This window comes from Pistacia vera, unplaced genomic scaffold, assembly GCF_008641045.1.
Source record: "Pistacia vera cultivar Batoury unplaced genomic scaffold, PisVer_v2 Contig956, whole genome shotgun sequence".
In the NCBI taxonomy this organism is placed as follows: Eukaryota; Viridiplantae; Streptophyta; class Magnoliopsida; order Sapindales; family Anacardiaceae; genus Pistacia; species Pistacia vera.
In genome coordinates this window covers 31,334-102,626 of record NW_022196841.1, presented here as the reverse complement: position 1 = coordinate 102,626, position 71,293 = coordinate 31,334, and the positions used below count along the sequence as shown (strand labels likewise).

The window sequence follows — 71,293 nt, the reverse complement described above, 5'->3', positions numbered from 1 at the left end:
CACCTGACAAATTACGACTAATTAGTTGCGAACTGTTACGTCAGGATTGTGAAAAAAAATTTATAAGAAGAGATTGTGGATATAATATTTCTTATAATCCAATGACACAAGCAACAACATAAACCAAAGGCTAAGATTTATTCTCTTCTCAAAATTGTAATCAATTCTTTAATTTCTTATTCTGTTATCAAATTAAACTCAATATTAATCATTTTCATCTAATTTTAATGTATAAATTAAAAAAAAAAAACGTATAGAATTCATATGTATGAATATAACATATATTTAATAAAATAATGATGGGGGTTGAGGAGGAAAACTTCCCTATCCTAGCCCCTAGCCCCTGAATTTCTTAGGGATTCCCCAGTCATTGGAGGGGGTTTTTACCGCCTGTTCCAAGGCTTCCCCCAACTTCAGACGATTGGTAGTCCTATGATCAGATCATGGTCGACCACCATCTAAAGGCTCCCAACTCTTGGGTTAGGTCACAATTCCTATATTAACATATCCAGTTAAGAATACATTCCTGTATAAACAATTTAATAGCAGTGAAATTTGATAGCAACCAACAAATTGGGCAGTCATAATCAAGAGCTATATCTTCAATTCTAAATTTGGTGGATGCATGAACCCATAATATATCGAAACATGAACCATGTTTTTTGTTTCAGAATTGACGTCAATATCACATTATAATAATCAATTCAATAAAAATCTACTCCAGTGGTAGATCCGTCCAAGAAACCTAACGTGTGAATCTAAAATTATTCTATAAACAAAAGTATTCATGTTCACTGAATTGTTCAGATCTTATTAGGAAAAATCACCAACGGCACCGACTGGCAGATAATTTTATAATTCTAAACCTCAACAACCACACGCTCCAAATCAAAATTATTGGTCACAAGAATTAAATAACGCTTAAAACGAGTGGGCATCAAAAGAATAAAGAAAAAAATAATGTAAATCCCGCGAACGCAATAAGAATTGTTTTGCTTCATTAACCAATGAGATACGATGAATGGGTCAAAATTGAATTTTTCAATATTCCTGTTGTGTGAATTCTTTTTTTTTTTTTTTTTTTTCGTGATTTTGAAACTTTCATTCATTCATACAACGGAAAAAAAAAATAAGCTGATCTGAAGTATCAAGCGCCCTGACCGCCTCGAGCGCAACTGGAAATCTCCATCGCGTTGGATCTTGAACCGCCGCGTGAGCGCCATCATGGTGATCCTGGTGGTGGTGGTCTTCGTGGTGGCTAGCCGGAGGATGGTAATACAAACGAGCAGTATGTGGGCAGTGAGAATGAAATCTTGCCGCGATTTCACCCCAGCATCCAATAACTCCATATACTCCCATCTCAATCTTGAATCTTCTTAAACTAAACAAGAGAAAAGAACAAAGAGAGATTTAGAAGACGAACAGATGAAAGAAGAGCGCAAGAACGAAAAAAAAAAAAAGAGACTTTTTGTTTGAGTGGAGAATGGAGGCTAATGCCATGCTTTTAGAGCGCCTCTCCCAGGTTCTTGCATTTGACTTTCTTCCGTGTTTCCCTCCCCCCTCTCGTTAGGTTTTTTATTTTAATTATTTAAATTAGATTGGCCCCCATTTGTTATTAGTGATGCACTTGGAGTCGGGGGTTGGATTTTTTTATTATTTTACCTTAGTAACATTAAGCATAATATATATATTATGTATTTTATGTTATTTCTGGTTAGACTTAGGGCACAACAGATACGATTTTATAATTAATTTTGCACAGCACTCGTATCAACACAACTACCACAATTTGTGAGAGAAACGGTTATCTTACTCCATCTCACTTTAACTCATATGTTACTAAAACTATTTTACATATCACCAACCACTTAATTATTCAAATAGTTTATTTTAACTCCAAACTCCAAATTAGAAAATAAAAAATAACATAATCGTATATATAAAGTAATCAATTTGATAAAAAAAATGTTTTTTAATTAAAATTACAAAGTCATATAAATTGGATAAATAGTTAATACTAAAACAATAACACTTAAAAGTGAATATAATATACAAAATAATATTGTTTTATAATTATATGTCATTACCAATTTGACATTGAATTATTAGAATGACATTACTTATTACGTATTATTCACTTATTTACTAAATCAAAAATGCTAGAAAGATATGGGATTTAGACTTAAGTATTCATTTAAAGATATATTTTTTAAATCCTAGCTTTGGCATGGTAATTAGGTGAAGAAATTTGACTATTTGAGTAGATGGGGGATAATATTGAAAAATACAACAAGTAAGAGGGGTAGTTAGAGAATATACCAAAGGAACGGTCATTGAATGGCAATTAAAGTTTAAAATAATAAGAAAGAATTGGCAATTAGACTAACTGCGTGTCTGGGTCATGCCTTTTCTTTTCTCTTTCCTAATTGGAGTCTAAAGAAAGAGGCGTAGGAGGAAGAATGCTTCAGCTTATTGTTACGCGTTCAACATTCGCGCCATGACTTTGACGGCGCTGGTCTTGGGGTACTTAAGACGCCCTATCATTAATTTCATTGCCTAAATTCAAAAAAACCTATCCCTTACAAACTTAGTTCCAACCAATATTATTCAATTACAATTATTCTAATATACAATGCCAACACATTCATGAATGTTTTTAAGATTCTTTGGACTAAAATCTTTTGACAAACATTTTTTCATCAAATTTATATAGCGTAGAAGTAATACACATTCATCTTTGAAGTTAGACTAAGTTACAAGTCTCATTTGTTTTGAGATTTATGAGAAGATAACTCCTTAAACTCACAACAACTTTACTTTAAAATTCATAAAAAGCTAACCATGCAAACAATTAATATACAGTAAAGTGAAAATAATGGTATATATAATATATATTCGAGGGTGTTCGGGCTAACTTATATGCACTTCGACTATTCTCTTTGGGTCTTAAAATAAAAGTTAGATAGATATCTAATTACTACCTAACTGTATTCGAGGGTGTTCGTGCCAACTTGTGTGCACTTCGACTTTTTCTGGGGTCCTAAAAACAGTTAGGTAGATCTCTAATTACTACCCCTTATTAGTAGTCGTAAGATTCAACTCAAGATCTCTTGAGTAATACATCCAAGAGTCTCAAGCGAACCGTTAAACTACCCAAAGGTAGTTAGGATTTTTAAATATTATTATAAGCATTTTGAATTAGGTTTCTAATAGTTGGGCACTTTGAAAAGTTGCAAATTTGACTAATCTTGCGGTGTGGGATTAGGTAACAATTGAGACTAACGCGGTTGAGAAATATTTGCATAAACAATATTAAATTGGGCGAATCCGAATCCTTGGGTATTCTCTGATTACAAGCAAAGATATCGATCATATAAAAATGTTATCAAAGTTGAGGAGGAGATTGGATGTTACTTTTAAAGCAATTGGGTCGCTGCTTCAACGCCAACCTTCAATTTGCTGCCGGCCTTTTGAATCTCTATTAGGTTTGACCCTTTGTCTTTAATAAAAATAATTACAACATGGCAAACTATAAAATGGCCATTCACCATAAGAAATGGCCGCTCATTCAGCCCGTTAGACTTGGCCAGGCCTATTGAGAAATCTATTCTTAGATAGTATTATGAAGAATTTGATTGGACTAAATATAGACACAACCTATAATGAATTTTGTAATGACTTTTGAAATATACTAATACCATTACAGCTTATAATTAAGCAGTTCTAAGTTTCAATAAGGAATATGTATATCTAAATTGGTTGCTTGATCCAGGAATATGTACCAAGTGAATTTTCCCAGCAGAAATAAAAGAGAAAGCCCAAAATAAATAACTAAATTTCAGAACACACTAAAATAAGGAAATTGCCATTAACCATGGACAGATTTCTACTGAAAATTACTTCATTAAAAGTTGGTTATAGAGACCCTTTGAGTTTTTATTTACAGTTTGCAAGTAATATTGATTATAAACGATAACCAAGTAGAAATAAGACAATGGATCTATACTAATTACCAAATCAATCAACTGCTATAATGTCTTTTTGGCCATCCGTTGAATCATATTTGCCTGTTTTTGGGATGCAAATCTCTATATATTTACCCAGCTCTTGCTGCTGTCTGCCTCTAATACTCAGCTATCTGCAAAACGTAATATGCTTCAATTATACAGAAAAAGATTTTTCCAACGCTTGTACTACAAAATTTAAGAACCCAGATTTCCTAAGAATATGTTAGTATATATTCCTTCAAATTTTACTCTTTTGTTGAAGCCTCAATTATTAAACCTATTAAGTCTAATTTGAAGCTAACTGAAAATTACCGGAACCATAAATACCGTGTAAATATAAGGTCGCTGACGCTCCTGTGCCAGATCTCTTGACTCATCCCGCTTCAAAACCTGCAGACATGAAAAATCATCAAATTCAATTCTATCCCACAACAAATCACCACCTCTAGTCACTGTCATAACCACTCTTCATGTTTTATTAATAACACAACAACCATCCTGGACTCACTTCATCCTCTTCATTAACCCTAACCAACAAGGTTAAAAATCCTCCGTCATCTATGTACAATTATATATACCAGTAAGAATTAAAATGAATACATAAGACAAGACGAGCAAGGAAGGCAATTAAGAAAATATTATACATATATAAAAGAAAAATAGATTGGTTTTACACATTCAATAATTAAATAGTATAGTTAAGATTTCTTCATTTGTTTCAAGGTCCTTTTTCAGTATTGGCCCTGCCATGTGACCGGTTTAACACTATCTTTGCGTTCACACAGAAATACCAAAATTTTAAAAAGTTGTTATTGCGGTGGACTCTCAGAGTCCGTAGCAATTCCCTCACATATGCGCTGCCAGTCAGCAATTGACCAACTTTTGATAGCGGAACCAACATGATTTGATTGGATTCGTTTGAACCCTCAGATGGACATAAAAAGATAAATATTCGATCATACGGTTAAAACGATCCAATCAAGAGGTTAACTCATAACGAGAAGGTGCAGGGTATCACATTCTGAGTGCTTTGCTGGTGTCAGGACTGTCACCGAGAAACCGACGTATCCTCGTTTCAGAGGAACAACCGCCAGAAGAGAGCAGCTTCAAAATTGCATCAGCTCGCCGCTGAATGTGAGTTGAGCCACCTGTTTTCCTCTTCGGCTTCTCCCGAGCCACACCATCTGCCTCCTCTCGCTCACGCACGGGCTTCGCGCGCTGTGATCGCGCTTGCGCTGCTTGACAAGCTGGATCCAGCCTCTGTTGACAGGGCTTCCGAGGAAACTGATTTAACCGTCGGCGGGCTGCGGCTTCGGCGCTGTGATTTTCCGGCTGATCTTCGAGCGACTCTTTCGCAAGACCTAGGAGTAGTTTTAGAATTTTCAAATTTTGATTATAAGGAAAATTAAAAGCCAAGTTAAAACAAACATGTTGGAACGTGATTGGAAAAATTGAACAAAGTATGATCGTCTAGAGCGTTCAAATCAAGATGTTCTAGAAATTTAAAACAATATTTCAAACATTTAACAAAATTGAATATTTGGTAATTTTCTATTGAAATTGGACTTCAAATTCTTCTGACTTGTCAAATAGAGAAGAAAGCAAGTTCAACAGTGAAAATTTATCATAGCAACACAGAATGAGAACTGTAAGCTAATACATTGAGAGCCAGTGATACAAATTTTAAGAAAGATCAATCCACTTAAATTAATGACTAAAAACAGAGGTATATCAACTTAACCAAACAACAATCAAATCGTTTACGAGAAATAAAACAATAGAAGAATGAAGTAGCCAAAAATTGTATCCAATACACAAACGCTCAAACTAAACCAAGAGATGAGTATACTTGAGTTATTTCGTGACAGCGAGCCACCACAGCGAGTTCGAAGCTGGTGAGCTCGAATTCATCAGAGCTAGCTTCACTGGTAAGCCACGAAGCAGAGCGTTTGGATCCCTACTACTTGAAGTAAGCTCTCGTTCATGCTCCGCTCCTTCGTCGCTGTAGCTCTTGCTTTTCAGCAACAATTCACCATCAGGGTCGAACCTGCACGTAAAACAACGTGAAACTTCAAAAAAAAACAAAAAACAAAAAGATAACCATATTTGAATAGCGAAATTAAAATTTACTGTGGAGAGGAGTGAGAAGGAGTTGGTTGTTGGTCGGGGGAGGAGAGAAGGAGAAGAGCTGAAGCGACAGTGAGTTCGAGAGGAGATGGAAAAGGAATTTCTTGTGTCATTGTTTATAAAACGACGACGCTTTTTTTCAAATTGTGGAAATGGCGCGCAAGTAGAAGAGAGAATTATTTGAAAATTTACTCTCTATTTATCAACTCACTCATTTAATGGTGTTTCTCAATTCTCACTAATTACTAATACAGTATAAACAAATCACACACCTCTCTCTCTCTCCATAAACGGTTTTGATTTTTACTTTTACGGATGGAGAGTATTATCATGTGAATTGCACCATTGTGGGACATCAAGTCATCAAGATCGTTATTGGGGTGTTGGACAAACTAATTACCCTAGTTAGTAATACAGTACAGCAAAACAAAGGTACGAGAATTTTATAGATATGATACGGTAAATGATGAAAAATATATTTGTAAAAATTTCGTCATCAAATTTCGATACGGGAAAAATATGGTATGGGTATATATGGGTTTAATACAGCATATTGTCAATAATACGTTTTGAAAAATACGGCAATATCAATCTTGGTTTTCGCATTTTTCATAGACTACTAAGGGTGTTAAAAAAAATGCAAAAACCAAACCAAACCAAAAAACTGGTTAACCGAAAAAGCAGTTCGGTTACGGTTCAAAAAATTCAAAAAACCGGATTTTCGGTTTGGTTACTGGTTCGGGAAAAAATAAAGACCGGTTTTTTAAACCAATTTATATATATATTTATAATAAAAATAAAAATATATATTATTAATTTTTAATATGTATGAATGTTTAATTTTTATTTGGATATGTATTGTTTATGTTTACAATTTAATTTAAGAACAAAAAATTTAAAAAAAAGTTTTATCTAATAAAATAGGGGAAAACCAGTTCAAAAACCGGTTTTCCCCAAAAATTGGTTCAGTTTCGGTTTGGGAATTTTCCTGAACTGAAAAACCAGTTCGATTAACCGCTTTTGAACATTCCTATGTACCTCCTAGTTAAAATCAATATAACATTTCAAATGCAAAGTATTCAATTAACCAATAACCATTAGACCTAATAATATAACACAAATACACAAATATATAACTAAGATTCAAATTATAGTCTCCAGACTCAAACACAATATATAGCCAAGATTCAATTATAATCTCAAACCAAACACATAATAAAACCAAAATTCAAAATCAAATTAGAGCTTCAAACAAATAAAATACACAAATAATACAACCAATTTTCAAATTATAGTATATAATCGTAATTAAAAATAGAAGTCTTGGACTTGAAGCTTGGAGAAGAGAGTTAAAAGAGAAGAAAAGAAGAGATCAAGAGTCAAGAGTCAAGAGTCAAGAGACGAAGAAAAGAGAGTTAAACAGATGAAGAACTGTTGAAGATTTGAAGAAGAGACGAAGAACTGTGGAAAAGAACTGAGGAAGAAGAGAAGGCAAAAATCTTTTAATTTTAATCAAACCCCACCCAAAATGACGTCTTTTTGGCTTTTCACTTAATGATTTTTTTGCTTGCAATAGTTTGAAAATAATTCGCAAATTATATGGTAGCCTTGATGAAATACGTGAATTTGCGTATAACTAACTAGGCTAATTACTAAGGTGACATCATTTTACGAATTAATTTTTTTAAATAAGAGTTTTTAATGATGTTAATTTTGATATATATTATTACTAAATAATGTAACCTTGATATAATAATATGCAAAAAATTATACATGAAATAAGACAAATAATTATCTATACGTGAACTGAATATCATGTTTAAGTGTCTCGTATCGTATTAACTTTTTGGTTTAAAAGCCCAAAATTACAAATGTGAAAATATAGAATATATATTGATAATATTTTGCTTCGACGCCAAATAATAGAATAATATGATAAATGACAAGATAATACGACAAAAAATGATAATCAACAAGGATAAGAAATGGAGGACGCTAATAAATATATATAGCATTACTCTAATTATATAATGCATGTCCATTGAATTCTTGTAGCTTTAAACATAATAGCGTTTGATTCAATTTTGTAAATAATTTGAAGTGCGTTTAATAAATTTTAATTTTAAAGTTGTTGTAAGGTTTCACAACTATAAATTTATGTTTGATAAATTTAGTTTTTAAAGTAATGACAAATTATTTTTTAAAGTATTTTTATATATAACAAATTGGACATTCGTGTTGGCCTAATCATTGTCTTAAGACTTACGTGGTGCGTTTGGTGACGTTAATGCCGATATTGCCAAGGTCAGCTCACTTCACAACCCTAGTGAAATCCTTAACGATTTTATTGGGGCACATAAATTCGCTCACATGAATTCCGCCGACATGGAAGTGGTCCAATTTTTTTAAATTTATAAGAAAATTATCTAAATAATTTGATTCAATTAATTAATTTTAATATAAAATTATTTTGTAATTTGAAGTATTATATAAAAGTATATTTGTAATTATACATTTAGAAAAACAACTTACAAATAATATGGTTTTTAAAAGGCACCTACGACAACTTTTTAAATTCTTTATAAAACATTTTAAATTGTTTTATGAAACTAACTACTTTATGATCAATATCAAACTTACCTCAAGCCAAAAGTCATAGACACAAAGACGAAAGTTTTGAAGCAGATTTTCAAAAGTTCAAGTTAAAGAAAGTCTATTAGTCTTTTTGGGTTAATTTGCATATACATTAGAATCTCTCTATAGTCATAATGTTGGATCAAATAAATTTATTAATATGAGAAGGTTATAACTTAATAAAGGTGTAGTTATAAGAATTATTGTTTTGATTTCTTATTTTATAATTTATTTTTTCGTAGTATTAGAATTTCACTTTATGTTTTAGTAGTATTAGAATTTCAATTCATTGTTTTAGTAGATTGGGATATTAATGTCTTCTTCAATCATCTATATGAGCAACAAGACGAGTATGCTTTAATTGAAAAACAAATCATTACTAGAATTAAACAAAAAGATAAAAGAGATAATCCTGAGAATGATAGTATAGAAATACCAAAAGTTTCATACCAAGAAGCTTTAAATATGCTTGAGACACTACAAATATTTTGGCTTCAACAAAAAGATGTCTATGCTGGCGACTTATTACGTACCTGCAAGATAAAAGATGTGGTAACAACTCTAAAGCATAAATCATTATCCAAACAACTTTAGATAAATATTTTTATTTCATCTTAAACCTTTAATGTAATACAATATATATTTTCTGCAATACACATATAATTATTATTATGTAAAGACAAGTTCCTTAAGACGGGACTTAGAAAAAATATAACTTATTACAATGTGAAATTTATTCTTATTTATATCTAACCCAAATTGGGACCATAATTTTTTATGACTAAATGAAGGTTATTCTTATATAGAATATCATTATAGAGAGGTTCTTCTGGATAATATATTTTTAAATTAAAAAAAAAATAATAATAGAGTTTATAAAGAGTTATAGTGGGGCTTGAATAACAACACCCTAAGATGTGAATGAGCGTAGGCATGGCAATGGGTTGGGCTGGGGTAGGGTGGGGATATCTCAGTCACCGTACCCATCCCCACCCTGTTAATTTTACATAAACATAAATTAATTTGAGCATTACCAAACACAATAGTTAATTCTCGTCCACATGACAAACACTTAAATTAGTTGTTTAAACATAGTTAATTTTACATAAATACGGGTTATGGTTTGTTCTTGTTCAATTGTTTAGGGTGAGAGAAATTGGGAAAATATGGGTTTATATAGGTAGGATAATTGTGTAATTAGATGAAATATAGTGGAATTAGTGAAAAGCATATATATGTAATTTTTAATTTTATATATTATATATGGGGCGGGATGGGGGAAAGGCATCACCCACACCCGCCCCTATCCCCGAAAAAACCGGGGCTTCCCCACCCCATATGGGGCAGGGCAAGACGGGTCCCCGAAATTCTGGGGAACATTGTCATGCCTGAATGAGCTTATATTAATGGCACTCTATGCAGAGAAAAAACTTAAGTTAAGGGATATGTAAACTTGAACTGGTCATGAATGATATAGATCATTAAGGTCTTGAATGTGTGTATGGCAATCTTATATAAGATATATAGTTTGCTGGTAGAAATGAAGAAAGAAGAAACGTAGTGTTTGGTTCAGGGAATTTTTTATTAGTAAAAAGATATGATTACCTCCAAGATAAATTACATTGAAGATTATTGGGGAATGTTATATTAAAATGTTTAGTTATATTGGTGAGTATATATAATTAATATGTTTGATGGGGATGAATAAAATAGGTGGGATTTTTTCTAAATTGCCCTTCCTTTTTAATAATATTATGTGCATTTGGTTCATTATTTTGGATAGGATTTTGGGAATAATATTAGATAGTTGAGTAGGGTTGTGATTACAAGAATAAGATTTGCAAAGTATGTGTTTGGTAGAGTATTTTGACCTTGATATTTGTGTTGAATATTTGATTGATATATTTTTTTATAAATGATTTATTAATATAATATTTTGTTGCATTTTATTAAAATAATATATTATTAGTAGAGTATTTTGACCTTGATATTTGTGTTGAATATTTGATTGATATATTTTTTTATAAATGATTTATTAATATAATATTTTGTTGCATTTTGTTAAAATAATATATTATTAGATATATAACTTATCCAATTACATTTTAATAATATTAAACAGTTTATTGGTAATTTTGTCACCCGTAAATATTAAAAAACAAAAACCCGTATTAATTTCAAGTACTAATCCAACTGTTTAAAACACATCACATTAATACATATATGACAAAAGTACTAATTATCAACCCTTACAATCATTCTTACACGTTTACTCCATTAACAACTACGACATGGTCCACTTTGCTGCCACAGTGCATTCGTTATATTATCCCGTACAGTCGTCATGTTGTCTATAATACCTTGTTGCGGTTGACTCGGTCCTTCTCCATTTCGGCCATATTCTGCTTCATTTTAACGATAACAATATACTTGCTCATTACCCGTACTATTATTGGTTTGTTTAAAGATATGGTCGTCCATATTGTACATTCTGATAAAATTATGAAGTACATAATATGCCATAACAATCTTCCCTTGTTTGTTCAACGGGTAATTGTTCATTCCATTCAGAATACGGAACTAAGAAAGTGAAATGGTGAAGTGAGAAAGTGGGAAATGACAGTGAAGAATAATGAAGCAAACTAAGAAAAATAAAAGCCAATGCTCAAAAAAAGAAAGTCAAAAAAGCTGTCAGAAAAAATATCATGAAGATTGGACTGTACAAATAATAAACCAAACATTATTTAAAAAATCTAGTCCAGAATATGGAAAATAATACTAAACCAAAAGCAGTGAATATTATTATTTATAGTATTTTTTAACCTTTTATATTTGAGAATTTAGCTAAAACACCTCAATAATAAAAGTTTAAAATTTAACAAAATATCCCTAATCACCCAAGATAATTATCGGCCACCAGCTACCACCACAGGCAGTCTCCAGAACGGCGCACAACTGGTCGGATCTGGCCATTAACGGTCATGGATCTAGTAGTTAATGGTCGTGGATCTGGTCATTTCTAGCCTCCAATTTGGTCAGAAACGGCCACATCGGCACACAGACGGCCAGATCCGATCGGTTGTGTGCCGTTCTGATGACTTTTGGCTACAGCTGACTATGATGGCCAACGACCGGTAGTCGTCCTAGGTGACTAGGGGTATTTTGAGTATTTTTCATGTAAATAGGGAGAGTGTTTTGGGTATTTTTCATGTAAATAGGGAGGGTATTTTTATCCAAAAAATTAATTTATGAGGTTACATAAGCCATTTTGCACATTTGGGCTAATTATTTTTTAGTAGACATACGAGAATATTAGTGTCCAAAATGATTATTAATTAAGGTAAAATTGGTATGAATAATGGATTACCCCGGTAATAAAAAAATAGCACCCTTTCAAACGGTATTCGAATTACCCCATATGTTACAAACAATAATTGTTATTGGTATTGGTCGATTACCGAAATCTTTCATTACTTAACATCCAAACGCGGTAATTGTTAGATTAAAATATAGATTATCAGCGTTACCTTTTATGACTCGAACCAAATGTACAGAAAGGGTTTTAGATTTTAAAATGAAATCTCAAATAAACTTTATTAATAGCGGAATCAATAAAATAAAAAGGGAAACAAACATTGGAGAATGAAGTGTGGAGCTAGTAATTAAAAGGAGAAGGTAATGAAAGCTACAGAAAATAATAATACAATTATGTGATGAAATGAAATGACACACACACACTTTATTATAAGAAGAAAAGGTGCTTATTAATTAGGAGAATCTAAAAAGAGACGGATCTCCTTAGAAAGACTTCCAAGAAACAAACAAGAAAAATGGAAAGTGTTAGTTCAATTAAAAGAAGTTGGAAAATTATTGTGTGTTTGGTTTATTATTTTGGATAGAATTTTCAGAATAATATTGGGTAGTTGGATAGAGGAGTATTACGAGGTAAAATTTAAAAAATTATTAAAAAACCCTTAGGTTTGCTAATTTAATTAAACACCATAATATATAAAATGACAAAAACACCCCCACTACCTGCAGTGCCAGATTCTGACGAGTACCATCGGAATTTGGCCAGAAAATTTCGATACAACACAGACCGGTCAGATCTATGTTGTAACATGTCACTATGGCTTTTTCCAGCTAGATCCACCATGGATTTGGCCAGAAAATGCCAGATCTACGGCTAAATATTGCCGTCGATGGCCAGAAAATGTCAAAAGAAGTCCATCTTTGGCTGTCAGCGACGGCCAAAGATATGGCCATCGTTTTTGGTCAACGATGGCCAAGATTTGACCATTTCTTTGCGATGGCCAGATCAATGAACTTTCGACCATTTTTGATCGGCAGGTAGGCCGTTGTATAGATTTCGGCTACCACCGACGGTGGTTGCCGGAATCTGGCAAGTATGTGTTGATGAGGGTGTTTTTGTTAATTTTTAAACTTTTTTTTCTAGGGGTATTTAATGAAATTAATAAGCTTAAGGGGTCTAAAAGTAATTAAAAAATATTGTAATATCTCTGGAATAATGTGCCAAACAATATTTGAGGAATAGGATTGGGAATATAGATATAAATACTGAACCAAACGCACTAAATTTGAAGAAAAAGGCTGTTAATTAATAATGCATTTGGTGAAGATAGTTAATGAAAGAAGAAACCCGCCTAGTATCCATCTATAAGAACGAGGATTAATTCCCAAGGTTGTTTAAGTTACAAACTCGCTTCTAAGTCACATCATAAACCTCTAAAAAAGAAAATTCTATATCAAAATATACTCTGAACCCACAAACAACAAAATTAAAATAATGTCAACATGATAACTCGTAATTGATCAGCTCAGAATGAGTTATGTTTGTCCAACAATGGGTCTCGCTTACTTAATTATGAGCTGATCAATTGCAAGTTGTTACGTCAGGGTTGAGAGAGAAAGTTTATAAGATTGGATCGTGAGTCAATCTTTATTAAATGTTTATTTTTGTTGTTTTAAACTTGAAAAAAATATATTTATCCATATATCATATGATAGTTTCTAGCTAGATAACATGATGAACATAAAAACCAAAAAGATAATAATAAAATCATTCTAATATATTATTCTAGAAAAAAATAAAAATAAAAATAATCTAAATGATAAAATGATAAATCTTCAAATTAAAAAAAAAAAAAAGAAAAAAAAAAGATGATATGGAGCAATACAATTGTTATATATAATATTTTCTAGTAAGGATGTTCTCATATTAATTTGGTAGAAACATGAATACATATCATTAGATTTGAATTTTAAAATATCATTTCACTCTTAGGTAAGAAATCCTCATGTTCCCCCCAAAGTTAAAGAACTTAAAAGGTGACTTCCTACCTTGATAATTAATGCCGCACTCTACAACCATTAGACAATGATCTGAAATCCCCAAGTTAAGGAACAAGGCATAAGATAAGAATTAGGGAATCCAAGACTCTAATGCTCATTACACATAACCCTATCAAGCTTACACCATATTCTTCTATGCACCTCACCTATATTACACAAGTGAAGAAATTTCCAATGGAGTTGAGATCCTCAATTTCAGCATCCTTGCACATATCATTCACATCCTCGAAATTGGGAGGCCATTTATGGGACCCATCCTTTCTTTTACCTAGAAAATCTCACCGCATTAAAATCTCCCAATAAGATCCAAGGTTCATAATGGCTTGTATTGGCATGGTGAATTAACTCCTTCCAAAGCTCTTTCCTTTCTCCCACACTACTCAACCCATAAACAATAGAACAATAAAACATAGAGTCATCCTTCAAGATTCTAACTTTACAAAGAATTATTTGAGCCAAATTTTGAATAACCTACACATGCAAAGTATCTTCATCGCATCCCACCCAAATTCTCCCCATTTCACAAAAATAATAGTTCTCAACCATAGCCCAATTTTGAAACACCATTTTCCTAACAAAATCCATATTGTTCTCCCTAACCCTAGTCTCCAAAACAGTACACAAACTTAAGTTATTGCTACTAATAAAGTTCCTAACTTCCTTTTGCTTAATAGGGGAATTTAGACCCCTAATGTTCCACATGGCTACTTTAATTATGATTAAGACTTTTGAAGAATTTTTCCTTCCTAGCCAATCTCTTCTTTTGGCTCTTAGTAAGCCCCTCCATACCCTTATCCCTACTATCTTTCTTATCAACACTCTTTAAATTCCCAAACGTGGAAACAAAAGGAGAGTTTGGATTTAGGTCGCTATCCTCTGCACTACAACCCTTAGCTTCCCCACATGAAGAGGAAACTTTCATTTCAATCGTAGGTCCCACCAACCCACTTCTAACCACATTTTTCACACCATTGTTTGTCGCCTCCTTACTAGTGCCACTCGCCTCACAACTATCCTCCTCATTAGTCAACCTATTCTCATGTGCATCCTACTCACAAATAAGCGGATCAATATTTCCTTTTTCCGAGCTCACACCACCTTCCCCATTTACATAACTTTTTCCCAATTCACCCCTAGTGCTACTCCCATCGCCTGTTAGCCCCTCACAATCACTCAATGCCACAAAGCTATTACTATTGGATGTCGCATTTAGGCTTTGTCTATCCATGGTTTTAGCACTCTTCCCTAAAACCACTTTTTTCCTATTCGACACCTTTTTCCACTCATGCATTTGATTCAAATCATTAACTTTGGGTGGAGATTTAACTTCTCTATTGGCCACTTGACGCTCCTTAATATCATGCCCAAACACCTTGCAACAACTACAAACTTTTGGCTTCTAAGAGTACTCAACAACAATATCAAGAAACTCACCATTCGCAAGCCCAAATTCAATCCTATCTGGAAAGGATGAAGATGGATCCATTTCAACACAAACTCTAGCATACTCAAGCCTATCTTCAACTTCCATAATGTTATCCATATAAAGAGGCTTCTCAACTACACTAGCAACATAACTTTGGCCTTTTGGTGTCCAAAATTCTAAAGGTATTCCTATGAATTTCACCCAAATTGGCACACTCCCTAGACCTTCACTAGTCATCTTCATATTAGGGCACCATTTCTTAAGAAATAGATGTTTCCCCACAACTAACCATGGACTCCCCTCTAGAGCTTCATCCCTCAACAAATCATTTTCAAACCTCAAGATGAATCGTCCTAGTCCATTTGACACCATATTCACTTCCCCATAACTCTTCCAATTCCTATCTATAAAACTTTTCAATACCGAAACAGACACCCTCCTTCCAATAAAAAACCCCACAAGACATTTACTCCACCTTTCAACACTCAAGTTTGCAACCTCCTTAGGCAGGACAACTTTAATCTTTCTCCCATTATCAACAATTTCTAAGGGGAAATATTCTGAAATGGTGTTGGATTTTTTGGAAATGAGAAGATTCTTCCAAAGGCCCGAATTTGATCTCTCATTTGAGCTATTGCCTTTCAAGGGATTAAAGGTTCCCGAAACAAGTCTTGCATCCAACCCCCGAGAAACACTCGGCACACCCTTGCCACTACTCAAAGGATTTAACTTGCTCACACAATTTCCACCAATTGGCTCACCCAAATTACCACCCAAGGAACTTTGCTTTCTAACCCTCGATTCACCAATCAGCACAACCCCGTTCTCCTTTGATGAAACCTGGTTACCTTCCAAAGCACAAACAACTCCTTTTTCCATCCATACCACGTCACCTTCTTCAATTTCAGAATTCCCTCCATTAAATGGTTTCACTAACTAGACTTGGACAAAATCTCTACTAGAAATGGCAGTCCCTTTCAAAAGCTTCATTAGGCAACATATGGTTCACCAAATGACCATTCATTTCACTTTCATTTTTCTTATCAACTACAAAAACTTGCTCCTCATTCCCCATAACAGCACCAATAACATCAAATCCGTTGCATGAAACATGGAGAGAATAATTTTTTTTTTTTTTGGAAATTGGTGACGTGGCATGCTGATGTGGCACTAAAGGTGACATGGCTTGTAGGGTTGTGAAAAATAGTTTGAAAATCGAATCGAACTGGTGAACCGGACCGAAACTGGTATGGAAAACCGGTTTTGGTTTGGAAAATAGGCCAAACCGCTTTTCCGAATTTATTACCGGTTTAGGCAATTTTCCAAACTGGTTTTTTGAATCGGTAATCCTTAAAAACTCTAAAAGAGTAACAAGCCCTAAAGTAAAAGTCAAACTCTAAAACAATAAGTAAAACCATTATTTTACTGAAAGTGTAAAAGTAAATCCCTAACACTATAGATTCTCCTTCTCACCGTCGCTGTCACCTACTATGCCTACTTACTTTCTCTTCTTCATTTTCACTGTCACCTACTCACCTTATCTCAAACTAAGACTAAATCCCTAAGGCCTAACCACTACAAACTCTCCTTCTCACCATCACCTATTCTGCTACTCACATTTTCCTCTCCATTTTTGTTGTCCTCTAGTACTCACCTTCTTTTCTCAATTTTTGCCATCACCTACTCACTTTCTCTTCTCCATTTTCGCAGTCCTCTGCTACTCGCCTTCTCTTCTCCATTTTCGCCATCCTTTGGTACTTGGTTGTGTTTGGTGGCTGCTGGAATATTTTTTGTAAGCATTGTTTTGGACTTTTGGCTGCATTTTTGGCATTGCTACATTATTTTGGCTGTTGTCTGCTGGAAATCTTGCTATGTATTTGGATTTTGGCTGCCTTGTATTGTTTTGGCTGCTGCTTGCTAGAAATCTTGCTATGTATTTGGAATTTGGCTGCTGGAAACCTTCTTATGTATTTGGCTGCATTGTTTTGGTTTAACAATCTTTTTATGCTGCTGCATTGTTTTGGTACCACTACTAGGAAGAACACTTTTGGCTAAATTCATTGGAAATACTTTAGTTTTGATTTCAATTTTAAGATTATTCATATAGATAACATATAATCTGCAGAGATGACTTACAATTTTTGTGAAAATGGTCTTTTTATGTTATGTGTGAACTGGTTTTGGAGATGAGAGATGAGTATATTATTAAATTAAAATAAGATTTAATATTTTTTTGCAAAAACTGGTTTATAAACCGGTTAACTGCTAATTGAACCAAAAATCTGGTTCGGTTAGTAACTGGTTCAAGGGATAAACTGGTCCGGTTTTGGTTTGCAATATCCCTTGAACCGAATAACCGATTCGATTAGTAAAATGACAATCTGGTTCGATTAATCGGATTTCCACAGCTCTAATTGCTTGGACACGTGGCAGATGAGGTGAGGTGGCTAGGTGATGTGGCGGCTTGGGTGATGAGGTTAAGTGTAGTGGCATGGTCAAGTTTAGTAGGATGAGTGTCATATTCAAAGGATAAGGAAAAAACAAGAGAAAATCTAACTAACCAATAGAAAATAGATGAGGTGGATAGCCCATTTAAGGGACACCCTATGGACTGGTCACTAGAGGAATATGATAAGGAGAAAATCAAATTAGCCAAAAGAAAGGAAATAACAAAAGTTGAGATAAGAAACAAAAAGGGAGGAGAATCCAACATGCAATGGTCACAACCAAAAGCAAAGAAACTGTTGGAAACCAATCGGAAAAAGAAGAAATCTAACCACTCCAAGCACCCAACTTCAGCAAAAAACAACCAAAAAAGCTGATGGAAAACAACAGAGAACTAGAACCAAACCACACCAAAAACAACAAAGGGAGATCAAGCTTAACAAAAGATGGTACAAGGGAAGCTATGCGAAAAAGGTAAGAAGGGGAGATAGAGGTGGAAGATAGAGGATAAAGGAGGATGGGATTCGGGAAGGTGAGAGGTGACGAAGGTGGAGGGTAAGGGAGAGATGGGGTGGAGAGAGGTGGCGGGAAGAAACAAAACAAAACAAAACAAAATTTGGGTTTGACTAACCTAGAGAGAAGGGAGAGGAAATTCTCTTACTAACCTTAGCATACAATCCCACAGTAGATGCGAATGTTGTTTGCCATTAGATGTGGGATAAGTAATACCCAATGAGGAAGGAACAACAAGAGTCCTCGGGGAAGATGTTGGACAACAACTCAATAACCCAAAATAGTAGTAAGTGCTGAAAATGATTTAATATGCACTAGAAAAATTCCCAATAAACATTGGAGGGGTCATAAATGGTACCACTTAAAACCCAACCTCCTTAGACATTTATCGTCTTGTTGACAAAATTTTCCTAGACATGTATATATCCACATAAATAGCTACTCACTATCCCAAACCTGGATGCCCTGATACCATGTCAGAATTGAGAAAGCAACACTACAACAAAAATGGTATATGGTAACACTGGACAGTAACACTTTTCCTTAAAGTGTTACCGTAGACTATCTATAGTAACACTTGATGTTAAAATGTTACGATAACAATTTTTATATGTAACACTTTAACTTTTTGTAACACATTTTATATCAATGGTAACTTTTCTTCGTAAATGTTTTGTAATACTACAGTAGCATTTTTAAAGTGTTACAATAAACCTAATAATATAGTAACTTTTTTATAATGTTACCATATAATCAAAATACAGTAACATTTTATAAGTGTTACCATAAACCCAATTATTTATCGGAAAACAAAATATTATTCCCGCTAATATGAAATGAGGTTGATTTTGTCTCATTTTTATTGTTTAGGGGTCAAATTTACTATTTGGGCTTTACTTTGTTAGATCTCATTCATGTAGGGACCAAACAAATGTTTTTTACAAATAGTATAAAAGGAAGATGGAAGGTTAAATGCAAAGCTAAAAAACGTCCACCCATCTTCATCCATTTTTTAGAGACTGTCCAACTTCCACCTTTAACGAGCATTTGCCTTCTCCAATGGCTGGCCATCATCACGTAAGACATTCCTGGATTCCAATGACCATTAAGCTTCCTCCATCTGTGACCATTCATCTTCTTGATGACTTTAATTTCTTAGTTTTTTGGCAACTTCTAGACATCCTAGGGGCTAGTCCATACTCCCCAAAGTCAGATCCACCTTTCGTAAGCTTGGTTGACTCAAAATCTCACTTGAAAAAGTCATTTCACTGTCTTGACTCTTCACCTTAATTCTCGGTGTGATTTCGTCACTTTTTGATGTCGTTTCGTCACTTTTTGGTGTCGTTTCATCTCCCAAGTGTTGGAGTTGTCCATCATTTCAACAACAAGGGGTCACACATACACATTTGGGTGTCTCGTTGCTCGATCAATGGGTAGGGGTGCAAGGGGCAGTGCATCCCGACCCGTAGGCAATTTGCATGTATTGAAATAATGTTGATTTCATTAAATTAAAATATTGTAACACTTAAAGTGTTACTAAATCAAAATATAATAACAAATTTTATTTTCCTAAACTTTAACCGGGAAAAAATTTCTCTAGCCACCAAAGAAAAAATTCCCCCCCCAAAAAAAAAAAATACCACATGCATTTGTCCTTATTCACTCATCTTCTCCAATTCACGCCACTTTCAATTTTGCTTCTTTACTAAAATTTCAGCTCCAAGCTTCTTTCTAACACAATTTTCGTTATAAACATACCAAGTACCTTTGTCCTTATTCACTCATCTTCTCCAATTCACGCCACTTTCAATTTTGCTTCTTTCTAACACAATTTTCGTTATGTCAATGAAGCCACCCTACACTTAAAGCATTTTCAACTCATCCAACCTACTCATTCAAACAAAATACCCTACACTTAATCATCTTCATTAAGTAAAAATCTAGTGAAAATCATTGGTTTCATCAAAATTTTAGCTTAAAATCTCCAATACCCATAACCTATTGAACCCTAAATGGAAGCCCTCATCCTTTAAGAGGCAAATCAGTGAAGCTACGGTTCAGGTGAAGAAAACTAAATTGTAAAAGGTTAAAAATGTTACAGAAAACTTATTTATAGCATTTTGAGAATGTTACAAAAAACTAAACCGTAACAGGTTAAGAATGTTACAGAAAACTTATTTATAGCATTTTGAAAATGTTACAGAAAACTAAACTGTAACACGTTAAGAATGTTACAGAAAACTTATTTATAGCATTTATGCAATGTTACCAAAAATCATTCGTAACTACGAATAAGTGCTACAATATACTTAACAACAGCATTTTATGACAGTTACTGAAATGATTAGTGACATGCGAAAAGTGTTACCAATGTCTGCTTTTTAGTGACATGGGCTAATCCTTATAAATGCTACGAATTACCTACGGTAACACTTTTTGCATGTTACCATAGGCCATTTTTGTTGTAGTGCAAGAGAGACAATTTGAAGAAAGTTAAAGTATGTCGAGAGAGACAACTAAAAGGTCAGAGTATGCCTGAGATATATCTTGGAGAGGGCAAGAGAGACAATTGAAAGGTCAAAGTATGCCCAAGAGATATCTTTAGATGAATTTAATTGTATCGTATTGAAATATTTTGAATTGTGAATACATCACCTATTTATATAAAAGTTTAGCTGTACAATAAAGAAACAAAATAATGTATTATATTCAATCAGGGAATTGATTGATTGAGTGATTTTGGGTGATTGTCAATGACAATAATGTAATTATACTCAATTGAGGAATTGATTGATTGAGTGATTTTAGGTGATTGGCGTAATCTTAATGATTAGCCATAATCATGACATTCATATTCTATCACTCCCACTCAAGCTTGTGGTTTACAACCACAAGCTTGCATAAAAGATGCAAACGTTGGTGATTCTGTTAGAGTTTGAGGTTTAATTGTTTGCCATTGGAAAATCTAACCGAGTATCTGCTTGATTTGTAGGGACAAAAAAAGAGGCTAGTTGAGTATTGTGCTAACCAAGTATTTGTATGAATTGCAAGGACAAAAAAAAGAGGTTAGTTGATCGGAAGTTGATTCAACTCAATAAAATTCCCAAGAAACACTGGAGAGGTCACAAATGGTCCCACTTAAAACCTAGCATCCTTAGACATTTATTATCTTGTTGACAGAATTTTCCTAGACATGCATATATCCATATAAACAGCTAGTCATTATCCTAAACTTGGATGCTTTGATACCATGTCAGAATTGAGAGGGCAAGAGAGGTAATTTGAAGAAAGCCGGAGTATGCTAGATAGATATCTTTGGATGAATTCAATTTTATTGTATTGTATTAAATTATTGTGAATTGTATGTGAATACACAGTCCATTTATACAAAAGTGAAATAGCTATGTAAGGATATAAAATATTACAATAGTGATGCAATCTCTGTAATAAAGGAAACAGAATAATATCTAAAATACAATAGAAATGAGAATATGCTGACATTATTCTCATTCCATATTTGCATGTCAAAAATAGGTTTTGTTTTTTGTCTTTTGAAAAACAAATATAATTAAACAGAAAATAATCTTTTTTAATTAATTTCACCATATTTTTGGGAAACAAAACGTAAAAATATGTTAAGAATTTAATTTCATCTCATATAATTTTCTTAAATTTCATTTGTCATGTTTATAATATTATGTCAATTTTCTTTAACTATATAATTGTTATAGTAATTTTCATAAATTTGCTAAATATTTTTGTTCAAATTAGTTTTGATTTTATTGTATCTTCAAATTATCTTATTTAATAATACATAATTGTTTCTTTTTTATTATGTATTAAATATATATTAATTGTCATGGTAAAACAATTTATATCATTTATTTCTAATTGAATTATGCATAATTCTAATTATTTTTATTTTTTATTAAAACCCTCAAAAATGAAAGATTTTGGAGGGTGGTAGGTTTTCCAAAATTCATGGATTTCAACTTTTATTTCTTAAAACCAAACGAAGGATTTTAAAAAATCCATGGATTTAAGGAAATCATTCATTTAGAATATTTCAATCCAAATGAGGCCTAAAAGCTTTCTTATAACATTGAGGTTCACCCAAAAAAAACTTTTTTAATATTTTAATTTTCCTTGGTTGAATAAATTTTTTTAGCCAAATCATCCTGGATATATAAGTACGATCTTGACGAAATTAACTTAAATTTCCTAAAACCTAACCCTACAAATTGAAATTTGCCAAATTATGATCTAATCATAGTTTTTGATAAGGTATGCAAAACTTACTAATGCATAAAATTATTTCTGAATAAAAGATTTCTAAAATGTACAACCATAAAATAATTTTTTATATTTAAAAAGAATTAATATATTTTTTATTATATAAATGGAAAATGATAGAGTTACCGAAAGTTTACACCGAATTTGTGCACCTAATGACGTGGCAAAATCCTGACTGTTTATTAATATTTACTGATAATAAATCAACGGTCAGGATTGTGCTACGTCATTTGATGCACAAATTTAGTGCACACCCGTCGGTAACTGTAGCATTACTCTATATAAATTTTTAACTTGTACTTGAAGCTGGTTCCACTGGCAGCCTTAATTCCCAACAAGTATAACAAGTTAGTTTGAAGTTGCTTGGCATGTAGGCTTCATAGTTGGCCTTAAAATCATCATTCCACATGCACATGCTATTTATGTGCTCGATCCAACGGTTCATATTTTGTTCATAATAAGAAATCCGTGGCCCCCACCTTACAGATCATCTGCTTCTAATGTTACACTCCATGATGGAATCTCCTTGTCGAAACAAAAAAACAAAGCTACCTTCCATTTGCCAATTGAATTAACACCATCATCATCAATTTTATTTTATTTTACAAAATTTGTATTATCAAACAAAAAAAGTTTTTTTTTTATTTTTTTTTTATAACTAACAGGTATTCGGGTCAGTTTCCCTGCATCTCAACTAATCTTTCAAGACCTTGAAACTACCGGTCGGATAAGAGCTCAAGTGATTACCTTATTAGCACCCGAAAAGGGACTCGAACTCAAAATCTTTTAAATAATACACCTACAAGTCTCTATTAAATCACTCGGCTATTCAGAAATAATTATTGATTAAAAAAGAAAAGATCTAAGTAAAATTCACTCTTAAAAGTTAGCGTAAATAAATGAAGTTATTTTCGAAAATCAAAAAATTATAAATTTGTGTAAATGAATAATGTAATTTCTTTCTTTTCACAAATCTTTGATTTTCCTTAAATATATATTCTGATATGAAATCATGGATTTAATATTTTCGTATGAATGAATGTAACTTTTTATTAAAGAAATAAAGTTATAATCACACATCATAAAAATATAAAATTGTGTCACATCCAAAAGAAAGAAATTAAATTATTAAAAATTTCCCTAATTGCCAAATAATTTTCTTAGTTGCATTTTAAATATGAAATGTCTAATAATAATAGAGTTGGTACAATATTGCCCATAAAAGAAACAAGATACAATATTGTAATATATATAAATTTGACGTCCTAACTCCTAACAACAGCCATTGCAAATTCATAATTACTCAATCAATCTAAGTCTAACCATAAATATTATTTTGATATAAAATTTATTTAAAACAAAGAAGACAGCGACCCGGTGACCTCCACCCCACCAAACTAGTAGCAGTTACAACATTACATTGAAGCTTAAGAAATCTCAATCTCAAATCTGAAATCTCTTCCCAATCATTCCTGTCGGCAACCACAAAATCACATGCTCATATTTCATTTCTCATTTTACATTCAAACTCAAACTCAAACACAACACTGCAACACTCGCTTCATTTGGAGTTCGCCAAGTGAAAAAAGAGTCAATCTTTTAGTGTTTCCGTCAATGTGTTTGTGTTTTGTTTAAGTTTCTAGTCAAACTGATAGAGCAGAGTTAGAATCTTTTGAGTTCTGATTCAATGTTGGTCCAAGATCGTTCTCTTCCAAAATCTCCTAAATCCCAGATCAGATCGTCCCTTCCTCGTTTTAGTGAATCCAAATCTCTTGATTTCTCCACATGGGTATCTGAGAATCTGTACAAAATTGTTGTTATTATTCTTTTGATTAGCACCATAGTTGGTCTTTTTTACCTTCGGAATTACAGTGATAGAACTAATCTTCTTCAGACTACGTCCAAAGAACACTCTCCAAATGCAATTAAGTTACCTGAAATCAAGTGGAATTCAATCCAGCGCATAACTGATACATCGTCTGTGTATAATAAGTTTCGATCAGAGAAATGGATTATTGTTTCGGTGGGTAGGTACCCGACTGATTCGTTGAAGAAGTTGGTGAAGATCAAGGGATGGCAAGTGCTGGCAATGGGGAATTCGAGGACTCCTAAAGATTGGAGCTTGAAAGGTGCGATTTTTTTGTCTTTGGATATGCAAGCGAATTTGGGTTTTCGTGTTTTGGATTTCTTGCCTTATGATTCTTATGTTAGGAAAACTTGTGGGTATTTGTTTGCTATACAACATGGTGCTAAAAAGATCTTTGATGCTGATGATAGAGGGGATGTTATTGGGGATGATTTAGGTAAACATTTTGATGTAGAGTTAGTTGGTGAAGGTGCTAGGCAAGAAACTTTATTGCAGTATAGTCATGACAATCCTAATAGGACTGTTGTTAACCCTTATGTGCATTTCGGGCAACGGTCCGTCTGGCCTAGGGGATTGCCATTGGAAAATGTAGGTGAAATTGGTCATGAAGAGTTTTATACTGAGGTTTTTGGTGGAAAACAGTTTATACAACAAGGGATTTCGAATGGGTTGCCAGACGTTGATTCAGTTTTTTATTTTACTAGGAAATCTGGTTTGGAAGCTTTTGATATCCGGTTTGATGATCGTGCCCCGAAAGTTGCGTTGCCGCAGGGGATGATGGTGCCAGTGAATTCGTTTAATACAATTTATCATTCTTCAGCATTTTGGGCATTGATGCTTCCTGTTTCTGTTAGTACAATGGCATCAGATGTGCTGAGGGGTTATTGGGGACAAAGGCTATTGTGGGAGATTGGTGGTTATGTTGTGGTTTATCCACCTACGGTTCATCGATATGATAAAATTGAGGCATATCCTTTTTCAGAGGAGAAAGATCTTCATGTGAATGTGGGTCGTATGATTAAGTTCTTGATTTCATGGAGATCAAACAAGCATAGGTTGTTTGAGAAGATTTTAGAATTGAGTCATGCTATGGCAGAAGAAGGGTTTTGGACTGAGCAGGATTTGAGGTTTACTGCTGCTTGGCTTCAGGACTTGCTTGCTGTTGGATACCAGCAGCCAAGGCTAATGTCATTAGAACTGGATCGGCCACGGGCAAATATTGGTCATGGGGATAGGAAGGAGTTTGTCCCTCGCAAGTTGCCCTCCATCCATCTTGGAGTTGAGGAAACTGGGACTGTAGATTATGAGATTGGGAATTTGATTCGGTGGAGGAAGAATTTTGGGAAGGTTGTGCTCATTATGTTCTGCAATGGGCCTGTAGAGCGTACTGCTTTAGAATGGAGACTGCTTTATGGAAGGATATTCAAAACTGTGATTATTTTGTCAGAGCAGGAGAATGAAGATCTTGCTGTTCAAGCAGGCCACTTGGACCAAGTGTACAAGTATGTATAATTTACTTCATTTTTACTTTTTTTTTTTTTTTTTCAATTTATGCATTTGGCTTGTAAATCCCTTTTATTGTTCGTTTTGGATTTTCATGTTCAGGGCCCTATCATTTTTACTGTTAGCTAATTGGTTTAGGATAGGAAGAGCTTTGAAAGAATTTTACATGACTTGTTAACTTTGTCACCCCTATATTAGATCTTTCTGATCAGTTTACAAGTGCAGACATAGGTCTTGGAAAGTTATTGTTTAGGTTATAAACATTAATGATGGTTGGCCATCAAGTCTGTTACGACTAGTTGTATCGTCTCTGAGGCATCAGCTTGTCATGTGGAATACCCTTTTGTGAAAATTTGGCCTTTTTGTCTTCAGAATCTTGTTTATTAACATTATAAGTTAAGGTATCAATAAGGAAATAAAACTTTTATAGCAGACATGAGATAGATGAGTTAACTTGGTCTGCGCCAAGCATGATCTGTTGTTATGTGGATCTATACCTATCTACAGGGGCATCTTTTTCTGACTACTGAGTTGAAGGTGACCATTTTGTCATATGCTGTCTTTATGGCCTTGGATGTGTGTTGTCAGTTAACTTGAATTGTGTTTGGAGATACATGCCTGAGAGCAAATGACACAAGAAACTTTGATTAGACTTATAAAATTTTTACTGCTGTGTCTGTACAATATGAAACCAACTGAAAATTATGTTGTTGATTCTATTGTTACTGTTCAATGAAGTACGCCATGATAAGATTTTAGTTATTTGGGCTCCATTTTTTTGAAAAAATAATTAGTGTTTGGAGAGGATATTGATCTATAATCTATGGAGAAGTAGAGGGTCATGTTTTGACGGATGTTGGACCTACCCACTTTCAGAAATCTAGATGTGGAACATGGTTAGGTATGTTGGTGTTTAAAAATTTATACTATTAGATGGTTATGTTTGCTTGTAGAAGTACCAGCGATTTCGAAACAGTTACTAAACTATAGTTATGTGGAAATATCCTGACCAAAGAGTATAGTAACCGGCATAATTTCATGTATTTTCTTTTATACTTAAACGTTAACTTCCTTTGAGTGTCCAACATGAATGAAAACAAGTTTCATTTCTTCAAGTGTTTGGCATGCCAATTGAATCGCAATTTAGCTTTTTCTATATGGCAAAGGTGGTTCTTAGATGTCTTTTTTTCCTTCATTTTCTTTATTTATTTATTTATTCCATTTATCTCTATTTTTTGTTAAAAAAGTCTGCTTTGTTGTTGTTTTTGACAACTTTTTGAATTAAGGTTCTCTTAGAAGCAACCTTTAGTTGTTATGCTGTCAATATTATGGCAATTTGCGGGTGGTAGTCTGACATAAAAAACTGTTACATATCTAACATGGCTATGTAATATCTATTTTCAAAGTGGAGTTAGGTAACACAACCAGTCACTCATATTCACTGATTATATTTTTTTATATCATTTTAGGTATTTGCCCAAGATCTTTGAACGGTATAGCAGTGCAGAAGGCTTTTTATTCCTTCAGGATGATACCATTCTTAATTACTGGAATTTGTTGCAAGCGGACAAGAATAAGCTCTGGATCACTGATACGGTATTATTCACTAAGTATCCTCTTGGTGCTTTCTTTCCCATATTCTCATAGCATCTTCATTTTAAAGCTGGTTTTTATTTGTTTATTTTTTCCTTGTATTTTTGTTGTGTTGATTACTTGATTATCACTATTTTATGGTTGTAAAGGCCTTTATAACTTTGCTTCCCCTTTACTTCTTGTACCAAACTTTATTTTAGTCGAAGCAACATTTAGAATTATCATTATAACATCATATCATATCAAAGAGTCTTCCACTGTTTCTTTCCCATGATAATCATGATAATAAATAATCATGTAACTGCTCTGACAAACTAAATGAAATTGTAGGTGTCAAAATCTTGGACTACTGTGTCAACCAGTGGAAACTCAGAGTGGTATTCAAAACAAGCAGAGATGGTAAAAGAAGTAGTTAGAACGATGCCGGCTCACTTCCAAGTCAACTACAAGGAAGCTATGAAAAGTGACCAAAGCCTTACTATATGTAGTTCTGAGATATTTTACATCCCTCAGCACCTTGCTTCTGACTTCGTTGATCTTGTTAATCTGGTCGGCAATTTAGAAATGCATTACAAGGTTGCCATACCCATGTTCTTCACAGCAATGGATTCACCGCAAAATTTTGACTCCGTATTTAGTACAATGATCTATAAGAGGAAATTGCCACCTTCTAATTCAACCTTCTATTCTGTTGAAGCGCCCGCTGTTCACCCATGGAATGTGTCAAGTGAACAGGATTTCATAAAACTGATAAGAATAATGGCAGAAGGTGACCCTCTCCTGTTGGAGTTAGTTTGATGGTAAGAGCAACTTTGATACATAAAAGAACCACAAATAGAGAGGAGAAAAAACATGTACCATCACTTTGTAACTTTAATACTAAATTCTATTTTCTTTTTATTTTTTTTATTTTTTCATTAGGCGGGTGTTTTTTTTTTTTTTTTTCCTCTTTCTTTTTTGTAACTTCATTTGTAGATTAGCTTGTATGATTCATTTACTGGTAGGAGATTCCCTCTAAAGAGGAATTATGTTCATCCTGGCTCATAAATATGTGACAGAAAAACTGTTGTTGGCATTCAAATTTTTTATTGGAATTTCTAAGATTCTTTGCTCAGGGACATTTACTTGTATTTGTTTCTCTTCTATGACTGAAGATAGAAAGCATATTGAATTCTCTGAAATCTCATAGCTGTGAGGTGTTTTGCTTCATCACTTTCTTCTTTCAATTTATTTTTACACAATTTGTATAACCTTATAATTTAAGTTGCAGCTTATATAATGGTAAAATAAATGTTCTTCTGGACTACTCTTCAATTTGTTCTTTTTAAGTGTTTTCAGGAACATGAGAACTGACAATGGAAAAATAATGATATTCACGAGGTTATGAGGGAACATCAAATAGCAATGACTTTTCTCTGCAACTTTAACTGATATTCTGCAGTAAAAGCAAAAAGATTTAAGGTTCCTGGAAACAGATTAAATTACATCCTCAATATTATGGACAAATTCACATTCCAAACCTCCCTTTATGTTACATCCAATCATCTTACAGCAAGAGTGAGAAAAAGGGGGCTTGGATTAATCATCAGTGTGAATTGATATTTGCATTCTAGGAACTACATATTTAACAGTTTATTTATTGTTCATCGATCAATTCCTTCAATCTTGTCTTCGACTTCCGAGTACAGCTGCCTCAACTTCTCAATATTATCCTCTGAAGTTTCCCAGTAGCCACGTCCATTAGCCTCCAGGAATGTCTGCACCAACTTCCTGAATGAATTGGGATTAGTACTCATGAGCCTGTTCAGCATCTCCTCATCTTGGATAAAAGTAGAGTTAGCCTCCTCATAAACCCAGTTGTCAACTTGGCCTGAAGTTGCACTCCACCCTACTGTATTTGTAAGACGCTTCTCAATTTCACGAACACCCTCGTAGCCAGTTGACATCATTCCTTCATACCACTTGGGGTTCAACAATTTTGTTCGTGCATCAAGCCGCACGGTCTCAGCAAGTGTTCGTACCTGCAGAGAAATAATTTGACTTAAATTAGCAAAAATGTATCCGAGGAACTAGAGCCTGACATTTATGAGAATCTGTAAGGCACTTGAATAAGATCTGAAAATTATGACTGAGTAAATATCGCAATTTTTTAACTAACAACTTCACAATGTTTACCTGAGCATTAGCTGTGGTAGTATCAGCAACGTATGCACTAGGTTTCTTTCCATCTTTCCTCAAGTTCTGGACCAAATTTGTTGGGTCTGAATCAAAGTAGTGGCTGACATCAGTTAGTGAGATTTCTGAGGAGTCAAGATTTTGGAATGTGGCATCTGCTGTGCTCAGAGCCATCTCAAAAACTTTTCTTTTCTCAGTCATGCCTACACCAGGGGCATCACAGTCAAATGCAAAAGACTTCCTGCTCAAGTACATGTCTTGGAGCTGTTTCTCGTCATTCCATGAGGAATTCTCAACAGCAAGGTTTATATTGGAGGAGTAGGAGCCTGAAGCATTCGAGAAGATGCGAGTAGCAGCTTCTCGAACTTCAACACCCAGGGCTGCGGCTTGTTCCAGTGCATGCTTCCTGACATAGTTCTGTTCAGCTGGTTCATCTAGTTCGGCAACCATCTTCACAGCACGGTCAAGGAGGTTCATCTGTGAACAACATTTTCAAAGAAACAGTAATCAGAAAAAGGAAAAACCAAAAACTGGAAAAAACAAAAAGAAGTAAAATGGGAGGCAAGAGAAAGCATGTGAACATAGAGCTGTTTCAAATCATCAACTAAATAATCCATGGTTCTTACTTCAGAAACTTGACTCAACCACATGTCAGCCCAAAAAGGAAACAACATTTCATGTCTTAGCATAATGTGACAAAGCAAATAAAAAAGCGAACATCTGGATAGATACCTGATTTATGAAGAGATCTCTGAAAACTCCTGAGCAGTTAACAACAACATCAATCCTGGGCCTTCCAAGTTCTTCAAGACTAACTGGCTCAACCCGGTTGACTCTACCAAATGTATCAGCCACAGGCCTAACCCCAATCATCCACAAAACCTGGGCTAGTGATTCGCCATAAGTTTTAATATTGTCCGTTCCCCACAACACCAGTGCAACCGTCTCAGGATACTTTCCCCCATTGTCAACCTTCTGTCTTTCCACCAACCTCTCCACTACGACTTTTGCACTTTGCATTGCTGCTGTTGTGGGAATAGATTGTGGGTCAAGTGCATGAATATTCTTTCCTGTTGGCAACACTTTTGGGTTTCTGATAGGGTCACCACCAGGACCTGGCTCCACATATTTGCCCTCCAAAGCTTGTTTCAAGCTGCCCAACTCATTGTCAGCTACAATCAACTTTAAACACTCTCCTAGGAATTCAAACAATGTCCTTAGTTTATCTCTATCTGCCCGGTAAAATTTTGTGTTTGACAAGTTCTGAACCCACGGTTCATTAATGCCAAATCCGAGGATAGAGCTAAGCTTGTCAGCCACATCAACAACTTGACCCTTCTTATTAGTTGTTCTTTCGACAAAAGCAGTTATTGCCCCACGTGATGCCTCAGTTATTTGTCGCAGAAGCTCTACATCCTTTAATATGCCCTTGTCACTTCCTCTATAGATGTCCTCTATATTTCTTCCAACAGTCTCAGCTAGTATAGAAGGGAGTGATTTAATCTCATCCTCAGGACGATCCAGAGCAGCAATGTTGACCAGTGTTGCGACAGCTTCTAAGGCAGATGGAGGCTCACCAATTACATGCAGTCCACAAGGCAAAAGTCGGGACTCGATCTCCATGATTTTAGAGTATACTTTTCCAACCACAAGATCACGTTCCTTGGCTGAGATTTCTTCTCCCTCGTCAGGAAGTTCTACATCTTTGTCAAGATTGCATTGTCTAGCTGTGCTGATAATGGAGCTCACAATCTGTGGCCCACGGCCTGTGTCTTTAAGTGATTGGTATGAGGAAATGAGCTCGCTCAACTGCTTGAGGCCCTTGTAAAGCCCTGCATTTTCAGCCGGAGGTGTCAAATAACTAATGGTATTGGCATAACTCCGGCGTTTGGCTACAGTTGCTTCTGATGGGTTATTAGCTGCATAGTAATACACGTTGGGAATATTCCCAATTAGACTATCCGGGTAACACACATCACTCATTCCCACCTGCTTTCCTGGCATGAATTCAAGTGAACCATGAGTACCAAAGTGAAGAACTGCATCAGCTTTGAAAATCTTCTCAACTAAGGAGTAGTAAGCTGCAAATCCATGATGCGGACTAGCAGATTTGGAGAAAAGTAGTCTCATCGGATCACCTTCATAACCAAAGGTGGGTTGGACCCCAATGAATATGTTACCATACTGCTTTCCATATACCAAGAGATTCTCCCCATCAGAATTCAAATTCCCAGGAGGTTTTCCCCAGTTCTCCTCTAATGCTGTGGCATAGGGAGTTAGGTTTTGATACTCTCGGATACCCATTTTGTAAGCAATGTTTAGATTCGGACTGCTGAATTGAGCTTCTTTATCATGAATAACTTCTTCAATCAAAGCTTCTGAAGTCTCTGGAAGTCCCTCAACATTGTAACCATCTCTTTTGAGTTCTTTTAAGACTGAGAAAATTGAGGAAAAGACATTGAGGTAAGCAGCTGTTCCAATATTTCCTTTGTCTGGAGGGAAACTGAAGACAGTGATTGCTAATTTCTTCTCTGCCTGCATTAATTCACATACTTCTCATTAGAGTTCTGAAAAAAAAAAAATTAATCTATTCATGTTCTCCTTACAGCAGAAAACATACCCCTAAAAATAATTGAGAGACCAGAACTTTAAATTAAGGGGGCATATGAATATTTCATTTGCTCCATGAATAATACTCTTATGCAATCTAGACGAGTGAAATCATAGGAAAGAGAAGACTTATAAAAAACTGATCACAAAAACAAAGTGTCCTAAAAAATTAATTAAAATATAGATTTCAAAGTATGAAAAATTAAGTTGCTTGAATCTCTCTTATCCTTTCCATTGTCAAATATAAAATTAAACACAAGAACAAAGAAGCAAATTCATGGCCAATTGATAGATTATATGTAAAGCTATTTAATTTATAGGTGAAGGTTTAAGAGATTATTCTTCAACCTTCTTTCTATTTAGCTTGCTGTATAATAAAATATTAGATGAATAAAACATTACTCTATCAAGCATTATAGGTAAGCAGCTTACTTAAACCTAAACACAAGGAAGCCCTTTCAAAGTGAAAGTGTTAGTGTCCACTTTTCTCTTTATTGTTTGATAGTAAAATATATCTGCAGAAAACCAACTGGGAAAAAATAAAAAGGCCAATAGTTTTGTACAGTAGCAAAATAAACAAATACCTTTGATTTCCTTTTCAGCTCAGCCCATTTAATTGCCCTGGTGCAGAGCTGCTCCACCCTCTTGTGAAGAGCATGTGATTTCCCTGCAATCACATCAGAGTATTCACTAACCTTAAGGAATGGCAGCATATAAACTACTTTAAGTATGACAATAAACAGAAACTACACAGTTTCTGGCCCCGTGCAAAAGCTTTCAAATGGTAAAGACTCACTTAAATAGCATTTCTTTTTTCTTCTTTAGGTATTCTTTCAATTGTGTAAAATTAGTATTCTCTCCCTCTGAGGTATGTCTAACTGTTACTTTAATGAATCCTAAAATATATAAAAAAAATGACAATAAACAGATTTAATAAAATGAAATATCAGACACATTAAAGAAGCTTCACTTACCAGTTCTTGGATCCCGACCAGCAAAAACAATGGGCTCCATCCCTCCATCAAGCTCTGGGAGAGCAACTTGCAAAGCTACCTGAATAGGGTGCAGCCCCAAAGTACTATTCAACCATTCCTCGGTTGTTTGAAACACTAATGGCAATGCAACGATGTAAGGAACATCAAGCTTCATCAGTGCCTCAATAGCCCTGGGATGATCCTGCCTTGCTGGACCCCCAACAAGAGCAAAACCAGTCAGTGACACAACTGAATTCACCATTGGTTTCTTAGTAACCGGATCGATGAAAAACTTCTCAACCGGTCCCGAAAAATCAAGCCCACCAGCAAAAATTGGAATGACTTTAGCTCCTTTTGCCTCTAACTCCATAATCACAGCCACATAGTGACTCTCATCACCAGTTACAATGTGACTCCTTTGCAAAACCAGCCCTATAATTGGTGCATCAGGCCCCTTAAGCTTTTCATTAGCATCTCTTCTAGTACCATACCAATTCAAATACTCCTTCACATCATCATACATACAAGGAGCCAAAGGATGCCAAATACCACTATCCAAGAACAGAACTGGGTCAGAATACTCAATCTTTTGCCCTTTCAAGGCAGGCACATAAGAACCGGAAATCATTTTCAAGAAATTCTGCAAGTTATCAGGTGACCCCCCAAGCCAAAACTGTAAACTCAATATATAAAGCCTAGCATCTTGAGCCTTATCACTAGGCAAATACTTCAAAACCTTAGGCAATGTTCTTACTAACTTTAACATACTATCAGCAAAACCTGCACCTTGTTTCTTTCTTTTAAACAACTGAAAAAATGGACTTTTTGATTGACCCAACTGTGACATACTAAAAGAACCCAACTTGTTCAGTCTCATTACCTCAGGCATTGAAGGGAAGACCAAAACTGCATCAAGCCTGTCCCTCTCTTTCTCCACTGCAGCCTTAACTTTCAATGCAAGCTCCTCAACGAAAATCAAAGACCCTATAAAGATATTTGCATCTTCAAGATCTTTACAAAAGGTTTTATAAGTATTTTCATCACGAAGCTCCTCAACCAAGTATCCAACAACTTCAAATGAAGCAAAGTTGGAACTTTTATTCAAAGCTTGAACTGCAGCCGTGAGAGAGGATTGGTACTGAGCTTCAAGTACTACATAGACAATCTTTACAGTGGGGAGATTATCTTTATTTTCAGGTACAATTCTACGGACCTCTGGTGTTGTTTGTGTAAAGAGACCGTTGCCAACAGCAGCACATTTTACTTTAATGGAATATTTAGAACTATGTTGGTTTGTTGCTTTCTTGGGGAGGAATGAGTGGAGAAAAATGTTCTTTTGAGAGATTGAAGAGAGTTGGTCTGGCTTTAAAGATGGTAAAGTGAATGGTGAAGATACTAAGTAAGCCATTGTTGGACAAAATTTACAACTCTTACAAGCAGAGTAGTCTATTTCTCTGTGTTTCTAAATTATAGAGAGATGAAGAAGGGAGAAAGAAAATAGAGAAAGCTAAAAAATTTGATAAGAAAAATCAAAGCTTTTCTATGAATGAGTTCCAGCTTGTGTTTTGAGAGCTGCTTCTTGCTCTTCTTTTCTCAAAGTAAATGGCTGTGAGTTTATATTTTTCTGAAGAGAGGGATTTTTGAGAATCGAAACTGTTGGTTATTATGGTTAGTGGTGGTGGTAAGGAATACGTGGCGAAATGGGTAGTCAGAGAGTTAATCATTATGATTGGACTAGTTTTTCTGAGGTTGAGTTTGGTTTGAGGCCGTAAGGAAGAGAGAGAAACATGAGTGTGTACTTATCTATCTCAAAGGTTTGTTGACGATGAAATTTCCTCAATTCTGATTGGTTGAGTTGGATTGCCCAAAGTGCCATAAGGGAAATTAAGATTCAGTGTGGATGATGAGAGAGACTTGAAGAAAGATTTTTGGTGACATGGAATTGGGAACCTTTTTGCTGAGTAATAGATTCTTTTGAGTTTGTGTCTCTCAGTGAAAAGGAATTGATATTTTTTCTGTGACGGCAATGGGACCACGTACATTAGTTTTCTGCCAAGTGAACTGCGAAAGGTGCAATTGAACAAGAAGATGGAATTAAAAAGAGGCCGCCCACTGAATATATGCCACAGAAAGAAAGCAAGTTTTAATTTAAGTCTAAAACTAAGGGCTTTACATTTGTTAGACGATGAATGCTTTTGCGCCTGTGCCTCTGCCCAAAATGAACTTTGAAGGGATTAATACCTTCGCTTTAAGAGACAAACTTATTTTAGGGATTGTCAATTAACATATCTTTTCCTTTGAAACAAATTTGTAGTTCAATTGTAAGATAGATTAGCGAGGGTTACCAATAATGGGGAAATAAGAATTGGCATTTCATTAAAAAGAATAATTTATTATAGGTAGAGATCAATAGTATAAAAAAGCACAAATAAGCCATTTGAGCTCATCCATCATTTTTTAGTCATGCTTTTACACAAATTTGCATATGCATATGACAGAACGATTATAGGGAAATTGTTTTTTCACTACATTTTCCTCTTTAAGGACAATCCAGTTCTTTTAAGACAATCTCCAGCTCCAGGGTTCGGATATTACAGCAGCGGAGCTCATTAAAGCTCTAGATCAGAATAAATAGAAGTATTGCATAAATTTCATGGACTATTAGGCAAATAGCAGAGCATTTGAATTAATACCATGCTTGCCAATCAAGCTTGGAGACAATGATACATCCATCCCTTTGCATTTGACCTCCCACAATTAATCATCAGAAATCTAAACCGCCACATAATTTCTAACGATAATGTAGCAACATAGGGGGGTTACATTAAGTACCCACACATTTAGATTTTAGATAGCAAACATCTTGTATACACCAAGCATAGAGCCACAAGAAGCATATAAAAAACACTAACTAAAAGTGGAAAGTGTAGTAGATAATCAGTTTAAATCAATCAGTTGCCTTTCAAGAATGACATCTAACTTGTTTATCCTGAGAACAAACGTAAATCAGCTGCTCTTGAAATGAAATTAATTAGTTCTTCCACATGCAACCAAAATTGACTAATGGTTCCAAAATTCTCTTCCACAGTTGTAAATGCGACAAAAGAAACAAGATAGAATAAACAGATATAATTAAAAGAACAAAATATCTACCCACATATTAAACTGATATAGGACAATCTCCTCAACAGATTTACATCAAAATCAGTCAATTTCCATACCAGAAATAGCTTCGTCTAAGATCTCCTGAAGTTCCTTTACTCTCTGCCTTGTTAATGCAATGCAATTCTGCAACCACCGAAGAATCAACCTCCTTATCAGCTATATGTCATAAATGTATATATGTATTTATATATATGTGTCTGTATGTATGTGACCCACATTAGAAATCTAATATTCAAATATTCAAATATAACTTAACATATAACATATCATAATTCATCAGACTAGATTTTAAGTGCCATCAAAATACCAAGTTAGAAAAGTGTACTCACCTGAACAGCTGATGTATAGGCAAGAACTGGTCCACCTGGTTTGTATAGAGACACAAGTTGACTGGATGAATCTAAGACAACAGTCACAAGAGTGTCCATTATTGATTCTTCCTCAGCAGTTGGATCTGCGAGGATGTAATTCTTATGAAGTATGCATGTCAATGAGAATGGAATACTGCTCAGTGTAAGCTTCCTTCTCTCCTTATTAACTGCCTCTTTTTCCAAGTTTTCTACCTTCTGTTCGTCAGACACCATAACAATTTTTCCTTCAAAATCCAGAGAAACCACAGGGATTTGTACTGGAAGGTAGAGAAGATTTATTGTGAAGTATTTGGAAATATATTACAAAATAAAGATCCTAAAACTTTGAAACCTTGCTGAATTTAAAAAAAAAAAATGCAACAGTATGCACAATTTTCAAATAAACAATGGTTCACACAGTTGATGTTGAGAAAAATAGAAAAAAATTCATAACACCACACAGAAACACTCTATTTGTCAGCGCTTTGGCTCACAGAGGAAGTGATCCTTTGATCAACATACATTAAAAAATAGGTCTTGCATGATATATCGCATTCCAAATTTTATTTCATAAAATAAAAGTTTTACTGAGAGAGAATGTCATAGAAAATTCTCGAATTGGGCTCACTTAACAATTCACGCAATAGACTCCACTAACTTGACAATTCATTCATCCCGTGGAACATACAGATATTCATATGTACAAACACAGAATGATATACACACAACCCATAAACTCATACCCAATCCCCAAAATATATTTTACAGATGTATAATTAATGATCCGTGCCAAAGGAAACAAGGTAGTTTCACAGAAAAGGACTATATCAATGCAAGTTAGGTTGCCGAGATGGTATGTGCAAATCTGACAGTTTAACTTGTATTGCCTTGCCAACTCTTACGTAAATTTCATACATCAATTGATGGAAAAGAGAGAAAATCTTACAATGAGAGAAAGCAGCAACTGCTGAAAGTAATGCAGCATCAAAAAGAGCACCATCAGCATCCAAGCAATATATGTCCTGCAAAAGAGGAAACCGCTGGTTACTTTGTAATACAGATAAGGCAAACAGGGCACATAGTATTCAATACTGCTCAAAGCTAAACAACATTTAAGTCACTTTATTATACAGCAAAAGCAAATGGTATGGGTTTTTTATACTGCTCAAAGCCAAACCATTGAGCACCAAACATATATGAATTGACAGCTGGCTTTAGAAAACACAACCACAAACAGTAAAGTCCATCACGACTTACCAAATACGCCATCCATGCAGCTTTTCCACTGACCAATGATAGTTCCTTCAGATTAATCATGCCAGAACTGAGAATTTTTCATTAACTGAGTCATAAAACACATATAACCCAAATGGAAACAAAATGGAATATGTAAAGATGGTAGTACTAGACGATTAAAATATAACATAAAATGGCTTTAGGGGAGAATATTAGCGGCAATAAGTAACTAAAGAAAAAAGTTTCATGCCTTAAAATAGTGTCAGATAACTGCTTCGATACTACTGGTGCTGCCTCAGCTGGCCTGCCAGGCCTAACTATTGGAGAACAAATTGGAGGCATGTGGAAATCAATAGCTGAAAATGACAAAATGTATATGATGGCATCCTTTAATAAATCATGAATAAAGATATATAAACACCAAGGAGAAATGAAAATTTTCAGTTCATGACACTCAACCTACGCAGCCCTCATCTGGTGCCTCCAAGGACGGGGTCATGACTTCCATTTTGATAGCAGCCAACATGGTCTGAACAAGAAACAAATTACAGTTCAGGGTAGGATGTAACAAATGATCCACTCATTGATTCATTTCTCATCTTCACAAAAACAAGCATATAGGAGAGTGAAGCACTAACAGTTGAACCAATCTTCGCTAGTGCTGATCCATCAGCAGATGCAACAGCACCTACAAAAGAAAACAGTTTAATTTAACTGGCAACATAAATCAATTAAAACCTCAACATTGAGGCATAAAAGCACAAGCCCTAACTGACCAAGGGATACAGTAGTATCTCTAGCTCTTCCCACAGGCCTAGCATCTGGGCGTATAGATTCGGTCAAATGACGCTCGAAATAACGAAGAGGGAACAGGCGTCTGAATGCATCCACCTCCATCTTTGATGACAAGTCCTCAGACTCTGAAGCCGCTGGCAACCCCATCTCTCTTTACTTGTCCTGTGTCCAAAAAAAAAAAAATGCTATGAACAATTAAAAATCAGTCTTCTCTACATAAAGATAAACTAATTGGCAATGGAAAAACACATATATTAAGAAAATAGAGCTAAGTAAACAATCTTTTTTGTAACACTCAGTTTAACATTTGATCAAACACTTTGCATACACCACTGTTTTTAACGCAACCACCCAAAATGATTAACAAAATGGAGCCAACACAACACTCTAGTAATCATGCAGGCCAATAACTCGTAATGAAAGGTTGAAGAAAGAAGTGGTTGATACTTACTTGCAAGAGTGATTTGAGGCAGAAAATTATTGCTCAACCAATCACTTCACTGGGCCAAGTAAAGGAACTGTCTTGTGTTGTGATGAAGCTAGGGATTGGCGGAATGTAAACTGAAAAGTGTCTCCTGGTTTTTCTCGTATCTACGTTTTGCTGGGTTAATATCTTGAGGGCACTTTGGTCTCTTCGTCATAAGTTCGGTTATTTTTCCAGTTTTGAACTCTTGGTGACTTTGGACCAATTACCTTGACCTCCCTAAGGTTTCAGCTTTTATTAAAACACCCCAAAAGTTAACAAAATAACAATGTCACCTTCCCTCGTATATTTAAGAAATTGTTCTGGCTCTCACTTAATGGTAGGGAATAGAGATGGCTAAACTTAACCCCAAGGGGTCAATCTGGTAGTTAAAGAGGTTTATTTAATTTCTTGAGTTTCTAGGTTCACACCTTGGAGTCACATACTATAATAATATTATAGCTTATTTAGTCCTTTAAGCTTGTAGGGTGTTCAGTGAACCTCGAAAATTAGTTAAGGTGAGTATAAATTGGCCTGAACACCCCAATTACCCAAAAAAAAAAAAAAAAAAAAAATTAGGAATGGCAAAACGAATTGGTGTGTAAGATTCATCTTGATTATTAAATGGATAACATGAATGTGATTATTGATTGCTTTAACCCAACCTGTTCAACAAACATGTTATATTCGTAAAGTAACACAACTCAATCCGTTTTTATTTATTTAATTTGTTCATAATATGTGTTAACTTGTTTATAGCATGTGTTAACTTGTTTCAAGCATCTATTAATCGTGACTTAATTGTATAATAAATGAATAACAATGTCATAAATAGTTAATCTTATATTAAATAATAATCGAGTTATACAAATAGTTTAATTAATTGTGCCATTAAACATATTTATTGGTTAAGACACTATAATTCGAACACAATAAAATTATTAAATGGGTTGAGTTTCCGAATACAAATACACTTAACTTGAATACAACACAAATTCATTAAAATCAATTCAAATTACATCGTGCCAAATTCATATTGTGTTGGTTAATAGTTTAAAATAAATAAAGAGTAAATCGTAAAAATATTAAAGAAAGAATTATTTTAATGATCTTATTTAAAAAAAAAAAAGCAATTTTGGATACAGTGGTATGATTTATTATACAATAATACCCAATGATTTTTGAGCCGTTCACAACAAAAGAATACAATGATTTTTGAAGTGGCTTTAAAGAGCCCCCTCAAAATATGTTTTTTTTTCAAAATAGCCCTTCTTCAACAGGTCTAGTTTGATCATTCTTGTAAATTACCCTTCGCCACAGAAGGATCTAAAACCCTAGTGCGCGCCTGGACTGGGGACGCCACACTTGAAGCCATGGCGTGCAATTCCTCAAGCTGCCAGTCCGGTTGTTACAAGAACGAATTTGAACAAGAGCAAAAAAACTCCAACTCCAACTCCAACTCCAAGCCAACAACCACCACAAGTGATTCTAACATATGCTTAAAGTGCAAGTCCAATGAAGCCCTGACCGGCAGCGACACAGGTGAAGAAGGAAGGTTCTGTAGGGATTGCTTTAGGAGTAATCTCTACGGAAAGTTCAGGCTTGCTGTTTCTTCACACGCTTTGATCACCTCCGCTGATAACGTTCTTGTCGCCTTCTCCGGTGGTCCTGCTTCCAGGTAATTGCTATTTTCGTTTTTATGTTCAAATTTTCATGTAAATATTGTATGGTTATGGAGCTGTTTTTATCGATTAACACAACAAGAATGATAAAATTTACAACTTGCAAGTCAAAACTTTTGGGAACTGGGTTTATTTCATTGGTTTCAAAGTTGAGAAAATTTAAGAAATGAAACCCAAGTTATAAATTAGATGTTGAATTAAAAGGATATGAATACAATTTTCTTGCTTTCGAAAGTGGAAGCGATATCAGATAGGCTACCATTATGTTTTAGTGGGTAGAGTAAATTGTTACTTAACTTGTAAGTCAGTAAGTCCCTTTTTACTGTGTTGAAAAGTCATTGTGAAGGTAAATGCAATTTTGTTCAGGGTGGCACTTCAGTTTGTACATGAGAAGCAGCAGACGGCACAGAAGAATTATGATGCTAGTAGAGATAGATCTTTACCGGTATTTGGTGTTGGAGTTGCATTCATTGATGAAAGTGCATATTGTCCGGTATCATCTTATGAAGTTGACGAAGCCATTCAAAAAATTAGATCAATTGTATCGCTTCTTGCCCCGCCAGCAAAAGAGTTACATGTTGTTCCAATAGAAAGTACCTTCTCTTCGGATTCATTTGATGGAAGGGAGAGATTTAAAAAGTTACTAGATTCTGTTAGTGATGCCACTGGGAAAGAAGATCTTCTGATGCATCTAAGGATGTTGACTTTGCAAAAGGTTTGGATTTAGATATAACTTTTGATGTATTAATTCGTACAAGAGTAGCTTTCTTTGTGTTATCTATTACAAAATCTTCTTATCTTAGCCTTTTTAATATTCTTTTACAGATTGCTTCTGAAAATGGATACAATAGAGTGGTACTGGGACTATGTACATCAAGGATTGCTTGCCATGTTATTTCAGCCACTGTGAAGGTCTGTCTTTGGTACTAATCTGTTGATTGCAATTTATTTCTTAAAGCCAAGGATTATTTCTTATGGATAATATGTTATACTTTGTTCGTGAAGTCCGATTGATATTTTCAAAATAGACACTTATAACCTGGTAAGATGTAGGGCATAGTGAATAATTTTAGAAGAAACTATATGCTTGATGCAGGAGACTAACTTTAGCATGCGGCTTTTCTCCATTCTAATTACTTCATGATATTTGTAACTGTTGATCTTTGAAGTTATTTTAACTAAAAAAATAAAATGTGTTATAATAGCATTGTTGAAGTGTTATTAATATAGAGGTGTAATATATCTTCATCATTGTTATCAGTTTTTTTGATCCAGAAATCAACATTCAGTAAACCCTGGAAGAATGTATTTCAAGCCGGTTTCAACAGGCAGTGAATTCTGTAGACTTGAAATTAACTACAATGACCATTTGATTGGGCTTATTTATTGGCGAAAAGAACTTGTTAATATCAAAATCTCTTTTCAAATAATTTGTTTTTGTTTGATTGCAACTTAAAAAGTGCTTTTGGGTGATAAGATAGGCTGTGTAATGTCTACTAGGAAAAAACTCAAAATTGAGGCTTTTCCTATAAACTTTTTTTTAGCTTAGAATTTAGAAACGTCAAAGATTCCTTGATGTTTTGTCATCCTTTATGACATTGTTAGCAGTTTGGTAATTTACTGCCAGAATTTTTTTTTTTTTTGTATATATCTAACCAAATAACTGACAGATTTTTCTGAAAAGCTGCATTTTTCTAAGATCTACTTCTAAGCTCTATTTTCAACAGTCATACTTGAAAAAGTGTACCAAACATACCTTAAATAGTGGCATTTGAATTGTGGATAATAATTTGGGCAAAGTAAGGGGCAAGACAAATGTGATGTGGGTCGCAGTCATTTTTCATTTTTTTTTTTTTTATTATAAGCTGGGATTGTAAATTGCTGATATCGCATTGGAGGTTTTTGTGTTATATCAGTTTCATTTTCTCTAGTTAATATAAACACTAGTTGTTGGTTGGTTCAACAACATACACGAAGATGTCCCAGTTCCGATAAGGAATGGTCGTCTATATGTCATACAACTAGCGAGGTGGGAGATTCCAGTGGTGCTTCCACTTCGTGACTGTATAGCACAAGAGCTCAACAGGCTTTGCCACCTTGATGGGTATGTTACCTTCCCCAGTTTCCTTTTATCTTTGTATAAAACTCACTTTTGTGTCTAAGAAGTTTGTAGTATCTGCAAATTAAACAGCATTTTTAGAGCTCTGTTTTAAACTGTTAAAAAGTTTTTTATTTTCGGGAAATACTACTATTATTATGAATAAGAATTTGATTTTCTAGTTTATTACTGAATGATGAGTCTGATCTCTTGGCAGGGCAGTCTACAGATTGTGGAGTTGCTTAATGGTCCCTCCACTGGTATCAATGGCCTGGTATCATCATTTGTGAAACTATTGCAGGTAGAAACTGGGTTTGGATCAAGTTCCTTTCAGCTCCATCTTTATGTCTTTTATTCCTTAAAAGTAGGAATACACTTCTGTAGCATGGTCAAAATTATTGATGTGGCCAGCAGTTGATTATCATCTGCAAGAGGTACCTCCATTAGGAATTCTAATGGAAATTTGTTTTTCAGGAAGAGAATCCTTCTCGAGAGTGCACAATTGTGCGGACAGCTGGAAAGCTAACTCCGTTTCACTTCAACAGGATTCCAGAATTAAATGACTCTAATGTTCCTTTAGCATCACGAAGGCGTCAAAAGAGATTCAATCTCAAGTGTAATGAATCCATTTCCTCAGAGTCATTCTGTCCTTTATGCTATAGCCCACTCAACACATCAGACTTAAATAGTTTAAGCAGTTCTAAGAGTCGCCAGAGTTCAGATGCTTTTGGTGCGGCCTGTTGTTCAAGTTGCCGGTTTCAGATATTTCCCAACGATTCCTCATCAATGGAGCATTTTTATTCTCTTCTACCTGAGCCATTGGTTGCCAGAGCAAATCGTGGTAGCAATGGCAATTTCAGTTCTTTAAGGTGAGAATTAACATTTAAAACCAGCACTACACCTTAACTATGATGTGTTTATTACTTCAAATCCCTAAAATCGCCTGATCTTATATTCATTGCATTGATTTGCTATAAAACTCATTGATATCCTAGTGTAGAGCAATTATCGTATTGCGTCCCAAAAATTATAACCCTCTTCTTTTTTTCCTGCTTACAGGAAGCAAATACAAGATTGCTTGCTGTCAGATAATGAAGATGAAACTTGAATTGTTTTGCCTGTTCATCAGGTACACTTACGGGTTTTGGGCACCATTTTGTTTTTGTCCAAATAATACAAATGGGAAAGGTGAATTTGACTTGCAGCCAATTTCCCACAATAGTCAGTAATCACAAAAGTAATTGCTATTACCAAACTTGCCTGAGGGAATTCTACTATTTTTGGATCAATAGTGTTGGTTACCATAGTAATCAATAGATATAATCACTTATTTATTTTTCATTATAGAGATAGTCCTTGGTGAATACTTACACGCTATGCTGAATCGTCTCGTTGCCTTTTGATCAATTATTTTGAAGAGGCCTTTGTCTTTTTTTTTACCTGATGATGTAATAGATTTTCAGAATTCCCCAAAATGTTGGCTTGTCAATTGTCATAGTCAACTATTTTATGAGTATTTTGGGTTCATTCTCAAAAATAAATTATTAAACTACTGCTACTAAAATCATTTTTATTAGGGAAAAGAGCCAAAGCAAATAGTCAAAATCAAGAACACATGCTTTGCAAAGTGTCTGAGGAAGCCGTATCAAACAACACCAGATAAACACAGTAATAAATACTGCCAAATTAGCATTTTACAGAACCTGTCTACTGAGACCATGCTTTCTGATAGAAAACACCTGACTTATTTCCTTTAGTTACAGCGATGAAGCCTAACTAAGAAAAACAACAATAATATCTACCGAGCACATTTTTCTCTATATTCCTAGCTCTGGATGAACTTTTTATAAGAAACAGACTGCTGGTTCATACATCCAAAATATGCATCACTCACAAATGTTATTTGCAAGCGTCAAAAACAGAATTCCTCAAGAAATTTGGGAAAAAAATTCCTCCAGTTGATTTTCATCAATCACCGCACCAAGTTTTTCAGTAGAAACAGCATTAATCAGATCAGCTCCAACATTTGTTGCCACATCAGCAGCACGCATTTCGATGTACTCATTTAAGTTGTGCACATTGTTGTCTGAACAAGCAGACACAGGAAACCACCAAAATAAATCCAAGTTTTACATGCAACAGCTTAAAGATATATATATATATATATATATATTTTTTTTTAAATTACAACATAAACGAGGTTTGCCACTACTCAAAATATACGAACTACTGAAAGCCTAACCAACATGATTTTTTTGTGTCCATATGAGAAGAGAGGAGAGATCGATGGAGCATAAGATAGGAAGGGAGGATACTTTAATCTTCAAAACCATATTGATTTATTTGTATCAATGAAGAGGTTAATTACACCACCGGTTTCTTGTCATTAATTAAATTAACAGGGATGCAATGTCAAAATTATTCTTAAAGGTTAATTCTCATTCAAGATATCTATATCATGAGCTTGTTAACTATTATAAACGAGACTCATACTACCAAAAAAAAAAAAAAAAAAAAAAAGTCAAAATGACTACAATTGAAAAACATTACTATACCTTTAAACTTATAGGCAAGTTTTTGTACATGATTATTGTCCTTACCTTCAGCAACTATGGGTTCATATGTAGGAGGTTCAGCAACCCAGTTCCCAGCAGAGTCCTTCATATGTCTTCGATCAGATGCAAAGTAACGAATGAATATGGGAGCATGCACAATCCGGAAATACCTAATGCCAAGAAGATAAGTTCTTATAGCAGAAATCATTTAATAGCAAGCTTAGAATTTGGAATATACTTTAATCGACCAACAAATGAAACATCAAGTGCTTTACAAAGTTGAAACAGACAAATTACATCAGTGATACAGGCAGGACTGTCTTACAATGTTAGTATCTCAACAAACAGATTGTAATATAAAAAGTCTGACATAAACATTACAAATTCATGACTAATTGTAGTATTGATCCTCCTTCAAATCAGTTTGGACAATGATATTAACTACCCTAACAAAGCCCAATCCATGAGAAATTTGAAAATGCAACTAGAATTCTTTCAGAAATATTGACTGCAATAATAAAGATAATAAAAATAAATTAAAAAACTATATTCTTTATCCACAGAAGATGGTGGAGTTGAATGCCCAACATGATTAAATCAGGACAAATTGTTAAAAATATCATCCCGGTAATCTAATGGACCAGGTAAAACTATCTTGCAAAGAGCAATCTAATGGATCCTATACGACCTGGCTACACTCTGGGAGCAAAACAGTCTGGTTCAATGATCAATCAAAGCTGAAGAATAACATCATTATTTCTCAAAATATTTCTCAGATCTCCATTCTCAAAGTGAAGCTCTCTAGCACTAAAATTTCTTTCAGATAATTATTTTTCTCTGGATAAGAACTTCACTTCAAAGTTCGTCATGAATCGTTACACTTTAGTACACAATATTAAACAATTGAAGATTCTTTGAAGGGAAACATCCAATTACTAAATTATCCATTGGAGAAAAAAACACCATCAATAAATAATTTTTAAATGTGAAATAAAGGGATAAGGGAGGAGAGTATCATGCCAGTCTTCTTTGATTTGCAGCAATAGAGCATGGAAATTACAAGAACCAAAATAGTCCTATAATTTGGAACAAGATTGTTCTCCAGTAAAAGAATCGCTAATAGCAGTAGCAATAGTGTTCTTAAAAATGTTCATATGTTTAACTTTTCACATATGAAGACTGTGTACACTTTGTAATTAAGCCATGCTGGATAAGGACCTGTCCTCGGACGCTGATGTGGGTGTTCTTATTTCCTTTAATATTAAAAACCATGGCTGCTTAAATGCAATTATACTACAACTTAGGTTACAGATTCCAGTAAGCTTATCATAAATGCATTGATATATACTCAGAATCAGCATGTAATCTCATAAAAAAACCATGAAGGAAATGACAGCTTACCTCTGAAACTCAGAGAAGAGCTGAAATGAAGGACGGATAGTCTCTGACACATAGGGAGTCAAAGGAGAAGGAAATGGAAGACTAGAATCCAAGTCCCACACTAAACAAGGAGAATCACCATCCTTTTTCCTCTGCATATTCCAAAGGCAATAAAAGAAACAAAAAATAACCATCACTGACCAAAATTATAGCCATTCAACCTACTTATCAATCCATAACATTCAACCTACTCTACCAATCCATAACAACTACATTTAAAGTAAATAAGATTTAGCTGTCACCTGAATGCAAACGACATGGTAATCCCAGAGAGTAATTCCATCCGCTCTCTTACTAGCCTTTTGATGCCACAGGGGAATCTAGAACATAATCATGAAAAGTAATAATAAAAATAAAAGATAATATTTCAATCTCATGCTAAATTCTAGACACGGCGAGTCTGCAATTGACTAGTGTATTCCAACCATAAAATCAATTCCGAAGACCACATCTATATAACCTACTACTTCTCTCATTCAAATAAGTTACGTGTGCCTTGAAAAAGTAAAAGATACCCATTTTCCCAAAAATTCAGAAGTATAAGAAAATATAACAAATTAAAGATTGTGAATATCATTTACTGAGTCAACCATGCAACTTAAAAAGAATTGACTGCAAATTAACATATTGTATCATAGTAAAATCACCCCTCAATCTACTCCATTTTCCAAAAGTTTGCCATTGAACTGTGAAAAAATAAATTTGAGACCAAGTTCAACTTTATTGTAAATGAAGAAAGAAAAAGTAAACATACATGCCTGTTTCTTCTCATTAGAGATGAAGACTACAAAAAGATCAGATCCGTCGGCATCGGCCGTTCCATTGGCGCACAATTTCTTGCAAAGCAAGTAAACATTCTCCTCGCTGAAATAAATAAAGATAACAGTAACCTAATATTCGTTAAAAACTCAAATCAAACCCTGAAAAAAAGAAAAGAGAGTTACCAGTAAAAGGGAGTGTGAAGGAATTCAGAGACCTCCATGGCCATGGTGTTTAATTCCAGATCTTATTATCACATTTACTTAAGTTGGAAGTCTATACATTTGGAACGGTGGCGTTTAGGTTGCCATCTTCACGTGCAGGTCTACTAGCTGGAATGGAGAGGAACAGAGAAAGCCCAAATAAAAGTTTTGGGCTTATCCGTATTTGACATGAAAATTTTAGTCCATTTACAGTTGATGAAGGTTCAATCTTCTTATATCCAAAATATTGTCATATAGGTTTTTTTGTCACAATTTAATAATTATTCATATATTCTAGTGCAATGGTTGAGAGAAGACAATACAATTTGGATCCATATCTCAACTAAACGCAAACTTTGTAAATTCCAAGGGTTTATGCACATGTTATTTTATCTAGGGGTGGAAAAAAAACCGAAAACCGGACCGAAAATTCGGTTTTTTTCCAGTTTCGGTTTGCCATATTTTGTAAACCGAATATTCGGTTTAGTTTCGATTTTTTGAAATAACCAAAACGGTTAACCGGAACTGGATTTTTAAACCAGTTTAATGAATAAAAAAAATTATATTTTTCAATTTTTAAAAAATTTATCCCTAGGTCTTCACTAATGCTCATTTTCCATTCCAGTGGCACTTTTCACAAAATTTCTTTTGCGCCACTGCCGACCAATTCCACTTTCAACTCACTGTCCATTGCCGCCTGCCGTCGCCCATCTTTCCAGTCACCGTCAACTGTCGTCGCTCAACCTCCATGAACTACTTAACCTTCACTTGACATTGTCTAGCCCTCTCCCATTTTCATCTCAGTTCATTGCCAGTTGTTGTCGTTGTCTTTCCAATCACCGTCCACCGTCGTTGCTCAGCCTTCGTGAAGTGTGAACATTCGCTTGACATTGTCTAACCCTCTCCCGTTTTCGCATTTTGTCTTAGAGGTCTGTTGTTTGCGCCCACTGATTTTCATCTCAGTTCACTGCAAGCTGCAGCTGCCATTTTTCCAGGCAACTGTTCCCATCGTCGCTCGCCTTCCGTGTTCACTTGACAACACAGTGACATACAACAGCAACACTACAATAGTACTACTCCCAATTTATTCTCATTTCTCTCTAAAACCCTGTCTCTTTTGCTAAAAACCTAAATCAATTTTCAATTCATTTCAGGTACAGCTGTCGTCTGCCGTCGTTCCAGTCATCGTTGACCGTCGTCACTTGCCCTTCGTGAATCTTCACTTGAGAACACGCAACAGCAGCACTACAACAGGTCGTCCATTTGAATAAACCTGTTTAAAAAAAAAAAAAAAGAATTGGGCCAAAGTGGTGGGTTTGATTGAATTGGGCCGAATTATCCAACCTATTTGAGTTAACCGATTTAAAACCAGTTAATCGTTTACCCTGACCAAATTTTTGGTCTGGTTAGAAACCGGTTTACAAAGAAAACGACCTCTTTCGTTCAATTTTTTAAAAAACCGAAAACTGTTTCGGTTCAATGTTAGGATAAACCGGTTCGGTTAACTGGTTTTTTCCACCCCTAATTTTATCAGTTAACTATAATATTTTTTGTAAGGTGTAAATATAAATTTCTGAGTTGAAAGGTCACAATACCCTTTGTAAATAAAATTTTACAAGACCTTTTTACTGCTTATCTAAAATAGGGACTAAGTACGATTTTTCAGAATGCTATGGAAATTTCCAAAATTTACCCTTTCACTAACCAACAGAACCTTTTATTTGACAGTAAAAGACAAGAAACAACAAGAAGGGCAATTCGTCAATCACTCCCGAATGTCAACTATTCCGTGAAAATGAATATTTCCAATCCACCTTAGCCTTTGATTTTGTTAGTTCATAATTATCACATGTAGGAATTATATTTCATTGCGGGAGCACAAAATCTATTTGAGGTTTCTTTAATCCGCAGTTAAGTAATTGTGTTATTCTAGTGCTTAGGATTTACACATTGTTTGCTTATTGAGAGTTAAATTTAGGGTTTAGGCCTTTTAGAGATTACATTGATTAAGGATAACTGGATTATTATTTTTTTTCTCTTCATTTTATGCTGCAACTAGGGTGGAAAGCAACCCGCCCACCCGACCCCGGCGGGTTGCTATTGGCGTCGGTCCTGACCCGCCCGGTAACATTGGCAGGCCGTTAGCCCGCCAATGTTAGGGAATTGGCTGGCCCAACCCGGACCGCCAACCCTAACCCGTCGGTTAGGCCATGGGTGCGCCGGGTTAACCCTCTTTTTGATTTTGTTTTGTTTTATTTTGTTTAAGTTTAAATGTTTAATTAACTTTTCAAATGAATATTAAAAATTTATAAATGAATAATGTAATTGTTTTTAGTTAATTGTTAATTTCTTTTCAAATATCAATAATTAAATTAAATTATTTTTTTTTTGTTAACATTCCAAATATTAATCAATTTTAATACATTAAAATTGTAATATAAAATAATTAAATTTATTCATTATTAAAAAATAAATAAGAAATTACAATAATTTTGCCTCGTTAAAAACCTCATCAAGAAAACCCAATAGGACAAAAACTTGGTAAGGAAAAAAGATGCAATAATTGACATTAGTTTACAAGTTACATTTACAAAAAACTAATTTTGGGGTTCACTAATACCTCCCTCATCCGTATCATATTACAAATTGAAATGATTCTATTAAAGGATCGTTGACAACCTCGTATTGACCTTGAGGGCGCGACCGTTCCCATCTCGAAGACTGTAGGACTTCAATCATTTGTGGTGAAAGTTTAGTCCTCTTTTCATTTAAAATTCTCCCCTTGCACTAAATGTTTGTTCGGATGAGACGGTTGAGACAGGAACACGCGAAAACATCCAAGGCAAGTCTTGATATACCGGAAAAATACATTTTCTGGCTCTCCAATAGTCTAAAGATCAATGTTGGCTCTCTGTTGTGGATCTACTGGTAACATTTCAGGGGTTGCCAAATATTGTTGAAGCTCATTACTCTGCGACTGCATGGAAGACAGTACATTAGTTGTTGTTTTTGGTGGAGCTTTTGAAGAGGAGTTGTGCTTCGATTCGGGTCCTCTTTGGCCTATTCAGTGCACCCCAGAGTAGAAGTCTTATTTGTTTCTTCTGATGCAGCTTCCGTGGATGTTTCGCCTCTTTGCGGGTTCTCTAACCTGTTTTCATACTGGAAATATACTTCGAAAAGTGTATTTTTTACCTCTCCTATTTGATTGACATATACTTCATTTTGTAAATTTTCACATAAATTGTCAAAACCATTTTCTAAACCTGCTAATTTAATTTTAGGATCAAATATAGCACCTAAACAAAAAGAAAGGATTGGGTTCCCAATATTTTAAAAAAAAAATTTCCATTGCCTTTATTGGTGCTTTTAAAATTACATTGTCCTTGTTTTTTTATAATAACTTGGAAATTTTTATAAGTGAATGTATTACCATGGACTAGTAGGATAATACATACTAGAAGTTGTAAAGTGGATTGGTAAAAAGTTTTAAGAAAAGAATGAAACTTTAGCTATTTGCCAATCATTTTCTACCAATAATGAGGACCTCTATTATTTGCTAACAATAACTAATTATTAGCATAAGGTAAACATGATCAAGCATAAATAAGTACTATTCCACTAAAAGGCATGTCTAATGCAAAAGTTCTAGGAGACATATTTGATTTTATACAAGCGTCTGAAATTTAGCATTTCTTTTATTACTACTAGTAATCCAAGCTCAACAATCTCTATTCTATTAATATTTTCTTAATTGTTTTCATACCACTTTTCACAATTAATTAATAATATGGCATGCACAACGTTGGTGAAAAAATTTCAAATTGTTATAAAGGATAATTACTTTGAAAATAATCTATAGCTTTACTATTAGAACTTGCATTATCTAAAGTTAAACTTATCACTTACAACAACATCATAATCTTCTAAAACTTCAACAATTTTATTATAAATTTGTTCACTACTATGATCAACATCCATTAATCTAAATCCTAATAAAGATTTATTTATTTACATTCATTTCAAAATAATGACTAGTCCCACAAATATAATCTTGTTTAGCTCTACCCACTCCAAATATCGGCAGTTAGAGCCACACTAACATACAAGTATGTATTTTTATTTTTTAATTCTAATTCAATTTTTTAAACAATTTATTAAATCATTCTAGTTGCAGTTTAGATACTTTTAAATCCTGGAAAAAATGAATTTTGAACAAATCTTTCAAAATATTATCTCAGCCATATATAGGTTGATCAGTTGCAGCAATATATAAAGCTAACTGTTCCCTATATACATCAGAATTATAACGCCAATTAGTACCCATATTAGTTGTTTGAGTTTGATTGCTTTCTTTATTTCCATGTTGATTAATATGTTTATTAGCATGCCTTTTTAAAGTACTAGTACCATTACCTGAATCAGCTTTATAAATATTTCCACAGTATTTGCATCTCGCTTTCTTGACTTGAACGCCATTTTCTGTCTTGTAAAACTTGTCGAAATACGCCCAAACGTCTTATGTGTGTCTGTCTTCGCTTTCGATGGCAATTGATGATCCCGCCTCAGCTTGAGATGAAGTTGGACGAGGACGACTTCTAGAACCACCGGGAGCTATTGGAATCGGGGGCATATTTTGAGGTGTATCGGATTCTGAGAATGGGAAAGCGGGACTATTTGAATCTCCTCCTGCATTTATGTTAGTAAAATCAACAGGACTAGGACTAGGATAGTAGTTTCCTTCATCATTGTAATTGATGGGAGAGAAATATCTATCCATTGTAGTTGAAAAAAAAAATTGATGTAGAAGAAATAAAAATTAAAGAAACAGAATTGGAATTTGGAAAATTGGAAATATGAATTAAAAATTGAAAAAACTAATAAAAATTAAAATACGAGCAAATTGATAACAAAGAGATTAAGAGAATAAATGAATATTGAGAGATTAGAGATTAGAGATTAGAGAATATGAGAGAATGAGAGAATTTGAGTTGTGAGAAAAATGTGAAAGTTTAGGGCCAATTTATAGAAAAAAATGGGAAAGAAAAATGACGAAAAAGACCCCTCCAACGGCTATATTTCAAGGGTAAGGGGGTCATTTGAAAAAAAAATTAAATTTTTTTTCGGCCAACCCGCCGGGTTGGCAGGTCTCTTTTAAAAGAGACAAAACAGCAACCCGCCGGGTTGCGGGTTGCCATTTTGCAACCCGGCCCGCCCGGGGGTTGCTGCAGGGTTAGGGTCAAATGGCAGTCCGGGTTCAACCCGCTTCGTTACGGGCCGGGTTAGGGTTGACCCGCCTAACCCGACCCATTTGTTCCACCTCTAACTGCAACTTCATCTTATGAAATTTTATAAATTTTCTTTTCACTTTAAATCACATATTATAAGAATAGTTTGCTAGCATAGTCCTCAAGATCAAAATTCCACTCTAGAAGATTTATCAGTGAAAAATGGTTATGAAGGGACCCAATTGGGTGGATTTGCACCCCCTTGTAGTGGAAGAGGTGGTGAGGGACTCTAGAAGGAGAAAAGGAAGATGATGAGAAGGTTGCGAAAATAGAGGAAGAGGTGGTGAGGGGACTTTGGAAGGAGTGAAGGAAGATGATGAGAAAGTTGGGAAAAAGGGGTGGAAGAGGTGGTGAGGGGGCTGTAGAAGGAGTGAAAGAAGATGATGAGAAGGTTGGGAAAATGAGTGGAAGAGGTGGTGAGGGGACTCTGGAAGGAGTAAAGTAGGGGAGTTAAAAAGGAGTTAGTTGTAGTTGAATGGAAGAAAATCAAAAGTTGGTAGATTTTATTAATTAACAAACAAATTTCCATAATTATAAGCAATATGAAAATTGCCTCCCGTTTCATAACTTTTGAATAAATCACTTTCATTTTCATGCATTAATAAGCCAAAAAGCAAACATAGTAACTACTACATACAAACCTTTGCCTGGCTAACTACTCCAAAGAAAAAACACAAAACCCTTTTGAATAAAGCATGGTTTGTGCCACCGAAAAGTTAACCAATACCTGTAAAAGTTGCTACTTGTTCAACATCTCCAACCCAACAAGACCTCCAAAACGATACCCATCCAACTCATTTTAAAGAGCAAAGGTAGACTCAAGTGGCACTGATTGGAGAGTTTTAACTTGAGCTTGCAAGAATCGAACATGCTTTTAGGCCTTTTCAAGCATGGTAGCAGTATCCATTTTCTTCTCACATGGCATCAGCTTTTGCAAGCACTGAACCTTGTCACTGATGTTTTGTCGATGCTGACAAGCCAACTCACGTTGTGGTCTAACTAGAGGCAAGAGCATGTGGTTGGGACAGACGGAGGATTCAAAATGAGGACCTTTTTGAGACGCTGAGGGAGAAGAAGAAGAGTTGTTGAAAGGTGGAAGATGATGAGAAGGTTGGGAAAAGGAGTGGAAGAGGTGGTGAGGGGACTCTGGAAGGAGTGAAGGAAGATAATGAGAAGGTTGGGAAAATGAATGGAAGAGGTGGTGAGGGGACTCCAAAAAAAGTGAAGGAAGGTGATGAGAAGGTTGGGAAATGGAGTGGAAGAGGTGGTGAGGGGACTCTAGAAGGAGTGGAGGAAGATGATGAGAAGGTTGGGAAAAGAAGTGGAAGAGGTGGTGAGAGGACGTTAGAAGGAGTGAAGGAAGATGATGAGAAGGTTTGGAAAATGAGTGGAAGAGGTGGTGAGGTGACTCTAGAAAGAGTGAAGGAAGATGATGAGAAGGTTGGGAAAATGAGTGGAAGAAGTGGTGAGGGGACTATGGAAAGAGTGAATGAAAATGATGAGAAGGTTAGAAAAATAAGTGGAAGAAATGGTCATGGGACTCTAGAAGGAGCGAAGGAGGGGAGTTAAAAAGTTGGTTGTAGTTGAGTGGAAAAATTTACATCACTAACTAAATTAATAATAGAGTAAACTAATGTTCCCACTTAAGGTTTAGCGAGTAAGTTCCTATCCCTGGTTTCATAAATTTCATATTCCTACCCTTAAATTAACACTATTTCCTTAATTTTGACTTTTTACTGTAGCGTAGCTCACGTTAGCATGCTAACCCGCTTAGGGGTGTTCAAAAGCGGTCAACCGAACTGGTTAAATGATTTCTTGAACCGAGCTGGTTTTTTTATTCAGGAAAATTCCCAAACCGATTTAGGGGAAAATCAATTTTTCGATTAATAGAAAAACCGGTTAATCGTTTTTTTTTTTTTTTTGAACTGGTTTTCCCCTTAAATTGGATAAAATTGGTTTTATTTTTTATTTTTTCCTGAATTAAATTGTAAACATCAACAATACATATCCAAATAAAAATTAAACATTCATACACATCCATTGACCACAACTGACAATAAATTAAAAATTGATACAAATCAAAGTCCATAATAAAACAAAAATAAAAGTCCATAATGAAACGTCCATAATAAAACAACAAAATAAGTCCCAAAGGAAAAGAACAAAAGAAAATGTGCAAGTACAACTCCACAAGTGGAAAGTGGAAACCAACATTAAGTCAATACGAGTAGCTCTCCCAATTTCTACCCAAACAAAAATTAAATGTTAGAAGTTTATAAAAATTAAATCATATTTTTTTCATTGCCTACAATAACAAAACAATTGAAGAAATCAAACCTCAATTAAATGTTGCAAAACCTTCAATCATCAAGATGAATACGAGTGTTATTTCCCTTTGCCAAAGACACAAATTCTACAAAAAACAGGTCATATAAATAATGGTTAAATTCAAAATACAGTCACTAAATCCAACAAAGACAACATAATAACTAATAATTGAAACTGAAGCAAAAAATTTACCTAACTTAAGCTCTGATATCTCTTCCAAGCTCTCCTTAATCATGAATGGTTCACGTGTAGCCCAAATCCAATCTTGTGTACAAATAAGAGCCTCCACCATCCTAGGAGTGAGGGAGCTACAAAATGGATCTAATACACAACCCCCAATGCTAAACACCAACTTAGATTCAACAGTAGAAACTGGCATAGCCAATACCTCTCATGCCATCGAAGAGAGAATTGGATCTATTTGAATTGACCTTCTACCAACTGAAGATATCAAACATCTTGTCCTTGTGATGCTGCTCACATTCATCCTCTAAATATTTAACCATCTCAGATTTGGTCACCAAAACCTCTTGTCCAGCCATTGCCTTATCGTACATACAATACATCAATTCTTTAGGATCAACATTTACATCTTCAACATTAACCTGACTTGCTTGTTGAGATTGTTGACTAGATTGCCCACTAGGAGAAGCATAAATGAGCTTGTATTGGTCAAATAAAAGTACAAAGTTGTATACACTTTTGTCTTCAAAAGTTCAGCATTAACATCATAGGAATTACTAATAACCCAATTCACATATCCTAACTTGAATCTAGGATCCAACACCATTGCAATGAATAACATTAAGTTGATGTTATCAATATTTGACCAATATTTATCATGTTTTCCCCTCATTCTCCTAGCCATAGTACTTAAGTCAACATCATTACTTTTACACCATGTTGAAAATCTACATTCTAATGGCAAAGATCTCGCGCATGTATGGATTACCAATGACAAAAAGTGAGCTCGACACACGCAGAGTAGCATCATAAAAAACTTTCAAAAAAGATAACAAGTAACAGGTATACCCTCAATCACTAGGCATAGGCAAACCCCTTGACTTTTCCCCTCTAGTAAGTTCATCTCTATACTTAATGTCTTGGATTTCCAACAACTCAAATGCTTTCTAAAATTTTAAAGCCATATCCAACATTAAGTACGTAGAGTTCCACCTTGTTTCTATATCAAGAACCAAAAGATTTTTTTGTTCAATCTTTTCTTGCTCTACACACTTCTTAAACCTTTGTAACCTCACTGGAGAAGACCTCACACACCTCACTGTAAAGCGAATTTGAAAAATGGAGTCCTTCATGTCTTTTAACCCCTCTTTACAATGAGACTCAATATATGTGCACGACATCTCATGTGCAAAAAGTCACCATTCAAAACACTTCCCTTCCAACTTTCTAACCGATTATGGAGATATCTTATTCCAACATCATTAGAACTTGCATTATCCATGACAATAGTGAAAATTTTAGAAATACCCTAATCAAGCAAACACCTCTCAATTGTCTTGCCAATTAATAAACCTCTATGACTGGCAATTGGTAAAAAGTTTAAGATCCTTTTGTGTAGTTTCCAATCATCATCAATGAAGTAAGTCGTCAAACACATATAGTTAAGGTTTTGGCAAGATGTCCATGTATTTGTGGTAAGACTTACTCTTTGACTAAACTTACTAAAAAAGGCCTTCAACTTATTTCTCTCCTCAACATAAATACTAAAACAGTCTCTAGCCATAATAATATGAGAGGGAACTTGAAATAAAGGATGTGCATCCCTCATCATATCACAGAACCCCTAACGCTCTACATGCCTAAAGGGCAACTCATCAATTATGATCATTCTAACTAGAGATCACTGTCTAAGCCTATCTGGATTGAATTTCCAAGTTGTAAGTGAAGATTGTGTGGAGGTGGCAACAATACCACTTGATTGGTCATGTGATTGTGTTTGTTGAAAAACTAAGATCCTTTTGTTTCTTATCCATCACATTCAAAGGGTACTTTTTACATCAACTTAAGTGATTCCGTAGACAACTAGTACCACTTTTACTTAGACATGCAAGCACATTCCCACAATAATCACATGTTGTTGTCCTGTCATCCATATTCTCACAAGGATTTACAATAAAGTGATCCCACATATTAGAAGTATTTTTTCGAGTATTAGAACTTACACGTTTGGGGACTCATGGTGGTCGTGGATCCGTGGAAGGTTGTGGGGCTACGATTGGGTTTGGAGTTGGATTCCTACTAGTTGGTGTCTTAGGATTCTCATCAGTATTAGACTGGTCAATAGCCATGGGATTGGATTTGGACATCTGCAACATCAACATGAAGAATATGTGAAAATGATTTATTAAACAACACTAAGTTGTAAAGTTAAAGAGGAATTTATATGTAATTAACATGATTAATCTTTATTATGTAGCACCTTCAAATGAACATGTATAGCTAATAATCAAAATAGATAATTTAGACATTATGGTGAGTGAATTACAATAATGATTTTTCTCTGAAAAGCAGTGATATGATGTTTCAAGTGAAGATAAGCTTCCTCATTTTAATTGATTAAAACTGAAGATAAGCTTCCTCATATATATAATGGTTCTACGATTCCTAAATGTCTTTCTTAAAAGCTCAATCCCATGATACTGTATTTATCTCACTACAACAAAAATGGCCTACGGTAACATGCAAAAAGTATTACCGTAGGTAATTCGTAGCATTTATAAGGATGCTATGACAACCCATGTTATTAAAAAGCAGACATTGATAACACTTTTTGTATGTTACTAATCATTTCAGTAACTATCATAAAATGCTATTGTTAAGTATATTGTAGCACTTATTCGTAGTTACGAATGATTTTTGGTAACACTGCATAAATGCTATAAATAAGTTTTCTGTAACATTCTTAACCTATTACAGTTTAATTTTCTATAACATTATGAAATGCTATAAATAAGTTTTCTATAACATTCTTAACTTGTTACAGTTTAGTTTTCTGTAACATTCTCAAAATGCTATAAATAAGTTTTATGTAACTTTCTTAACATGTTACAGTTTAGTTTTCTATAACATTCTCAAAATGCTATAAATAAATTTTCTGTAACTTTCTTAACATGTTATAGTTTAGTTTTCTGTAACATCTCAAAATGCTATAAATAAGTTTTTTTTGTAACATTATTAACCTGTTACAGTTTAGTTTTCTGTAACATTGTTAAAATGCTACAGAAGAGTTTTTAATAACATGTTAAAAGTGCCATCAAAGTATCATTCATTGCATTTAGTAAATGTTACAAAATTATTTTCCATAACATTTTGAAAGTGTTATCAATCTGTCTGTTATAGCATATATAAAACTGTTATAGTTGTTATTTAAATAATACAAATTATAAACAATGATACACTAATTTTCCAAAGAACATTTCATTGATGGTGAACCTTCATATATAAAAAGTTTCCATATATGCCTAATAAATAGGCACCCAACATCCTTTACATCCATAAAATCTAATATGCTTCATATATCATATCACATTTTGTAACATATAAACCTTCATATACAAAAAGTTTTATATATGCCTAACAAATATGCACCTATCATTTTTACATTATAATACCTAGATGATTGGAAAATTAACTATGACCAATAGTTAATACATTCCAATCATTCAAAAAATTCTAACAACAAAAACCATCATGCATACCATCTTCCATTCCAAATTGTGCTTTACCAAAAAAGTATTCTTGCATTTTCACAACCTACAAAACCATTAATACAAAAAAATCTTCAATTCCCATGTTATTCTCAAAGATGACAACACATATATATTGTAAATTCAAGAAAAGATTAAGACAAAAACACCCCAAATATTTAATGCAAAAGTAAGAGGAAAAGAATATGTTTAAATCTTCAACTTCATAATCACTAGTTCTAAAAAATGGCATCATGCAAGTTTAAATATTCAACTTCACAATCACTAGTGCAAAAATGCCAACTGCAATTTTACAGTTTGCAACCTGCAGTCTATAAACTACAGTCTACAATTTGCAAACTACAGATTGCATATTGCAGTTTGCACACCATCAAGAATCTTTCTTCACTCAATTAAATAACAAAGAATACATTATTATGTTATAGTGCAAAACCTTGAAAGTTTTACAAAGACAGTAGAGTGACCTACTTAGATATATTTCATGCCATGCAACACAATTTAAATAAAAATTAAAAACTTCTGAAGATAGATCAAGTTCTATACATAAACTGCGTGTTCTTACAATTAAAACATCGAATACATATATACCTCAACATGAGAAAATTTAGATACTAAGATAATGCATACCTCACCAGCAACTACACTAATGACATGAAGAGTATAATCTTGCCCAGAATTTCCTGCATCCAATAATTTAAAAGAGCAACAGTAAGTTTCTAAGTTATACCTCAACCTCAATAGGAAATAATGAAGCCCAAACCGTATTTGAACTATACAGCATATAAATAAAATACACCATTTTACATGGGCAAAGTAATGATATTGCAATACTATAATGTAGAGTAAAAGGAAAAAAAAAAACACAAAACAAAATATTCTCGGAAGTGAAACATAAGTATTTGATCATACGGTTAGTCAAACATTAATAAGAGGGAACTTGAATTATTTTCTCCCAGTAAATGAAGAAAAAGAGAAAAAAAGTCTCACTTGCAACATAAACCAACTTCACAGGTTACTAGACTCAAAACAAAAACGTATTAGGTACCTAAAATGGAAAAGAAGTTACCTAAAATTGTTTTCAAAAAGGTAGGACAACTTTGTCAGAAGGCCAAGCAACTGTACTCTCAACAACTTCTTCAACAAAAACCATTTCGGATGCAGACCTCCACAAAAACGCATTAGGGACCTTGGCTATATCAATCCAAACTCTCATGTCATTAGGTCCAATAGGAACATGATGAACAAGTACTTTTGGATCATCTGATGAGAAACGTCCTTCAGCCACTACTTCAGTAGACCCACTCCAATCAAGCAACTTGAATTTAGTTTTGTGGGGGATTGTTTTCACAATCTATAACACCAAATGGATACAATAAAACAATTTCCATTCTCAAATGAAATGACTAAGGGAAAACGTATACATTTATTGACACATAAACATCTTGATATAAAAATAATCTAACCGATACATCTTTGGATTCTTCAACTGTTTGTCTTTGACCCTGTAAAGTTCATGTGAGACTATGAGAAAAAATACAAAGTATTTATGAAATTAGAGAAAAGGTTTTAGTGATACTAGCCTGATTTTGATTCAAAGCTAGGTTGAGCAAGTCCTTCATATGATTCATTTCCATTTTCATCTCACCTTGCTGTTGTGCCATTTGAGCTATAAGGCTGTCCCTTTGCACTATTATGGACAATTGTGTAAGAGTTACACCCTTTCCAAGTCCCTTCACATGTCCACCTGTATCAGGACCTAATACCTTTGTTATAGCACCTTCTCTCAAGTTTGTAGGAGTTGGCAAACTTGAATCATTACCCATTTGTTGTAACTTTTCCTATAAATGCAAATAACACAACATCAAGATTTTTCTAATTATATAATACCATATATATAACAAAGTACTTATAATTGCTTCTGCAGTCTTGGTGTTGATTGGCTCACCATTCTTTTTCTTGTGAGCTTCAATCCACACCTCAACTCTAGACACGACCCGCTTCCCAGTTTTCTTTTTCTATCAAAAAATGAAAATAATCATAAATGTTTATACTATTTTTCAATTTAAAACTACAATCACATAACAAAGAATGAGACATTACTATATCCTCAGTCATGCGAGCATAACCCCTTCGACCACCTGTGTAGGAAGTTTGTTTTTTCCTCCTATTTTTCATTTCTTCACTTTTACCCTAAAATGACCATATGCAACTACATCAACAATACACATATGCATATATAATATAATGACCATATGTGTGCAATGTTATAATTACCTTAAACTTTGGCCCTAATTTTTCTTCTACAAACTTTTTCCACTCACTAATACTCTTGATGTTATTAGGTTTGAGGGCCATTCTTTCCTCTTCATTTTTAGCCATCTTAATGTTACTCACCAGCCTAGACTTTGAAGTTCTCCAAAGAGCACTCATCTCCTTCAACACATAGTGTTTCTACCATTCCTGATCCAACTTATATCTTGCCTGAGAGGTATAAGTAAATTGTTAAAATAAGCACCAAATATATATGTATATATAAACATGCAGATTCATACATAACCTGAACACATTTCCATAATTTCTCTCTCATGTCAGAAGGAAGCTTTCTCCAATCAGGAATTGTAAAAGGTATAATTTCTCTCCCAAGAGGTCCCAAGAATGAAGATAGCTTAACAGATTCTTCATCAATAGGCTGACCTTTGTCATTGAACTTGATCTCAATCCGATTATCACCATTCAAAGCAATGGTCTTCATTTTAGTTGGACCTCTTTTTTTCTTAGGCACGGTTGTGGAATCCATAATTTCTTATCTTTGTCTCAATTCCTTCTTAACAAATCAAAAAAAGTTAATTATTAAGAATCTAAAATAACATTAAAATTACAATTAATTATTAAAAAATTAATAAATGCAAAAAGCCCCATTACCTATAAACAAGGTGCAACTACAATTACACGATATACAATATGTAAATGAATAGATAACTAGCTTCAATCCACAAAATAAAAAGTAATAAACAGTGTACATAAAAGAATTGTAGTTCTGTTTAACTTAAATTTACAAAAGTACATAAATCACACCAATAGACCTTCACAATCCTCTATCACGTAACTAACTTCCTCACTATCATCATAAATGTTCATATAGCGTGTTGTAACATATTCTGGTCTACTAGTCAAATCCTGATCCTCATTATACATTTCCAGCTCATAGTAACCTCTCGGTGGTGCCTTCAACACAATGTACCAACTAGGTGAATCGATTTCTCTAGAGTAAAACACTTGTTTTGCTTGAGATGCTAGGAAAAATGGCTCCCTTACATATTGATTCTGACTTTGGTGCAAATTGACAAGTGTAAAACCATCTTCAAACTTAACTCCATGTCCAGCATTCGCCCAATGACACTTGAATATTGGAAGCTGAAATTGAAAGTAATCTAATAAGATAATTTCTTTTATCACCCCATAGTATGCAACTACATCAACAACTTGTGAAGTGTCTTTTGCACTTGCTCGACATATTGTTGTCGCCTCAATTGAAACACCACTATTTTGTGTTGATTTGTCAACATCCTTTGTGTGAAACCTTTGTCCATTTATAACATAACCATTATAACTCATGGCATGATTCCTTGGACTATTTGCAAGCCACTTTAGTGTTTCTCCATCCTCACATATGGAGGTTAGGAATGAAACCTATACAAACAATTTTAAAAAGGTGTTAATATTATTTATGAGATGACTTACAAAGTATTTAGCAATCATTCAAAGTATAATACCTTTTCTTTCAACCATGTTGCAAAATTATTTGCATGGGTCTTTTGGAGTAAGTTGTGATTTCTCTCAAGATTCTTGTTGGATTGCTTTAACTCTTCCAAATGCATCCTAACATGAAACCAAGTAGTGCAAAAGTCATATACAATGTAAATAGTTATCTAAATTGGAAATCTAGAGATAAATACTTACTGTAGAAATGGTTTGGTCACTGTTGTGTTAAATAACACATAACTATGTGCTCGCTCTAACACTTCATCACTTAATGACATTGACTTTCCTCCCAAGATTGGATGACCTTCTAGAATTACGTCAGAAAAGAAATCTTGATTACGAGCATTTTGATCATTTCCTCCAAAATCATGTTTAAAATACCCACTATAGAAAATAACAGTTTCATCAACAAGATAACATTCTACAATAAAACCTTCAGGTCATGCACGGTTTTTAACATATCCTCTGAGAATCTTCATGTACCTAAATAAAAATATATCACATTAAATTAATGTCTTTAAATAATAGACGAATTTAAACGAAGATGGGTTTAACGATTGATCACCTCTCAAACGGATACATCCATCGATACTGAATGGGTCCACCTAGTCGTGCTTCTCTTCATAAATGAATTGAAAGGTGGATCATGATATCAAATAATGACGGGGGAAAGAATCGCTCAAACATACATATGGTTTCAACAACTTCATCTTCTAGTGCAACCACAACTTCTCTATCAATAACTCGTTGACATAATTTATTAAAAAATGCACATAATCGCATAATTGCCATTCTTGGTCCCTTGGGTAACAAACCTCTTAATGCTACCACGAATAATTGTTGTATTAGAACATGACAATCATGCGATTTAAGACTTGTTATCTCTTGCATTCTTCAATTGATACACAATTCCCAATGTTTGAGCTATACCCGTCATGTAATTTTAGATTAAATAATCTCTTACAAAAATTTTCTTTCTCCGTCTTTGATAACGTATGTGAAGCCGCTGGAAGGTATGTTCTACACCCATGATCTTTTGGATGCAACTCATGACAAACTCCCATATCTTCTAAGTCTTTTCGAGCATTGATTTTGTCTTTTGTTTTTCCACTGATGTCAAATAATGTGCCAATTATACTCTCACAAATGTTCTTTTCAACATGCATAACATCCAAATTATGGCGTAATGGCAACTCCTGAAAATAAAATTTGCAAAAAGTTATAAGCAATACAAAAATCATATAAAAATTGTGGATAACAACATAAATAAAATTCTACGAAACCAATTAGATTTTCCTTCCAATATGGCAACTCGAAAAAGATAGATATTTTTTTCCATAATGGAGTAGCTTCGCAATCTCTCTTCCTTTTCTTCTTAGAACTCTTTCCCCAATCATTCTCAAAATCCTTAGGAGTAGACAAAATTTTTGCACCATTCGTGATCATAGGGCTTCATCCCTTTTCTTCCTTTCCATCAAACCAAGCCTTTTTTTTTTTTCTAAATGGATGAGTAGATGATAAAAATCTCTTATGACCCATATAACAGAATTTCCTACTAAACTTTAACCAATGAACATTTGTCTTGTCACCACACAATGGACATGCTACTTTTCCCTTTGTTGTACATCCAGAAAGATTTCCATAGCCTCGAAAATCATTTATGGTCCACATCAAAATAGCCCTTAAATTAAAACAAGAATTGGTGTACGAATCATAAACATTTACACCATTATTCCACAATTCTTGTAGATCTTCTATCAGAGGCTGCAAATAAATATCAATGTCCTTACCCGGTTGTTTAGGTCCTGGAATTAATAAAGTCAACATGATATTTTCTTTCTTCATGCATAACCAAGGCGGCAAATTATATGTAACAAGCATTACAGGCCAACAACTATAAGTTGTGCTCATGTTTGAAAAAGGATTAAAGCCATCAGCAGCCAAGCCAAGTTTAAGATTTCTAGGATCTTCTGCAAAACAGGCCATTTATAATTAACCAAGTCCCATGTTACAGAATCCACTGGGTGACACATCTTGCCATCTTCACTTTTGTGTTTGAAATGCCACTGTAATTCTTCCGCCATTTTGGGTGACTTGAACATCTTTCTAAACCTTGGTATTATAGGAAGTATCTCAAAGCTTTAGCCGGGACACCCTTCCTAATTTTCTTCGTTCTTTCATCTACCTTCCATCTTGAAGAGCCACACTTTGGACAACTTTGCAAGTTTTTTATTTCTTTCCTAAACAAGCAACAATCATTCGCACAAGCATGAATTTTGTCATACCCCAAATCAAACTCCTTAATAAATTTTCTCACAGAGTAGACTGATTTGAGAATCACATTATGCTCTGGTAACATGTCTCCAAGCATATCTTAAAGGCCATCAAAACTGTTGTCAATCCAACCATTCGTAACTTTGTGTTTATATAAAGCTACAATGGCAGACATTTTTGTATACTTGGCACAACTAGGATATAAAGGAGTTTCAGCATCTTCCAATGATTGCGTGAAATCATTGTCTCTTCTCTCTTCTGATGTTGATGCATAATAATTGGCTCCCATATATGCACTAGTAATTAAGTTAAAAGCATCTGAACTCTTTACTTGAGTAACAGTTTCTGTAATATCTTCTATTTCACCATGATGGAACCAAATTGTATATGTAGGATCCATTCCTCGTATAATCAAATGCTCATAAACAATGTCTATACCATGATGAGTCAAGTTGTGACAATCTTTACAAGAGCATAAAATCTTTGCTTCATAGCTTGCATTCTTTTCAGCCATCCTGACAAAGTCCCATGCATCTTGAATGTATGCATCCGTAGCTCTATCAAAACAAGAAAAAAAAAAAAAAAAAAACCTAAAACATCTAAAACCTTGTTAAGGAAAATCATTATTACTTCATACACATATGGAAGTGTGTCTTTTAATCTTTTTCTTACCTATTAAAAAAAAAAAAAAAAAAACCTAAAACATCTAAAACCTTGTTAAGGAAAATCATTATTACTTCATACACATATGGAAGTGTGTCTTTTAATCTTTTTCTTACCTATTTAGATGCACCCAATCCTTATTCATCATCATCATTACTTAATCTACACAATTATTAAAAGCCAAACAATACATGAATAATTATAGGTAAACATGGCAAGAACATTATGAAAACAACGAAACATGAGTTGAATGTAACCAACATAATATGCAAATTCCATTGAACAATACAATAATTCTTACTCTCCGAATACTTAATGGTTATAGCTTATTAACTCCAATCCTTCTTGTTGCAATAATCTTTAATTCCCACTTGATATGGGACAAATTTCGATCTGCACAAACGGAAACACTATTACAATTTGATAAATACAATAAATTCATATTCAAATATGCACATGCAAACTGTTTGAGACTTCGCTTTTTGCAAATTGCAGTTTGCAATTTTTATAAACTGCAGTCCCCATTTTTGCAAGCTGCAATTTGCAAACTGTAGTCTGCATTTTTGTAAACTATAGTCTACATTTTTGCAAGCTGCAATTTGCAAACTGAAGTCTGCATTTTGATGTGTTATTACTACAACATGCAAAAATAGCAAGTGCACTAGTCGCACAAAATAATAAAGTGATGAGTGAGTATAGTTCCCACGAGGATTGGTTGCTAAGCACTAATTTTCCTAAGTGTTTTTCAAGTTGGAGCAATCGAATTTGTTTGGATTAACGGGAGAGAATTAAACTAAAACTAAAACAAAATATGGTAAGTGTTAAAAACTAAATTATGAAAGCAAGAATTAAAAACAAGGGTAATATCATTTTAGACAAACGGGTAGGGTTTTGACTTCATTCAGACTCTATGAGTTAAGCCTACGGATTATGCTATTTCCACATTCACATGCACTGATTGTAAATCGAATTCTCTAAGTTATAAAGCATACCTTCTCAGGCTATGTTTTCCTACTTTTTCCTATTAAACTTCCGCACCCAACAAATTGAAGATTAATAAGTCCAAGTTCATTAAGCACATGGAATCCTAGATTGATTTCATTGATTCTTAAATCTATCTCTAGCCTTCAATACTACAATGGTGATTACCCAAGAAGCTTAACACGATTTATTTCTCAATCTCACCATGTTCAACAAATAAATTCCATTGAAAATAGAATAACCACACAATCTATGTACTAGAATATGGAAATAACAGTAATCAATTCATTAACCCATAGAAATCCGAACTTAATCAAAACCCTAACCCAAAATGGGTAGTTCATAACTAAATCAAAATACACAGCAAGAAAAACAACAAACACAATGTTCAACATATTGAAATGCAGAGAAAAGAGTAGAGATCTCCCCTAGTTGAAGAATCCACTAGATTCAAGCTCAATTCTTCTCTCTAAATATCAAAATCAATTCAAAACTGAATGAGAACATACGAAAACTGGATCACCCTACGAAAATGGTAAAGTTTTTCTTTTATACCTCGCCCAAAGACCTAAAACTTTCCTAAAATAAAACTGTGTGTTTTGGAGAAACTAAAATTCACAGACTTTGCCATGGCAAAGAAAGAGTTTCGCCGCGGCGACGAGGTAAAATGGAATCTTGTGCTTAACAGTTTTCGCCACGGCGAACCTTCATGAAGAATTCTGAATTTACATAATTGCCTTCCGCTTGCTTCTTTGCTTGAATCTTCGATCTTCGATGCTCTCCCATGGGAACAAGCTTCATAGTGCTTCACTCTGCTTCAGAACTCTCTCAACTTCTGAGATCCGCTTACTTCTGGGTCCAAAAACTCCAATTCGCTCATTATTTGCGCAAAATGTCCATTTTGGCCTGAAACACAAAATGTAAAGACTTAAGTAGCAATTCAGTCAAAAATGAACTAAGAAGTATCTACAATCTGGCCAAAAAGCCTAATAAAAAAGTATAATTCTCGGATTATCAAATACCCCCAAACTAAAGACATGCTCGTCCCCGAGCATCAGGTACAAAACACAAAGAAAGAAAAATAACAAACGCCCAAAACAATGCAAAATAACAAAACTGAAAATAAAATAAAACATTAAACTCAACTCAACACAACGAACTGCCTAGAATTTAAACAAGTCTCAAAGATCGTTGAAAAATTATTACTAGAAAACTGTTCAACACTCCAAGAAGTTATAAGTTGCATTGAATATCTTCTCTATTGTTCCTCGAGTAGGTGATCCCCACTTCAATCCACATTCCAACTTCCCGGATTATTTTATACAGAAATGCAAATTTTATCAAATGGCAGCAGACTCCATAAGCCTAAGTATCGAACTACTCTCCACTAATGAGGATTAGACATTACTAAAGATCAGAAGGTCTTTAGAGGCTTGTAACGTTAGGCTCGGTTAGTGGGCTTAAAAGAAATGGACAGGATTAACAAAGCAAGAGAATTCAGTTTTCTTTAAGCAAACATCAAGACTCAAATCAACTTCTACTTTCTTCCTCAACCACCACTACAAAGTCAACCAATTTATAACCCTCAAGCATGTGCACTTCACATTTTTTTTTTTTCAACTGCATAGAAATTCTCATTTTTTTTTTTTTTTGCAATAATCATTTTATTGAGGTTAATTACCCCTTTTATTCTTCTTGCCCTTCTCACGACCGCCAAACTAATCTTTTAGTTCATTCACACAACTCTCCAAGCTCTTTGTGTGTGCATTAGGTTTAGAATTCTCTTAAAGGTTGCGGACGTGTTTAGGGTGAAAGGTTCGGGCATTATTGGTTGCACAAGGACACAAAAAGGGACAACGATGATTTCATAAGGTTCAAATGGGTAACTAGGGATAGAATTCATGATCGGCTGGAAAGGCTCAAACATTCCGAAAAAAAAAACGCCTAAATCACTTCCTCAATAATGTCTATTCCTAGAATTTTGCCTTAAGCATTTCTAAATTAGGTTCTAGAGTCTACCAACATTATCAAGACTTTACCTAACCACATGAAATGAATCTAAGCATGCCGAAATAATGAAAATGGTGGTTGAACCACTCAAAGAACCTTAAGCAAAATTCAGTTAATCAACATAAACTTGAAGCAATGTTTAACATTTCTCAACAATAAAATCCCAACAACCCTGTTCTCATCATAGATTTATACAATTCATCATTGGCATACACAACAAAACGTGAAAATAAAATAAACACAAATAAAAAATTTTCAAATTTTTCCTACCCCCAAATTAAAGATGACATTGTCCCCAATGTCACATTATACACAATTTAAGAATAGAAAAACAGAAATCTACAAAGGTGCGAGATAGTTCCCTGATTAATCCATGAAGTTGAAGTTTCACTCAATAGCATGCACACCTGGTCCTTAGCTTTTTCATCACCAAATTCTAAAAAAGAATTGAAAAACTATGGTGTCCATTGTGTTAGAAAAGTTCACTGACTAATGTGAAAATATTACAATCCTAATTCGCCTTTTCAACTATTAGGAAACAAAAACAAAATTTAAACAATCCAGAACAAAAAAGCAAATTAGTTCACTGTTCGAAATGAAAATACAAAAACAACTAAAACAAACAAAAATAAAATACAAAAACAGCTATTCAGGTTCATTCTTCGGCCTTCTCTTCTCCCTCGGTATCATCCTCTTCTGAGTTGGAGCCCATCCATTCTTTTGAATCCCAGTTAGCCTATTAGAATTCTGAAGTATCAACGTTGAGCTTGGTGAAGCAACTGTTCTGCATGTCATACATCATCTGGGTCTGCTCTGCCAGCCAATCCTAACGTTTTGCCATCTGTTTCATCTAACCCATCATCTGCTGCATCATTTCCTTCATAATGGCTATGGAACTGGATGATGTGGCAGTGACTTGTGTGGTTCTCTGTCGTTTTGTCCTGGCACTGGGTTGCTCGCTAGCTGGACATTCAAGATGCTTGTGATAATAGTCTGAGTCGAGAACTGGGGCAGTATGGATAAGTGGCTCATCATCAGTTGCCTTGACTCCTGCTTGAGTGCACAACCCTGTAATGAGATGTGGGAAAGGGTAACCCCCTCGCCTAGTTTGGCTGCATGCTGAATGTTGTTCAGGATGATGTTTCCCACATCTATTCTCTTTCCTATTGCAATATAATAGAGCAATAATGCCTTCTCATAAGTCACCATACTATAGTGCGTCTCCGACATCATCCTTGCACAAATAAAGTACTGCCACAACTGAGCCACCAGTGTCAAATTAGTTCCCTTGATGCTCTTCCTGCCCTTTTTTGAAATCTCTCAAGTGGTATCCGGTTTTGTAATGACCGGAAGAATAATATCATCCTAAAACTGTGTCTTCCTAAAATCCTCATAATCATTACAGTCAATATTATGCAGGTTATAAAACTCATTGATGACCTTCGCATCAAATGCCACATCAGTACCCCTCACAAACACAGCACTAGATTCACACTTCGGGAGGTTAGCATAAAACTCTTGTACTATCGGCTCTACGGCCGCATGTGCAAGTTCACTCATAAACAATTCCCAACGTCTCCCTTGACTCCAATCCTTAGCCTGGCTCGCGGTCAATCCACACTCAACAATAAATCCTTTATCTTTCCTTTGGATTGCCCCTTCATATCGTTTCTGAGCCTTGTCATTCACAAATCGGTTGTCCACTTTTTTTCCTTTTCCTTTCCCCTTGGACAACACTTTGAGTGGCATTTTCCCCAAATTACAATTTTACTTGGCAATACAACTCTAGGCACCCTACTATCAACCACAATAAATCCTGAAAAAATATCACACTTCTAAAAATCGCACCTAGACCCCCAAACTTCTATTCTTCCAAATTTCACAAAAAAACTCCAAAATTCAAAAATTAAACTCCTTAATACCACACAATTCACAATCTACACTTCCTCAACAGAATAAAAGCTCAATAATAC

General features: G+C 34.4%; 7 protein-coding genes across 7 annotated transcripts; 2 read left to right on the top strand and 5 right to left on the bottom strand.

The window, feature by feature from the left end:
• Positions 1-4,123: 4,123 nt before the first annotated feature.
• On the bottom strand, positions 4,124-6,247 carry LOC116121025. The gene is made up of 6 exons (XM_031406985.1): positions 6,138-6,247; positions 5,972-6,054; positions 5,026-5,368; positions 4,516-4,534; positions 4,320-4,397; positions 4,124-4,138 (listed from the first exon to the last, which is right to left on the bottom strand). Exons 1-6 carry the CDS (start codon positions 6,245-6,247, stop codon positions 4,124-4,126), a joined length of 648 nt encoding a protein of 215 aa, XP_031262845.1.
• Positions 6,248-24,263: 18,016 nt separating this feature from the next.
• LOC116121029 (probable glycosyltransferase STELLO1) lies at positions 24,264-28,688 on the top strand. The gene is made up of 3 exons (XM_031406988.1): positions 24,264-26,187; positions 27,658-27,784; positions 28,112-28,688. The coding sequence occupies exons 1-3, from the start codon at positions 24,506-24,508 to the stop codon at positions 28,577-28,579; spliced, it is 2,277 nt and encodes a 758-aa protein (XP_031262848.1). The 5' UTR covers positions 24,264-24,505; the 3' UTR covers positions 28,580-28,688.
• Positions 28,689-29,196: 508 nt separating this feature from the next.
• Positions 29,197-35,226, bottom strand: LOC116121027 (magnesium-chelatase subunit ChlH, chloroplastic). The gene is made up of 5 exons (XM_031406987.1): positions 33,541-35,226; positions 33,151-33,233; positions 30,689-32,491; positions 29,957-30,433; positions 29,197-29,802 (listed from the first exon to the last, which is right to left on the bottom strand). The coding sequence occupies exons 1-5, from the start codon at positions 34,946-34,948 to the stop codon at positions 29,425-29,427; spliced, it is 4,149 nt and encodes a 1,382-aa protein (XP_031262847.1). The 5' UTR covers positions 34,949-35,226; the 3' UTR covers positions 29,197-29,424.
• Positions 35,227-36,467: 1,241 nt separating this feature from the next.
• On the bottom strand, positions 36,468-39,673 carry LOC116121030 (exosome complex component RRP43). Its single transcript, XM_031406989.1, has 9 exons — positions 39,538-39,673; positions 39,068-39,248; positions 38,930-38,979; positions 38,751-38,820; positions 38,542-38,647; positions 38,313-38,379; positions 38,002-38,077; positions 37,035-37,333; positions 36,468-36,828 (listed from the first exon to the last, which is right to left on the bottom strand). Exons 2-9 carry the CDS (start codon positions 39,231-39,233, stop codon positions 36,745-36,747), a joined length of 918 nt encoding a protein of 305 aa, XP_031262849.1. The 5' UTR covers positions 39,234-39,248; positions 39,538-39,673; the 3' UTR covers positions 36,468-36,744.
• A 1,141-nt stretch (positions 39,674-40,814) lies between these two features.
• LOC116121031 (cytoplasmic tRNA 2-thiolation protein 2) lies at positions 40,815-44,736 on the top strand. The gene is given in 7 exon segments (XM_031406990.1): positions 40,815-41,227; positions 41,598-41,946; positions 42,057-42,171; positions 43,257-43,335; positions 43,552-43,630; positions 43,804-44,198; positions 44,389-44,736. Coding segments are annotated over 7 exon segments (1,371 nt in total). The 5' UTR covers positions 40,815-40,922; the 3' UTR covers positions 44,438-44,736.
• Positions 44,737-44,909: 173 nt separating this feature from the next.
• LOC116121033 (protein N-terminal glutamine amidohydrolase) lies at positions 44,910-48,407 on the bottom strand. Its single transcript, XM_031406992.1, has 6 exons — positions 48,269-48,407; positions 48,083-48,188; positions 47,567-47,644; positions 47,286-47,416; positions 45,930-46,054; positions 44,910-45,415 (listed from the first exon to the last, which is right to left on the bottom strand). The coding sequence occupies exons 1-6, from the start codon at positions 48,310-48,312 to the stop codon at positions 45,258-45,260; spliced, it is 642 nt and encodes a 213-aa protein (XP_031262852.1). The 5' UTR covers positions 48,313-48,407; the 3' UTR covers positions 44,910-45,257.
• A 14,292-nt stretch (positions 48,408-62,699) lies between these two features.
• LOC116121024 lies at positions 62,700-65,378 on the bottom strand. Its single transcript, XM_031406984.1, has 6 exons — positions 64,968-65,378; positions 64,357-64,588; positions 64,082-64,216; positions 63,591-63,825; positions 63,404-63,509; positions 62,700-63,320 (listed from the first exon to the last, which is right to left on the bottom strand). The coding sequence occupies exons 1-6, from the start codon at positions 65,376-65,378 to the stop codon at positions 62,700-62,702; spliced, it is 1,740 nt and encodes a 579-aa protein (XP_031262844.1).
• Positions 65,379-71,293: the final 5,915 nt, after the last annotated feature.

What these genes read in the sequence shown, in the direction of transcription:
- LOC116121025 (XM_031406985.1), bottom strand. Translation starts at nt 6,247, where the DNA reads ATGACACAAGAAATTCCTTTTCCATCTCCTCTCGAACTCACTGTCGCT. An exon ending in CCTTCTCACTCCTCTCCACA is followed by an intron (nt 6,055 to 6,137) that starts GTAAATTTTAAT and finishes TTTTACGTGCAG; the next exon opens with GTTCGACCCTGATGGTGAAT. An exon ending in TGAACGAGAGCTTACTTCAA is followed by an intron (nt 5,369 to 5,971) that starts GTAGTAGGGATC and finishes AACTACTCCTAG; the next exon opens with GTCTTGCGAAAGAGTCGCTC.
- LOC116121029 (XM_031406988.1), top strand. Translation starts at nt 24,506, where the DNA reads ATGTTGGTCCAAGATCGTTCTCTTCCAAAATCTCCTAAATCCCAGATC. An exon ending in CACTTGGACCAAGTGTACAA is followed by an intron (nt 26,188 to 27,657) that starts GTATGTATAATT and finishes ATATCATTTTAG; the next exon opens with GTATTTGCCCAAGATCTTTG. An exon ending in AGCTCTGGATCACTGATACG is followed by an intron (nt 27,785 to 28,111) that starts GTATTATTCACT and finishes ATGAAATTGTAG; the next exon opens with GTGTCAAAATCTTGGACTAC.
- LOC116121027 (XM_031406987.1), bottom strand. Translation starts at nt 34,948, where the DNA reads ATGGCTTACTTAGTATCTTCACCATTCACTTTACCATCTTTAAAGCCA. An exon ending in AGCTGAAAAGGAAATCAAAG is followed by an intron (nt 32,492 to 33,150) that starts GTATTTGTTTAT and finishes GAATTAATGCAG; the next exon opens with GCAGAGAAGAAATTAGCAAT. An exon ending in GAGATCTCTTCATAAATCAG is followed by an intron (nt 30,434 to 30,688) that starts GTATCTATCCAG and finishes TGTTGTTCACAG; the next exon opens with ATGAACCTCCTTGACCGTGC.
- LOC116121030 (XM_031406989.1), bottom strand. Translation starts at nt 39,233, where the DNA reads ATGGGGTTGCCAGCGGCTTCAGAGTCTGAGGACTTGTCATCAAAGATG. An exon ending in TAGCGAAGATTGGTTCAACT is followed by an intron (nt 38,821 to 38,929) that starts GTTAGTGCTTCA and finishes TTTCTTGTTCAG; the next exon opens with ACCATGTTGGCTGCTATCAA. An exon ending in TTATCTGACACTATTTTAAG is followed by an intron (nt 38,380 to 38,541) that starts GCATGAAACTTT and finishes AAAAATTCTCAG; the next exon opens with TTCTGGCATGATTAATCTGA.
- LOC116121033 (XM_031406992.1), bottom strand. Translation starts at nt 48,312, where the DNA reads ATGGCCATGGAGGTCTCTGAATTCCTTCACACTCCCTTTTACTG. An exon ending in CTTCACACTCCCTTTTACTG is followed by an intron (nt 48,189 to 48,268) that starts GTAACTCTCTTT and finishes TATTTATTTCAG; the next exon opens with CGAGGAGAATGTTTACTTGC. An exon ending in ACCATGTCGTTTGCATTCAG is followed by an intron (nt 47,417 to 47,566) that starts GTGACAGCTAAA and finishes TGGAATATGCAG; the next exon opens with AGGAAAAAGGATGGTGATTC.
- LOC116121024 (XM_031406984.1), bottom strand. Translation starts at nt 65,378, where the DNA reads ATGGCCTGTTTTGCAGAAGATCCTAGAAATCTTAAACTTGGCTTGGCT. An exon ending in TGTGTGGTGACAAGACAAAT is followed by an intron (nt 64,589 to 64,967) that starts GTTCATTGGTTA and finishes TTTTATTTTCAG; the next exon opens with GAGTTGCCATTACGCCATAA. An exon ending in GTGACCAAACCATTTCTACA is followed by an intron (nt 63,510 to 63,590) that starts GTAAGTATTTAT and finishes GTTTCATGTTAG; the next exon opens with GATGCATTTGGAAGAGTTAA.